Genomic DNA, 71,529 nt, shown 5'->3' with positions numbered 1-71,529 from the left:
GACCAAACAAACAATTGTTGTTTGAGGAAGTAGTCATGATTTCTAAGAATTTGTTGAGAAAAGAAAGTGTTCTTTCATCCCTGATCTCTACTTGTACAGAAATGTGACACCACTGACCAAACTCTCTTCCCTTCCTGGAAACACGCACATGGAATCGCCAGGCCCCGGTACCGCCCAAGGGGAAGCAGTGGGAAGGGAAACTGAGAGATGAAAGCCTTCATTCCCCTGTGAGAGGGAGTGAGAAGAAAAGTAATTTCCCAATAGAGGCACTGAGTAGATACATTCCGCAGTAAGAAGCAGGGAATTCAATGGACTGCAAAATTTGCAATGGACTGCAAAATTCAGTTTGGGAAGCTGGGGAGAGTCTGAGCTCTGGGTCAGCGCCACTGCCTGACCTTGAACATGTCACTGACCTGCCTGGGCCTCCGTGTGAAGTGACGGGGTGCACAGCCCATCTCTAAATCCTGTTGGGTTCTTGCTGTCGTTTCTCTTTGCCACTCACTCACACCTCTCACAGATCTGCCTCTTCAGCTTCCACGCCCTTGTTTTCCCTGTAGGCATTAATGAGACACCATGGATAGGTAGATTTTCCCTGAACTTGCTTAGCAATTCCCAAGAAGGCAGGTACCTCCTTATACCTGCCAGAGTGCACGTACCTACCTCCACAGACCCTCCAGGACCTTAGGGGACCCCACAGCCAGAACTAAGGCAGACTGTGCTCCAGCCTTGGAAATTTTATTTTTTTAATGTGTATTTATTTACTTTGAAAGAGAGGGATGGAGAGAGAGAGAATCCCAAGGAGGCTCCGTGCTGCCAGCACAGAGCTCAAGGCAGGGCTCGATCCCCAAACCATGAGATCATGACCTGAGCAGAAATCAAGAGTCAGATGCTCAACCAACTGAGCCACCCAGGTGCCCCCCAGCTTTGGAAATTTTAAATAAATTTGTTAACTGTAAAAACAAATATAAATAATGAAAAAACTACCAACACAGATATAAATACAAGAAATATGTTAAGCTATTAAAAATAATAAAACCACCTCGGGGCGCCTGGTGGTTGAGTGTCCGACTTCAGCTCAAGTCATGATCCCGAGCTTGTGGGTTCGAGCCCAACACCAGGCTCTGTGGAGACAGCTTGGAGCCTGGAGCCTGTTCTGAGTTCTGTGTCTCCCTCTCTCTCTGCCCCTTCCCTGCTCCCGCTCTGTCTCTCTCTCTCGAAAATAAATAAACATTAAAATAAAAACAAAACCACCTGATCAATTGTTCAGAAAGTAGATAAAAAATAACTTACCCACAATCCCACTATTTTTGCCTATGCAAATTTTCATACACTAATACCTCCATATAATTTTGCAGATACAACAATTAATGTGGAGGGTATACTAAATGTATTTGTGTTACCTTCTAATATTGGAGATTTTTATTATTTCCATTATTATAAATAATAGTATGGTAAGCACCTCTGTGCATAAAACTCTTGCTATGTGGGGCACCTCAGTGGCTTAGTCAGTTAAGCATCCAACTTTAGCTCGGGTCATGATCTCACAGTTTGTGGGTTCAAGCCTCGCATTGAGTTCTGTGCTGACATCTCAGAGCCTGAAGCCTGCTTCGGATTCTGTGTCTCCCTCTCTCTCTGCCCCTCCCCTGCACATGCTGTCTCTCAAAAATAAACATTAAAAAAAAATTTTTTTTTTAACTCTTGCTATGTTTTAGGGGGTTTTTTGAGCTAGAGCTCCAGAAATACATCTTAAGATATGAATGAATATCTTTGGCTTGTGATACAAGTTGCTAGGTTGTTTTCACAAGAGTTATGTACTGGGGCGCCTGGGTGGCGCAGTCGGTTAAGCGTCCGACTTCAGCCAGGTCACGATCTCGCTGTCCGTGAGTTCGAGCCCCGCGTCAGGCTCTGGGCTGATGGCTCAGAGCCTGGAGCCTGTTTCCGATTCTGTGTCTCCCTCTCTCTCTGCCCCTCCCCCGTTCATGCTCTGTCTCTCTCTGTCCCAAAAATAAATAAACGTTGGAAAAAAAAAAAAAATTAAAAAAAAAAAAAAAGAGTTATGTACTAATTCACTGATATGAGCCTTTTGTAAAAATGCCTAATTCACTGTGGCAACTTTTCCTTTGGGGAAGGGGCCTCGTTGTTGGTGTATTCTTTTAGCAGGCAGGAAGCTGGCATTCTAACTCCTCTGCTGGCTTGCTCTCTGGAAGAGAATACTATTCCCAGGCCTTAGCCAGCTATTTGGGCAATACAGCCTGCTGACCTTATCCTGTCTGGTGTTGACTGCTGACGTTCCTCAACTGTCATTGAGGCAGTGGTACAGAGTAGGCTGGACTGCTACCATTTTCTTTCTTCAGCAGTGTCTGAGTTTTACTTGCAGGTAAGGTGAATTAAAAAATAATAATAAGGTGAAGTGCTTTGGGACAGTGCAATATAAAGGAATCCATGAACCGACATCACACATTGGATTATGCTGAAGAGTTTGGTGGAAAACACAGGAGTCAATAATTCCTAAAGGGATTCAAGGTGACCACAGAGGTGTACTGACTGCTATTAGAGAAAGTCCCTAAGCCCTTCATGTTTTGGTCTTGACACTTGTCAAATGGATCAATGGAACCTATCTCCTCAGTATAATTAACTGACTCCATACACTCTACAGTAACACATCTCTTTATTCAACAAATGCTGACTGCTTTCAAAGTACATCGGGGACCTGGGTGTCACAGTCTAGCAGGGACTGAAGGTGTGTCGGTACATAACAACTCAAGGCTGAAATCAATGCCTAAAGATATCTACACCCTCCAGAATCAGATTCCAATCTTGTTTCAAACATACCTACCATCAGCCCCTACCAACATATCCTCAACCTCTGAAGCTTCGACCTAAATATGACACTCAATCAGGCATTTGCACATGCTGTTCCAGCTAAACTGCTGAACCCAACTGGTCAGAACCTGGTTCACCCCTGCTCATCATTCAAAAGTCAGCATAACTGCCACCAGCTCGGCGAAGGCTTACTGCGTGTCCCAGGGTAGAGGTAAGATTCTTCTGCTCTCGTGTCCCCTTAGCAAAGTGTCCCTGTCTCCATTTATGATGGTCCTCATCACTGCACTGTAATTTGTGTAACAGTCTCCCTTGCTAAACTGTGAATGAGCTTCTTGAAGGCTTTATCATTCCTCTCTGTGTCCTGACCGTGGAGCTCAGTCCCGGTACACAGAGGGCCCTTGATGAGCCTTACCAGGTGAAGAAATGAGTGAATTATGAATATCGTAACCCATGGGGTTATGGCACCTCATTCCCTCACCCCAGTCAAAATTCTTATTTTGGATTATGGTGCTGGAAAGCCAGAATTGGACAAGAGTTTGCACATCTCTCTATTTTCACCCATTTCACAGTTCAAATGATTCACCAGCTTCTTAGAGTTAATGGAGGAGGATTCAAATGAAACTCTCACTATAATTTGGGGCACCTGGGTGGTTCAGTAGGTTAAGCATCCAACTCTTGATTTCGGCTCAGGTCATGATCTCACGGTTCGGGAGTTTGAGCCCTAAGTCAGGCTCAAACTAAGCATGGAGCCTGCTTAAGATTCTCTCTCCCTCTCCCTCTCCCTCTGCCCCTCCCCTGCGCTCTCTCTCTCTATCTCTCTCTCTCTCAATAAATAAATAAATAACACCCCTACAATTCAAATTGCAGAAATATGCAATTTCTTTAGTTTTTCTACAATTCAACTGGTCTTCACAAATGCACATCTACTGTTTAGAGATAAACATTAACGTTGCATCTTATCTTGTGAGGGTGATTTAAATAGCCCTTTACGTAGTTTTCAGTCTCCCAGAGAGTGGCCCCTTGTCCGTGCTTTTCTCCCCAAAAAGGTGCCCCCATATAATGGGGACTAGTGGCACAGAAGTGTGCTCCTAGTTGTAGGAAGAGCTGAGGTCCTCAGGCACAGCGCTCCCGGCCCACTGGACTCTGGAAACGTCTCTGCTGAGGGGCTGCCCACCAGTAGGTATTTGCACTCAGTATTGCAGCAGCTGTTAAGTTGTGGTCTGGGCTCCAGGTTTGGTCCCAGCCTGTGGCAGTCCCTGGACAAAAGGGCTCCACTTTAGCTCTTGTGACTCCTAGACCTCTGCCAAATTCAGGAATCCACACCTACCCTCTGCTGACCAGTCTGTCACATTGCCCGTCGGTGGCCAGCCCCTAGTTCTTGAGTCAGCTTCCACATAACAAGAGAATGGAGAGAAACGGAAACCTTAGGACCTCACTTTTCTTTCCCCATGTTGTAGCCACGTTGCTATGGCTCACCCCAAGAGTATTGTGGAAGCAGCCTCAGAGTACTGTGGGTCACCAGAATCCAGGTTTAGAAGCAGAAAGCTCCTTCCCTGGAAGTTATCCTAACTTCCCCATGCCCCTCCCCCACACCGGGGGAAAGGTCCAGAAGTTGGGGAGCGCCTGGGTAGCTCAGTCCCTTGAGGGTCCAACTTCAGCTCAGGTCATTACCTTATGGTTCACGAATTCCAGCTCGGCATCAAGTTCGCTGCTGTCAGCGTCAAGCCCAGCCGGCTCAGCATCCTCTGCCCGGTTCTGCCCCGTGTCTGCCTCGCCCCCGCGTTTGTGAGCAAGCTCGGGGCACACGCATGCGCATACTTGCTCTCGCGCGCGCACCCGCACGCGCTCTCTCGCGCGCTCAAAAATAAAGATTTTTTTACAAAAAAGTTTGGGGCCCCTGAGTGCCTCAGTCGGACTGAAGTTTGGACTTCAGCTCAGGTCATCATCTCCGTGTTCGTGAGTTCGAGCCCCGCATCGGGCTCTGTGCTGACAGCTCAGAGCCTGGAGCCTGCTTCGGATTCTTTGTCTCCCTCTCCCTCTGCCCCTCCCTGGTTCATGCTGTCTCTCTCTGCCTCTCAAAAATAAATAAGTGTAAAAAAAAAAAGTCTGGAAGTTGAGACACAGACATGAGCCTTGTTTCCTCCACTTGACCCTGTTTTTTCTTCTTCGCATCATACTCAAGAAGTAGGAAGGAAGGAGCTTTTCTTTTACTTCCTCCCTTTACTTCGACCATCAAGCAGCACACCTCTTGGCTGCACTGTCATAGGCCAAAGCAGAATTTTCTTTTCACTACAGAACTCTGTGAACTCTAGGCTCCCACTTTGAAAAGACAGAGAATGAAGTATTTGGAAAACTCAAAATAATAGCCTGGCTTGTAATGTTACGTTATTGTTTAAACCTATTTTTCAGATCAGAGGCAGGATCTTCATCCTCCTCCCCTTTCATTCCCTTTTATAGCAAATCCCAGTATTTCCTTCAGCCAAATGGATGGACATCTCAGCCACACAAAGGCAAGGGCAAAATGTTCAGAAACGGATGCAAACAATATATTAAGTCATTTTCAAAATGCTCCAAATATACAGGTACATCCATAAGAACCAGAAAAAATAGGCAAACGTGGAAATAGTTGTGTTAAGGAGGTGGAATTTTAGATGATTTTTCCCCTCCAGATTTTCCTATTTTTATCTAATAAAAGAAAGTCACTTTTAATGTTGTAATAATGTTTTATTTAAAATAAAAATAACTCCCCTATCACCTCTGGTCCACGAGTCACCCACCATGTATATATGAGATAATCCATTAGGCACTGTGTGTTCTAGAAACTGAATGAGCTAAGTCAACCCTCCCAGGAGGGGGAACTCAGCTACTGTCCCAAGGCCATTGTGATCGCAAGCTCCCTGCACACAGGAGGAAGCCTGGAGGTACTCTGGGCTGGGGAAGGAAGCACAGGGTGTGCACTGCTCCAGGCTTAGCTGTTGTTTATGGGTTTCTGAAGTATCTCTGAACAAAAGGATTGGGGAGGAGTGTTACTCCCTTAGGACTGACAGCCTGGATCCCCCTTCTGAACTGCAGATAATCTGGACCCACTGCCCCTTCCCGACAAGACTCTGAGTTGCCCAGTGTCTAAAGAATCCATTGCTCTTTCCTATTCCCAAGTTCTGCAGAGTTTGGGGTGGGCAAGGGGTAGCCTGAAGTGCAGTTGCCAAGAACTGGTTTCCTCCTTTTGACATTTAGGGCTGCTGAAGCTGGGAGCTCGCTGGCCCCTGAGGAAGGAGGCCACAAAGGGCTTGCGGACTAAGTACAAGGGGGCACAGCCCCTCCCTGCGCACCAGGCCCTCCCCTCCTTCAGCCTCCCCACAGCCCCTGGATGCTCTGCTCCGAATCACAGGCCGCTGCCAATTACAAAAGGACTCTTAACTCTGTTTCGCAGCCCCTTGATTGATAGCACTGGTGAGTGAAATTATAAGCCTTAATGATCACATTAATTTCTGGGGAAAGGGAAGCGGTCAGAAGAGGTTCTCAATCACAAGCGCCACAATCAGCTGGGTGAGTTCAATGACAGGCCAGAGCAGAGAAAGAGGGGAAAGAATTAACTTTTTTAAAGGTCATCAGTGAGTAGTGGGAGAGTAACCAGACATGAGAGATGAGGGGCGCAGAGGATCCTGGAGCCAGAACGTGAACCCCCTTCCCAGGGCTCCTGACCAAAGGCTGGCATCAGTGCTTCTCATCCTTGGCCTTACACTGGAATCCTCGGGAAGCCTTCAAAGGCTGATGCCTGGGCCCTACCCCAGAGTTTCTGCTACAGTTGCACTTGGAATGCAGCTTGGGCACTGACAGCTGTGAGAGCTGCCCACGTGATTCTAGAAGCAGCCAAGGTTGAGAACGACTTGTCTAAATGAAAGGGTTTGGGGGCAAGTAGTCAGGATCCAGCACATTTGGAAATCCACTTAATCTGATCGGTTCTTGCCACCAAGGAGAATTTCTTCTGCTGCTCTCTTGGCCCCACGTGAAGACAAGAGTGAGAGTAAGAAGGGAAATTAGGCATCACTGCACCCAGTGCTCCTTTGTTCAGATGAAAACACTGAGGTACACTGAGGTTAGCTGACTCACCCAAGATCACATTGTCCATCCTGGAACCCCAGCCTCCTCATCCTAGCCAGTGCCCCTTCCACAAGGCTCATCGCTGGGCCAGTGCAAACAAGATGCCCTAGGAGGGCATCTGAGTGGCTCAGTTGGTAAAGTGGTGGACTCTTGGTTTCAGCTCAGGTCATGATCTCATGGTTTGTGGGATCCAGCCCCACGTCAGGCCCTGCACTGATAGCATGGAACCTGCTTGGGATTCACTCTCCCCTTCTCTCTCTGCCCCTCCCCTGCTCATGCGTGCACATACTCTTTCTCTCTCAAAATCAGTAAATAAACTTAAAAACAAGAAAAAGAAGATGCTCTGAATGACACTCGATGGGGCAGGAGCTGGGGGCTGTTCTCCAGCCTTCATGGTGGAGAAGCCGAGGCCTCTGCAGGCCCTTGCCCAGTGGCCGGGACATACTAATTGACGGATACTATAAATTACAGGGCCAAGACAGATAAGGACACTTGGCTCCCCCGAGGATGAAACCTAGGACCTTGGCTTCCTCAAAGCACTCACCCTACTCACAGTTTCCCAACAGAGCACTACAACATTGGGGTATGTCAGGAAGCTCCCTGGGCTATGTGGCAACATCCTGGTTACCCCATTGGAGAATCTGCCCTCTGCACATTGCTGAGGAACCCCACTCAGAGGCGGCCGAAAGCTCTGATGACCCTCCCTAATGGTCTCTATACAGGTCAGGGATAATCAGAGCAAAAAGCCACTTCACATTCCAAAAGAGGATTCACAAATTTAAAAAGATGATTTTAAAATACAGATGACATAAAATAAACCATTAGTCATTCATGGTAAAGGCACTGGAGTTAATCAAACTGAGTTATTGTTCTTCAATTTCCCCGAGTGATTATAAAAAATGTTCTTGTAAAATGAGTGGCTTGAGATTCTTAGAACAGCATCTCAGCAGCAGAAAGTGTTTGCCAAGCTGCTTCTACATAATCATATATCAAAAAACAAAAACAAAAACATTGTCATTTATCTACTTTCTCTCAACCTTCCTCGTGACATGGGTGTGCTCAGAAGTCCGCAGAAGGGGCCCGGACTGGAAAAACTGGGGGAGTCAAGCTCTACCATGGGTACAGGGTGAGATCTACTTCACGAGCCCAGTAAGCAGAGGCATATTCATAATAGAAACACAGGCATTCTCTGTATTTTTCTAACAGCTTCTGAAGTGTTCATCAAGCCTGTGTCTGATTAAGTACTTTTAAATTCTGAGCAATGAAATGGGCCCTCTCAGACCCTCTTGGCAGAAACGCAAATTGATACGACCCTTTTGGAGAGCCATTTGGTTGTATGTATCAAAATTAAAAATGCATATAATCTTTGACTCAGAAATGCCACTTCTAAGAATTTATCCTACAGAAATACCCCCACGTTCATGGAAGTGTACATAGAAAGATGGTTCTTTGCAATCTAATTTATTACAGTGAAAAACTGTGAGTAACTCAAAGTCCACCAGTAAGGAATTAGTTGAATAAACTGTAGTTAATCCATAAAATGGAAGACTAGGCAGATGTTTAAAAAAAAAAAAAATGAAGTAGAGCCATATGTACCACCGGAAGGGACAGCCATACACACAAAAATAATCTACAGAAAAAATAGAGGGTTTCCATTTTTATTTAATTTTTTTTAATGTTTATTTTTGAGAGACAGAGAGAGAGAGAGAGAGAGAGAGAGAAAGAGACAAGAGTGTGAGCAGTGGAGGGTAAGAGAGAGAGACACACACACACAGAATCTGAAGCAGGCTCCAGGCTCTGACTGTCAGCCCAGAGCCCAATGTGGGGCTTGAACTCATGAACCGTGAGATCATGACATGAGTCGAAGTCAGACACTCAACTGACTGAGCCACCCAGGTGCCCCTAGGGTTTCCATTTTTATAAGGATTAAGGACAGCAACCACAGTGCACACCTCTGGTCAAGGGGTTCAGTTCTTGGGCTCCTAAATTGGACTAAAAATCCCTAAACTATAAGTGAAATATTTTGGGGTCCTTAATTCAGTTGGTAAGTTAACCTCCTGTTCTTTCTCTTCCCCAGTATCAAAGGACAACTACAAATGATTCAAACACAAATGTAAGACCCCCTCACCTAATTGTCACAACATGTAAATAATACTTTTGAAAAGCAGCCCTCCCCGATTGAGAAAAACCATTTGTTAAAGGAGCACGGAAGATTGGTTTTGGGCTGCAGTAATCACTTGCCTAGGTCCATCTTCTCTTGTTTGTATATTCAAATTGCATATATTGGAATGGTAGGACTTAAATCTGTATATTCAGAGACTACCGTGTCACATCCCCCACAACTCTGCCGCCAACACCAGCCATGGAGGATATCTGCCTTAAAATCCATGCAAGCACTGAGGTTCTTAAAGTACCCAAACTGCATCCAGTAGAGATCCTAAAGTCCCCGAAGAGCGTGCTATGAGGTTTTTAATTCTGGGCTTTTTCAAATCTTGAAAGCCAGCTTTGATTCTTGCCTATAATGGTGGAGATGCCCAAAACAAAGGCGGTGGGAATCCTAGTGGGAATCTATTCTGTGGCTTGTCCCAGGAAACTTACTCCTTTTTAACTTCACTAAGAACGTTTTCAGTGGATTAAGATAGATTATATGATTGTGACAGATTTTATTGTAGGTCAGCGATACCCTTCCATCCCCCTCCTCCACAAGAGGAGTATACATCCCTGCCCACAGGAAGTTGGGTTTGGCCACATGTGTCTGGCTTGGGCCAGTGGAAAGCGAAAGAATGTGACATGAGCAGCAGCTTCAGACGCGTCTGCGTGGTTTGATTCCGCATCTTGCACTTCTGCATTCTGCCATGCGAAGAAGCTGCTTCGGGCAAGCAGCTAGTCCAGAATGAGGAAACACTGGAGCACACTTGAACCCAAACTCCAGCCTGGAACCAGGCCCGGCCGAGCCCCCAGGGACGGGCAGCCTCCCGTGAGCAAGAAATACAAGTCTGCTATCATAGGTTCTGAGGGCTATTTGCTATTTAGTATTATTGAAGCAAAACTTGACTAATACATGGTTGGATAGCCTCAGAGCCATTGCTCAGCTTTGCCAGATCTTGTTATTGATCTCATATTTGTTTCTGATTCACTTTTGTCTTATGAAACAAGCCACTTCAGAAACATTTTCGAATCTTTTTGGTGCCTTTCACTAATCTCATACATTCCCAAAGGTAACCACTATTGTGCAGTTCGTGTGTATCCTACTCGTGTTTGTTTTAAATATTTGTGATATATTTATATACGCATAAACATAATCTGGTATTGTTCTGTAGGTTGTAAAACTTTACATAAACACTCAGCTGTATGTATGTTTTGTGATTCACTTTCCACCCACCCCCACACTGCATTTCACAACACGTACCCATGTCGAATACATTGGCTCTAGTCTATTCACTTTAACGAGGGTAATACTGTATACACCCGTGGACATTTTCGTTGTCAAACATGAACAGTGTTGCAAGGAACATTCCTGCACACATCTTTGAGTACCTTGCTTTTCTTTAATGCAACTTCTCCTCTCTGTGAACTCAGCAGAGGAGTGCGTGCCTGACTGAACTTCCACACGTGCAATCCCTAAGGCCGACTTAGCCAAGATTTGCTAGTACGTCTCCTCCAGACTGTTGCTGGAGCTGCTGCCCAGAAGGCGCCCAAAGTGCCTATGGCCTTGGGCACCTGGGATTTCCACCCCTGGCCTCTGGTGGTGCGGACAGTGCCCTGAGATTTGCTGGGAACATCTGAACACACTTTCTACTGCTCCTTCCACATCTTACTCACCAATGTAGATCGTCACACTTTATCTTTTTGATCACTAAATGATTTCAAGCTCCTGGTCAGGACTGAAATGTTGGCAAGAGAGAGGAGCGAGTGAATGAAGACTCTGCTAATCGGCCTCTTTCTTCTTCACACAGCAATTTTCCTAACAGATGCAATTACATTTGAGAGCTTCAGAGAACAGAATCTTATGTTTTATTTCTTTATTCATCATTTTACAAATGGGATTCACTGTAAAAAGGAAATTGCCTTTGTGGTTCGGTCCTTCAGGCTGGAGTGCTCTGAGCTTCAGTTTTTACACCAGCTGCTGCTGCCACCTTTTCTCTGGTGGGTGAGAACCAGCCAGGGAGGGAGGCTAAGAAATCAGGTAGAGTGCCTTTAAATCCAATATATTTTTATTCTTTGTAAATACAATGAGTACAACCTTTTAACTTCACAAATCAGTTAATTCACTTTGTACAAGAAAAGTTTTACTCATCCTATGATAGTCCAAGTGCTGAATATTTTTCCTCAGTGCTAGTACCTAATAAATCAAAATGTGAAAAGTACAGCAGCTATTTTAAAATGTTTGTTTCTACATTTCCATAAGTATAGATTCATACCAAAGGAGCAGCTTATAGTGTAGGACGGTGTGTGTGTGTGTGTGTGTGTGTGTGTGTGTGCGTGCATGCGCGCATTCAAGGCTTTACTAGAAACCGGTTTTCTGAAAGGCATTGAAGAGTCTCAGGCTGTTAGCAACGGATCGATCAAGAAAGCTTTTAGCCTCCATCTCCTTGGGGTTCCTTCTGGCATCATGTCTCTGTTCATTTACTCTCTGGTGCGACTGACTGAAACACGAGTTCGGACCCCCATTGCCTTTGGTCGCAGCACTTTGTTAACGGGACAGCAATCTGCCTCATCATCCATCTCCACTTTATTTGGTTTGGCTGTTTTAATTCATCCTCCCTCAATTTGCATTCTTTTAGTAAAGCTCTTCTATTTTTGAGATGTTATCCAACCTGAAGTCTTGGTGAGAGTCTCCTTTTCGTCCACCAATTCCTTTGACAAGGTTGCCTGGCCTACGGTATCAAAGAGAAGGGGGCGGGGGGAGAGGGGAAGAAAGGGAAGGAGGGGAAGCAGAAGGAGAAAAACAAAAGAAAGAGAAAGGAAAGAAAAAAGATAGAGAAAAGCAAGTCTCATGGCATAAGCTACCTTTCATTCACTAACTCGGTTCTGAAGGCCACTTCATGATGTATTACGATAGAAGAAAAACTTTTGATAAAACTTTTGATTTAAGACCTAACCATTATTTTTAAAATAATTTCTCCAACATAAAATAGTTCTGAAGGCTGCTGTCTGATGTTATATACAGAACTATATTTGGTTACCCAACATTATCTGCTAAAAAGGAAAAGAAAGTTCTACCGATGTTTCAGCTTTTGAGAGTTCAGCCTGATCTTCCAGGTAAGAAGCAGAATGGCATGGCCTGTGGCAACCTCCCTACTATAGCCCCCCTTCCCAGGGCATGGCTCTGCCCAGGTGGTCCTGTGACAACCCCTTTCCTTCCCAGGCTGCCCTACCCTGGCCGAGGCAGCAGGTCAAAGCGACTGGAACTGTTTTGTGTCAATTGGCATTTTTTTTTTTCCTGAAGGCTACACATTCCCAGGTTTATGCTTCCTGAAGGGTTTGTTAGTTGAGGCTTATTCTCCGTGGGTAGAAGTTCATCAGATACTGTCCCATCCTGAAAAGTGGGGACTCAGAGCTTAGATGTCACTGGATTTGTACATATCTGAAAGCAGTCTTGTAATTGGCACGTTGCCGATGGTTTTTTTGAAAAACACTTCTTCTATCGTTGACGGACTAATAGAACGTAAAGCTGGCAAAAGCAACAGGAGTTTTCCAAAGCGACAGGGTTGAGTGGGATATCTGGAATAGGAGAAGCCATGACAGCAAGGTAAGAGCGACGACTCATGGGAATTCGCATCTCATACGTGAACGCACACCATCTTCAGCATAATTTCCTGATTGGGCCTCTTTAATACCACACTCGCCCTGCGACAGAGACCTAGGCAGGTGCTACTGGCCCTGTTGTGTGGGTTGAATACTCGAGTCATGAAGAACATAAATGATGCTGCCAAAATCACTGTCTTTACATTAGCAAAGGGGTTGCATTTCATTTGGAGAACAGGTAAGTTTAAGAAATACAGTTACTGGGGTGCCCAGGTGGCTCAGTCGGTTAAGCCTCCGACTTTGGCTCAGGTCATGATCTCACTGTTGGTGAGTTCGAGCCCCACGTCGGGCTCTGTGCTGACAGCTAGGAGCTCGGAGCCTGGAGCCTGCTTCAGATTCTGTGTCTCCCTCTCCCCCTGCCTCTCCCCCACTCGGCTCTGTCTGTCTTTCTCTCAAAAATAAACATTTAAAAAAAAATTTTAAAGAAATATAGTGCTAAGTGTAGGTCAAATAATACACTAAAGGTTGCCAGTGTCGAAAATAACCATGGTGTTGATGATAAAAGTAGCGATAACATTCACATTTTCTGATTCTCAAGGCTCCCTCATCAGGCTAGTTCCCTCAAATAAAATGGTTTCTTTCTCGAAGCAATTCTCCAAATTATTATTCAGGCATTATACTTAGTCACTCTCAGGAATAATTCCATCCTTATTACACTGCAAATTAAAGACTAAGTTCTGTTGGGTGGCAGTGCCACCCAACTTTCATGTCAATGAAATTGGCATATAATTAAAGATGTGAGAAATTGCTTAACAATTTCCTCTCTTGATGTCCAACATGCGTCTGTGCTCAGATGTGCAAGTTCGATTTTCTGCTGCCTTTAGATGCCTGTAAGCCACTTCCTCACTGTAGCCCTGATATTTCTTCAGTCAATTGTTTGGAATCAGGCATCCACATACTTTACAGGGAGGTCTCCCTCCACTACAACAAATCACCTGGAGGACTGAGCTCCAGGGACACCTGTCTGTACCCAAGCTGGGTCTAACCCCTGGCCACAAGGTGCTAGAAACTGACAGATATCAAAATTCCTTTATAGGAGCTAGGTAGCTGAACACTGCATTTAACTGACCAATCACTCCAGCCTGCAAATAGAATCCAGGGGAGAAATTGTCATGGCTGTCTGTTAGCTTTGGGTACCCAGGAGTCCCTCTCTTCCACCTGATGCAAGGCTGATCATTCTTTTTGAGCCTCTGAGGACCCCAATTGGCTCCTTCACTGCCCACCTTCATAATCACCCAGGGACAAGGACCACCAGACCACATTTAATAATGTGGTATGGAAATGGTGGAGCTTAGCTACATTTTTTAAAAAACCCTAATCCCATCACTTATTCTCCTTGCTCAAAATATCTTCTATGTTTCCTGGAAAGTAATCCCCAAGACCCCCATCTCCTCTCCCCCTTCGTCATTTACTCTCTTCAACAGCTCCCAGGGTCAGGCCGAGCAGCAAGAACCCTGCATTGCGTACGCAGGGGCTGCCTAGACAAGCCTCTGCCATGTCTGCAGCACTCACCCAACATGCTGGAAGTTTCCTACGGTGAGGAACCACTGTGGGAAATAGTAACTTTCAGAAAGAATAGATTTGGGGGAATCCATAGACCATTAACTCTTGATTTTCTGCAAGTAGAAAATCTACTCACCTACTTACCCACTCCTTTCATTTCCTACTTAGGAAAGGACTGGATAGTCAACAAGAATTAATTGTCTGTTAGATGTCGAGTACTGTACTACCTAGAAACGATAACAATGTGTGTGTTTGTGTGTGTGTGTGTGTGTGAGAGAGACAGAGAGAGAGAGAGAGAGACAGACAGACAGGCAGAGACATTGAGAGAGTCTGACTAATCAACATTAATTTTTAGAATATAGGGGCACCTGCGTGGCTCAGTCAGTTAAGTGTTTGACTCTTGATTTCGGCTCAGGTCATGATCTCATGGTTTGTGAGATCGAGCCCCACGTTGGGCTCTGTGCTGACAGCACAGAGCCTGCTTGGGATTCTCTGTCTCTCTCTCTCTGTCTCTCTCTCTCTCTCTCTGTCCCTCCCCACTCTCAAAATAAATAAACATTTAATGAACAAAATTCCATGTCAAAGCAGTTGTGTTCTTTCAATTAATAATTTCCTTGTTTTGAGGCTGGGATAGAAGTAATATACTTGTCATTTTCCTAAAATAGACTTCTGTTAATTTGTGGTTTAGCTCTCTCAGGTCACCCTAGGAGAAGCTTCTGGTGCACCAGGCCCTCTCAGGCTCCCCTTCTTCTTTGCTGGCACCTCCCATGGCACCTCTACCAGTCCCTCTACTGGCTGTCCCTGCAGCCCTTCTCCCCTGCTGAAGTCCTGCCATTCAAGGACCAGCTCACATGTCATCTCCTCCATCACCCAGCCTTTCCTCAGCAACTAGAATTCATCTCTCCCACTCCACACTTTGCTTTTTCTCTCTTCTGTGTCCTCAATTGAATGATCACTTCTGCCTACTTCACGCAATGATAAGGGAAAGTGTCTTTTTCTTTCTAGTGTCCCACAATACTCACCAGGAGCCCCTCACGTAGCAGAGTACTCAGCAAATGCTTGACTGAATCAGTAAGTGGATATCACATTCTTTTCAGTGTAATGTTCTTTATGCCTCAATGACTATAGATGTCAGAGGTCAGATATGACATACAAGTTCGTTTATAGTAGGGCGGGGGGGGGGTAGTGCCCAAATTATGTACTGTTCCATTTTATAATTTTGAACAAATATTAAGTGCTTACTATACATTCTGAAATTTAACATGGATTTAAATGTTTAAAACCATGGCACTTTAATTTGAAAGACATATACACATGTACTATCACTCAGCACAGGTTCACTGATATTCCATGGACAAGGAACGGTTTTATTCATTAGTTTTCAAAAGAGGATTTATAATAGAAATAAGCAGATCATAGCAGAAGTGGTATCACCCCCAGTGAATACAGGTGACTTGGTATTTCGCCGACCCCTTAGGTGAGAGAGACATTAACTGCCTCTACCCTCTCAATGTAATTACTCCTAGCAGAGAGTCTATGGGTGATGTTGAGATGATCAAGACAGGTTTGCATGGGCTTCCTTTCAAGGTCAATCGAAGAATAAACAACAGTAGCAACTCTTTTCTAACCTTAGATCTACCACAGTCCTAACTTAGGAAGCTAGCAGGATTCCACCAACTCTTTAAAAGCCTTTTTTTTTTTTTTTTCATCTTAAAATGGAATCAGAAGGTCTATAACTCTTGGTGGACTTGTCCATTGGTGCCAGGAGGAGCACTGCTGGAGCTCCAGTGGCTGAGAGTCCCTACAACTAGCCAAGAATATTCTCTGCCAGTGGGCCCTGCTTGGCCAGAAGTTGCTATGACTCAGCAGAACTCAGTGGATACCAGTCATCAAAGCCAAACAGCAATCATGATGGGGCTAAAGATGGCCTCTCAAGGATGATGTGACCACTCTCTAATATATCAACTAATATACCACTTTGGCCTTCATTTTTTACCTTTCCCATATCAGGGTCCATTCACACAAATGTGTTCAAATGTTTTGATGGATCAACTTGTTCAGCCAGGTCAGCCATAAGGGGTCTGGCAATGCTTTCATTTGGATAATCTAATCTTATCTGCTCCTCTCACCCATCCTGTGCAATAGGTGAGGACACAGATTCTAGCTAAATTAACTGGCTGGCAACAGGATGATTAGTCACAGGGTCTGAACTGGCTTATTACTGCCTGCTCACACATCCACAATGGAAGCAATTTTCTTAAGTGCACGTTCAAGGCAAACAAGAGTCACCTGGTATGGATGTAGCTGTTGAGGGTTAGCTGAGCCTCATCTTGAAGGGCTGCGATGGCAGCAGCATTCCGGAAACTTCTCAGTTCAGAACCACTGTGTGTAGGAACTAGAAATGAAGACCAGGAAACTGTGATAAGCGACACAGGAAATGCAGACGGGAAAGCAGCTCTCTGGACATGGATGGCTAGCAGGAGAATAGTAGGGTCCCCACTGTCGAGAATGGGGCCAGCCTAAGAGTATCAGCTCCCTTAAAAACCATCACCTCTTTTTGCAATGATCAGTCTGGACTTTGAGGTGGCAGAATTAGGGAGGTGGCAAAACTGTGGAAGGAGAAGAGACAGGGGTTGGCGTCTGCCTACCAGCTTTGAAAGTGACGATGCATTTTAGACAGGCAAATTCGGTAGCATCTAACCGGAGTTGTCTAAACCGAGCCACCACCTCTTGTAAAGCTTGTATTTCAGATATGATCTTGTTCAGCTTCTGGGAATCTGTGTTGTCACCATTCATGCCTAGAATAGAAATATGGAATAAATGCTCTAATATGAAGGCATTTTCATGATTTAATATTGATTTTTGACAGAATTCTGCATATCAATATCTATTCAATTGTCACTCTAAGATATCTGATTCCGTGTAAACTGGCTATATTGTATGAAAGTTAATATAAAATCTTCTCTTGGATGATAACAAACACAGTAATTTGCATTTAAATAACAATGCAAGCAGTCATGAATACAACAAAACAACATTATTTGCATTTAAATATAGATTTATAAATGACAGGTATACTCTATTGTTCAGCAGAAATTTGTTATTCTTTACATGTTGTTCTTTTTTCAGTAATGTATTTTTATGGTAATTTCTACAACAAAGTCATTAAATTGTGCAATTCTTACCAGATACAGCCAGTAGAGTGTTAGCATCAACCGGAATGGCCCATTGTGCTATTCCTAGAACAAACAGTTCTCTCCAAGCATCTTCCAAAAGCATCAGCTGTCATACAATAGATGTATAATATAATATAGTGTGTAATTTATAAATTTATAAACAATTTCAATATGTAAATTTCCATTATTTTAAAAAGTGTTTTAAATGCCTGTCTTGGTAATTTTTCCCCTGAATATTCTAGCTTTCTTTTCTTTTCCATATTTTCTTTTTTGAAAAGGTGCCTATAGATAAGCACATGCATCTGAGAGTCAGCCATTCCAATTCCCCAAACTTTGCTTCCTCTGGAAAGGGGTTTACCCTTCATTTCCTTGCATTCATTCATTCCTGACCACCTAGAAACTTCTCCAGAGACCCAGGCTCTATGAAATGCCACCAGCAGCTCAGCAGGTGATCCCTTTCATATAAAATACTGATATTATCAGGGTCGAGGATTACAGACTAAGCATGCAGATCTGGGCCCCTATCTTCCTACAAGGTTGGGGGGCTGGGCAGGGAGCAAGGAGAAATCACTAATTCCCAAGAGGCATGCAGGGAAATCAGGGTGTAATTATGTTAATCGGGTTTTGCTGAGTTTACCTCATCTCACTGCCTGATTTTTCTGAGACTCATAAGTGGACAGCATCAAGGTGCTTGTCATTTTCATTCTAAGAAAATGTGCTACTGAATATTTAAAATGAAAATCTGGCTCCTTTTCCAAATTAATATACTGGATTCCACTCCATTGCAGTTTGCTTGTTGTTGAAGGGTTTCCACTGAAGGGCTAAGTGGCAGACAGTAAGTAAATTTTGTTTGTATTAAAGAGTATACAGATACCTGTTTTGAGAAAAAATAGCCAGTGTGCACACATGCACGTGCACACACACGTGCACACACACACACACACACACACACACACACAGCAAATGGTTAGAGTCAGCCAGTAAACCTGATCAAAGATAGAACCTAACCATTTTGAAAAAATCTGTTTTTGAAAAATCTCTCAAAAACCAGCCAATTCTGGATGATTTATGTGAAGGGATTTCCTTTTGAGAGCTAAGAGCTGAATTGTGAAGGCTTGTAACCAAAATCACAATAAGACCAAAGGTTTAATTTTGAAAATGCTTTATTTTTAGTTTTATTGCATTAAGTACAGAAAATAATACTTTAAAAATGCAAGGTAAACAATATCTAATTCTGACCATGTCTGAAAGTCCAGGCTATGGAAAAAAAGAACATCCCATGCTAGAAGATTAAATGTTTTGAGCACATTGCTAGGTCTGTCTGTAGGAAGGATGCTTCATATTAAAGGGCACTATCATGCTTTAATTAGGTATAAAATGAATTAAATAAATAAACCATTTGCTTTTAAAACTACTTATTAGCTTTTGGGAAGTTTGTCATTAATTTCCATGAATGTCTGGGTAACAGCCAATGGTTATTATGAACACTTCATTTTCTTTTTTCCCCTCAAGATTAGAAAAATTCCAGCAGAAGCTATTTCTGATATTCCTAACAACAAAATTTCTGGCTTTTGTTACAATGTAATTTTTAGCAGCACATACTCTTTCTCCCTCTGAATGTCATTTACAACTGCAGAATTATGCACAATGCCCACGTGTTTACAAAACCTCTAAAAGTACTTAAAGAATCAAGGGAGATCCTAGCCTAGAGTATGCAGTGTACCCTTTAACTGCACATGCTGATATATTAGTGGTCAAGGCTGTATCACAATGGAAAATATAAAGCTCTGGGACATAAAATACTAAGACTAGCCCTGAAAATATTACAGGGGAATACTCTCGTCATCTATTTCTCTCAGGTCCAATATTCTTAAGAAACATCGTTTTATTAGCAATTTTAAATATCATTAAGATTTCAAAAATTTGTGATTCAATTAAACAGAGAGAGAGGGAGAGAGATGTTCTTCTATATTTGTTTTTCATAGCCCAGATCTAACGTTCCTGAAATAACACAATTGCATCTCTTAGTAAGGGTTCCATAGCTAGATATTTTGAACCCACAGTAGGAAGCTAGTAAAAATCGTTTTCCCATTGCTGCTAGGAAAGGATGGCTGGCCTTCGTGATTTATCCAGATAACCTCCAGTTTCATAAGGCTGATGACTGTTGTTTTTTACGCACCCCCCTTCCCCGAGAGCTCAGTACCCTCTTGGTCATACCTGGTCCTGCAAAGATAGCGTGGAGAAAGCTGGTACACTCTTAGCCCACTTGATGCTCATAAACAGAAGCCTGGCAGCTGATTCACACACTGACTCTGTGGCCACTTCATACAGATACATTGGGGTCCCATTCACTTCATGGGGGTACTAAGCAGGGAAGAAAGAGAAACACCAGGGAGTGAGGAAACCACAGCCTTGCAAGAAGAGCCAATCTTTTAATTTTCTAATTAGAACAGGGAAGGAGACAGGAATTTGGGTGTTCTGCTGAAACATGCAGTTGCCATTGGTAGATAAAAAACAAACATCTGTATCTATCTATAGACTTTGAGAGATAACCGCTGGGAAAGGCCCATTTCCAGTCTTTGGGGGCCCATTCCTTCCAGAGGGGCATCTGGTTTTTCTGTCCCCTGTGGCAAGTTTTCCTCAGGCTGAGCAAAGTGCCGGGCCTGTCTCCCAATTTAGACAAGAGCTGCTTGCATTTGTGTAAATAAAAATAGATGTGAAAAAAGTATAAATTAATAGGCATCCCAAACACAAATATGCATATGAGTATTTTTAGAAAGGATTAGTATATTATGGAAATATTTCAATTAGACATCTTAATCATTCACAGAGCATTCCCATTCATAACTGACAACATATTCATAACACTACTTTCCCAAGCTTATTATACACATCAAGGGTAAGAAAGCAATATTAAATATTGTGCTTGTGTGTGTGCCCAGGTGTTTGGCTTCCTTGCAGAGTGGGGCTGCAGCTGGCCCTCCCCTTCTCGGCCTGGAGTGGGTGCTTTGGGTAGGTACCAGCTGGAAGCCTGGAAGGCAGTCCCTAGGTGGCAGCCTTTTGAAATGGTTCAGGCTGTGGCCCTGCTAAGTAGAGACTCAGTTGTGATATAAATACATGCATCTCAGAAAAGAGGGAAGGGAGAGTGGAAACTGAAGCCAGATTCCTCAAACTGTCCTAACAGGGTGAGTTCCACACATTGTTGTTGCATTAGGGACCCACAGCTTTGCCCAAGGAAACAGATCCCTGAGATCTGCAACTCAGGGACTCTTTTCTACCAGCTGTAGCCAACTCCTTTTTGCTAGAAACAGAAGTGCTCTTCTGGTCTCCAGAAATGCCTAGGTTGTTCAGCCAGGGCTCCACACCAAGGGCTTTTTTTTTTTTTTTTAACAGGTGCAGGTTCCTGGGCCCCACCTCAAATTTGCAGAAACAGACTCTATGGGGAATGGGCCAGGGAGTCCACATTTGCAGCCATCTCAGAGAGTGACTTTACTGCCCACTAAAATTTGAGCACTCCTGGCTGAACAGGGAAAAGTAGGGAGGGGGCCTACAACTCCCTGCAGAGCCTGACTGGGCACCCGCACAGTGGCCAGGTCTGTCTTTTGCTTGACCCCTCCCCGCTCAGAAGAGATGGGCAGGCCCTTTTCCTCCCTCAGCTAGGCACCAGACTCCCTGAGTCCAGCAGGGACACGAACCTTGGGCGTGGGCTGAGCCAGACTCACGAGAGTCTGCCGCTCCGGGGTGGCGGACACGGCGGCCAGCTCCAAGCCATGCGGCTCCAGCTGCGTGACTGCGGTGAAGAAGGCTGGCGCGGGCAGCGCTGCGGAGGGGAAGTGCGCAGCCGCCCCGTTCTCTTCCTTATGTCCACGGAAGTAGAGAGCCACCTGCTTGCGAATGGTGGACGTCCGAGGCCCCCGCTCGTGCTGCACCGCTGCAGAGACAGACAGATGGACGAATGCCCAGGGATCAAAGACTGGACAACACTTAGCCGCTGCCGCTCTCCCGGGCCAAATGCCCCATCTGGGCCGGCAAGGTCACTAGAGAGGTGAAGAGAGGGAGGGAGAGGGAATGTGTGCACGGAGGACGCTCTGACAATGTCTTACACTGGAGGCATTAGAGAGCTGAGGCTGAGAAGAGGAGCCGGCCCCAAGTGTCTGATAATGGCCACGCCTCAAGCAAGACTAGGTGTGCTCTCTGTGGGTTCAGGACTCTTTCCCACCCAGGGTGGTCGCAGGGAAACCAGAAACCTTCTGGGCAGGAGTAGTTAGATACCCTTGTATGCGACAAAAGGGAGAGGGAGCATTGCACCCAGCCAGGCACAGCGTCCCTGCACACTTTTCCTGCTTCCCCACCTCCACCCCTGCCGAAATGGCTTTTGGCCTCCTAGGGCGTCAGGAGAAAAAGACCGGAGCGCGGGGCACACTGTGGGATGGAAAGAGGGAGCGCCCGTCTTGGAGTGTGCTGGAGGAAGGCAAGGGAGATGTGACAATTACCGCCAACAGTTTAAACAAACAAATTAATTCAGGGCAATCTTCCGTTCGCAGAGCTTGACAACTTGTCAATACACAAGTTCAACAGGTTGGACGCTCCCTCCTGCTTCCTGTGCCGCGGAGGAAGGATCACTCCCCAGTGGGCGCTGTGCCTCCTGGTGCTGCCACCCAGCCCGGCCCGTCGCCAAGGCAAAGTCCTCTCAGCATCCTATCCTGAGACCCCATTCCTCCCTTTCGGCCAGGACCCCCCACCCCCCCCCCCCCCCGCAACCCAGGCCAGGCCTGGGGCGCCCTCACCAGGACACCACCCGGCACGCACTTGGACTAAGCTCTTTGCGCAAGAAGCATCTTACTGCCTAGTTCTTGCTGCGCGCGTTTAAGAGCCTTCTGGGAGTTGGGTGTCAGAGGCACCCCCAGGCATCACCCTGCCTCTCCAGCCTCTCTTTGTAAAACCGAGAGAAGGCCCAGAAAAAGCCCAGATCGCCACAATGGCCATCCTGAATTTGGAATCTTGAATTAGCAAACAAGGGCTTGAAATTCCGAGTGCTTGCGTCTCTGCCCTCCCTCCTCCGACACAGTGCCCCAGTCCCCACGATCTCCACCCTCGAAGGCTATCCAGACTGCGAGATTCTGCGGGAGACTAACAGGCTTAGAAGTGGCCACAAAAGAGCTGCAAAGAGAGGCTAGAAGAGGTATTAGGATGTGAAGCAGGAAATACCGCGCGTGTGTGCCCAGCAGACTGGGGCTCCCGGCATCGCGGTCTCCGTGGGGGTGGTTATGGGGCACAAGTTTCCAATGTGGCCATGGGCCATACTTGGAGAGTTCCATAGGATAGGCACTGGGGGGAGAGTTCCATAGGGGGTGGGGGGCTCATGCAGAGAGACGGAAGGATATGACTGAAAGTCCGAGGCCAATTCCCAGCATCTGGAAAGATGTGCTGGGGAGATGATTTATATTCATTGGAGTGCCATGTATTTTCTGTACATATAATTTGCTTACTAGTCAACCAACATTAGAACGATAAAAAGCGGTACTGATTACCATCTTTGTTCATGTTGACTTCCAAACACTTCTTCAGCCGACACGCCCTGCACTGGTTTCTGTGCGTCTTGTCCACCGGGCAGCCTCCCTGGAACAGAGCGCAGGAGGTCAGCGGCCCCAGGGCCTTTAGACTGGAGACGCGAAGCCGGCGCCAGGTGGAGGGAAACGTGGAGGCGGGAACGGACACCGCCACGGACCTAGGAGCTGCAAGCCCGGGTCCGCCAGACTCAAAGGTCTTGGGCATGAGCAGGGCCAGGCAGAGAGAGGGCTGGGATTCCAGGGGCTGCTTCAAAAGGAACAGCCCCTGACCCTACGAAAGTGGACAAGGAGGAAAAGTCCTTCTCCAAGCAGGTGAAGGGTCCCAGCGCCTGGTTGCCCGACTGCTGTGCTGGAAGGAGCTCTAGAGGGGAACTTCTTCCAGGCGCGGAGGTGGTGCAGCAGGAGCGACACTTTTCAGTACCGAAGACAGCGACCTGGCCCAGAGGCGGAGGCGTCAGAGCTGGGCTGGGAGCAGGCATGCTGGTCGGGATCGCCGCTATGTCCAGAGTCTACCTCTTTCTGTTACTTTCTGTCAGATAACTCTCTCCCACTTATTCTTCACTATGCTGTTTCCTTACTCTTGCCTTTGTACCTGAAGCCATTCTTATAACCAGCATGTGAAACTTGTCTTAAAGACTTGCCTCAGCACAGATTCATGGAAACAAAGCCATTCCTGGAAAGTGAGGCAGAAGCCAGAGTGATTAGGAGGGCAAGACCTACAGAGGTGAGGATGGGAAAGGAAGAGTCCAAGGCCTAGGCAAAATCTACTGATGCCCACTATGTAAATATGACCGGAAAGATAATGTGATGGACTGTCTGCAAAACGATAATATGGACTGAGAAAATTGGCATTATAACTGGGGGAAAAAAAGAGCTAATTACTGACTTACAAATATTTATTTGAGATGCACGAGAAAATAAATGTTTTAACTAATGACACTTTCTGGGAAACTATTGGCTATTAGAAGAGGAAATTTACAGGGGCACCTGGGTGGCTCAGTCAGTTAAGTGACCAACTTCAGCTCAGGTCATGATCTCACGGTTTGTGAGTTCGAATGCCATCGGGCTCTGTGCTGACAGCTTGGAGCCTGAAGCCTGCTTCGGATTCTGTGTCTCCCTCTTTCTGTTCCTCCCCCGCTTGCACTCTCTCTCTCTCTCTCTCTCTCTCAAAAATAAAGATTAAAAAAAATTTTAAAGAAGAGGAAATTTACAGAGAAAGTTTCTAATGGAACTTCAGTGTTCATTCAGTGTTAGGTGTTATTACTGAGGGAACTTATACATAGATACATATAGTCACAGCTACATATGCATTTTATACACCAAAAATACAGAATAAGTTTGGTGCTCTCCTGTGTTTATATGACTTGCTACTGTTACATGTACACTGGGAAGAAAGAGAATATAATAAATGCATTTTATTTTGCTTCATAACCTAAAAAAATCATATACTCTGAATTTGGAGTATGCACACTTTCTGAAATAGCCCTTAGGAAAAAATAACACACTTGAGTATACTTTTTTATGAGATCCCACCCTTCTGATTTAAAATATGTTGAGGTAATATTTACAATAAAGGTGGGGCAGAGGTTCATAATAATTTCCATATGTTTTAATTACTGTTAACAATAAATTAGAATATTATTTAGCTAATCTTAGAATAAAAGAGATAAAGGAAATAATCTTTGCTTTCTAAGTGAATTCTTTAGGGCATCTTTGAGGGCCAGTGTAATAGCTCAATGTAAAGAGGTTTGGAGAACTTGTTATTAAATGCAGTCATATATCTATCCTCAAATGTCATCTTCCTAGTATTCTGATAAACAAGCTAATGCAAAATCGAAGCCTTCATTTGTTCTTAAGAGTGTCTTGAAATCAGATTATATGTATATAAATATCTGAAGCTTGAGAGAAAGATGAGTGCTTGAGCTCAGCCCATTTATTCTCTCTGTAAGGAGAGGACACCAAGCCTGATGAGTCTATTATCAGTCCTTTACAAGGACTTGGACTGACATCAATATGTTTGAATTGATAGCCAACCCCTTTGAAAATATCAAGCATAACATCTGAGATTTTGATTCCCCAATTCTGTGCATTGCATAAAATTAAAAGGTAATTTAAGTAGAAGCCTGCTCAAATCTGAGGACCCACAGTAATCTCATATTCCTGCGGGGCTACAGGGATACAGCCCTGCATGTGTATAATGTGATGTGTCCATATGGTGAGCTAGAAACTGATACAGAGCTGTGTACCCAATTAAACAGGTAACAGGGCTGGAGTTCAAAATAACTTATCCAAATGTAAATATCATCATGTTTTTGTTGATAATCCAAATCTATTGGAAATTAATATGAGCAGACATAGCTTTAGAAATAGAATAATTCACTAGCAGCAGACAATATTTGTGTATGTATACACATATATAAATATTAATTAGTGAAGATGTTTTACCATTTTGGTTACCAAAGGATGACTTCTGACTAATACTTTCTCCAGGATCTTCTTGGGAGTCAAAGTGGTGGCTCTGTGCTGAGGGTCTGTGTGCCTGGCTGAGGAGAAGGCAAAGTGTGGGGCCAAAAGGCTGATCTCCTTGAAATGAGCCTATTGCTGAGCTGGGAACTGAGTCGGGGGTCCTACTTGCTCTTTCTGGAAGCTTTGGCTCACTCTCAGCCCATGCTCTAACCCCCTTGTCTCTCTGAGACAGTTCTGCTTGCTCAAGACCAAAACACAACCAACCAGGCACATCTTCTAAGCAGAGAAAGAGAAGACATGGGAGTCTTGGAGAGGATCCAATTTACCTCTTCCTTGAGAGTCTTCTTTTCCTGTGCACTCTGCCTTTCCTGTGACTCTGCCTAGCTAAAGTCACATGAGTGCTGAAGCCCCACTGACCACTACCAGAGCAGTCCTGCTACTCTGAAGTTGAAAGGACACAGCCCTTCACAGGGCAAGCCCTCCGTGTTCCAAATGATCATGCTCACTTTGGGTGGCAACCTTGACTGTGATGCCTTGTGCCTTTTCCTTCTACCATGGCAGGCAGTGGTCAGGTCACTGAGCTTGGGTGCTGCTAGGAATGTGGGTGGGGTGCAGGCAACAGAACATAGCCTTTCTCCAGATTGCCCTTGTGGTTTAGATTCTGAAGTTCCTTAGGTCCCCTTCTCTGGCTTCAAAGCCACTGGGTGTGGGCCATACCCTGTGTCAAAGTGTGTCAAAGGATTGCAAAAAGTGGGACGTGTGTGTGTGTGTGTGTGTGTGTGTGTGTAGGGAGGAGCCGGGATTTCAGATTTTCCCCTGCAAACTCTGTATCTTCCCTTAGCTCTTCCCGCCTTTCCCACGCGGAAGGGCCTCTGAGCGTTGAGGCGGGAAGAAGAGAGAGGAAGGGAGAGGTCAGAGCTTGGTCTCTCCCCAGCAGCCTGGAAACTCGGAGGAGGCCTTGGCACAAACAAAGAAAGGGGAGGCAGCAGACGGAAGCCGGGCGGTGCAGCCCTGGCCGAGGTACCTGGTTTCCAGACTTGCAGACATACGTCCTATTCCTTCGGATACTCCGTTTGAAAAACCCCGAGCAGCCGTCGCAGGCGTAGACCCCGTAGTGTTTCCCCGAGCTGCGGTCGCCGCACACTTTACAGGGGATATCTAAAATACGGCCTGAAATCGCAGGAAAGACAGGGAAGGGGGGAAGGGGCGAGAGGGAGAGGAGGGCGGAGAAGAGGGAGGAAAGGGGAGCGGGAGAGAGAGATGCTAAGCAATCTGACCTCTGAAGGGATTAGCACCGAAGCTGCGGTAAAAGCAAATAATGAAGTGATTTTATAGCCAAACTTTTTTTCCTTGAGCAAGTGTCAGTTTCCTACAATGAGCATTATTCATGCACCGCTACATGTATTTGGGTCTCTTCTAATCGCTGAGACCCATTTTGGAATAAAAGATTACAGCAGGCCGGGGCGGCAGCACGGCCGCCGCTGCCTTTCTGCTCCGCGGAAAGTTTGGCCGCGTCCCTCCCCCGCTCTCGCATTAAACAGAGAAAGTTGTTAGCGCGCGAGGAGACAAACTTGAAATGTAAAAGGGGAAAGAAGAAAAACAAACACGGCTGGAACCGGGGATGGCAGCTGGAAGGCAATCGAGTTTTCTCTGAGCTGCCGGGCGGTTGTTATTATTAGGATTATTATTGTAATGCTAATACTAGGATTATTAATGATAATAAGGGTAGTGGTAATTGCCCAACTTTCGCTTTACCTATTTTAAAAAATGCTTAGTGGATCGCTTTTGAGAAATTATTTCTTTTAGGAAAAGAACATTTTCCCCCCAAAGTAACTAGGACCGGGCTGGGCAAACGAGAGTGACGCGTGTGCGATCCCTTAGCAGGTTAGCGCGGGACAGCCACCCCCTTCTCCCTCCACTCCCCAAGTTCTTCTTCCTCAAAGACCTGTCTCCTCACACTAGATCTCGGTTGGGTCCCTTCCTGCCTGTTTTCCACCACTGTGGGAGGCTGATATTTTAAAGGATGTAGCTGGTTTCTCTAGACTGTCCTCCACCTTTATTGGCCTCGACAGTCGCCTGGTTTAAGAGAACTTTCCCTGGAATCTCCTCAAGCCTGGGGTGGCCATGGACCTTGGAGGAATGTTAGGGAGAGGGTTGAATCCCAAAATTCAGAAGAGAAGGAACTATTTTCTCTAAGGTTCAAGAGTCCAACAAGCCTGAAGAGATTTATAGGGACTTAGAAATCTTTCCTCCCACAAAGTATTAAAGTGTTAACATTTTGGTAGTAACAACAATGATAGTAATAATTAACTTCTTTACATTAAATTTTCAAGTCGCTACTCGACCAAAGGCCTCCAGTCTGGGCCCGAGATGCCTCCGCCTCGATGAAACTCGACAGTTGCTCCCTGGGGCGCTCAGGTTCGGGAACGCTATCAGGCTGGGGTGCAGAGAAGCGAGTCAGAACAACCCGGCCAGGGGAATAGAGAAGGCGTGGGGCCCACGTCGGGAAGGGCCGCTGAGGTCTCAGAAGTGGAAACTTGCTCGTGGATTTTGAGGCGTCCTGGTAGGCGCGAACCCCTGACCAAGGCCTAGGAGTTGCTGCTGGAGGCCGGGAAGGAGGGACTTAGGGAAAGCGCCGGCGGCCAGGGTGGGGGTGGGGGTTCGGGAACGACCAAGCTCGGCCTGGGTAATTACAACCCCGCCATAGCACCTGCCTATACAGCCACCAGTGACCCGTCAAAAAGAGTAGCATGGGAATTCAGACGGCGACAAAGGCCGGTGGGGGAGGCGCGCGGCGAGGCGACCACCGCCTCGACGCCCCCTTTCCAGTACGGTGGGAGGAGAGGTTGTGCTGGGGGGAGGAAGGGGCTGGAGAGCGCCAGGAGAGGCCACAGCGGGTCTTGTCCCTCACCCCCTTGGGCCTGTCAGTGCGCCCAAAGGAACTCACAGCCGCCCAGCAACCGGGGACGCGAGCTCTGCTGCGTCGCACTCACGCTAGAAACAGTAAACTTGGTTTCCATATTTTGCAACCATCGTTCCCAGCATGACACACGCCCTCTGGCTGAGCGGGGGTCCATGTTTGGGGTTCAGCAATCTTGTCGCCCCAGCTGTCTTCTTCCCGGTAGCAGTTTTGATGATGCCAAGATAAGCACGCAGGAGGAGCAGTGGTGGGCTTTCTTTTCCCCTCCGCTTCCCATCCAGACAGAGGACAGGGACGCACATCTCTGGAGAAACCCATGGGACGCAGGGAGGACCAGTGCAAGGGTGGGTGACTCTCCTCCAGCTGTGGCGGGGTGCGGGGCTCCTCGACAGTCGCCCCTCGGGGCCTCCACTGCTGCGGGTCGGCCCTGCCACGGAGCAGACCTCCGAGTCACGGCTCCTGGGGCAGATTAGAGGCAGGCATACTCGCCGGGGCGGGGCACAGGAGGGAGGGACGCGAAAATTCCGGGGCATAGCGGGTCTGCGCCTCAGACTCCGCCACCCAGCCACGTAAAGGTGACTTGGGGTCACGAGACAAGCTGGTTGACCCCGTTGCAAAGCTCCTCTCATTTAGCAAACCGAGTGAGCTCCGACGTGAGGCAGGCGGGAGTTTCCTGAGGCTGGAAAACCGTTCTTAACTTCCCTCGCCAGGGGGTCCCCTCGGGGCTTTTTGTGTGTCATAATTGCCTAAAGATATATGGCAGCTTCGATTACTGTAATTACCATCAGAGGCTGTTGAAAGAAGTTAGTCTGGGCTGCAGGGGTGACTGGCCGGGGTCTTGTTACCACCCAGGCGGGGCTCCCGGGTGACATCGCTCTGCCCTCCAGCTGTGCGAAACCGAGCGAGGCGGGGGCCGCAGACCTCGCGGCCCGGCTCGGTCCTGACCTCGCCCGCTGCGCGCCGACCTCCTTGCCGCCCGGGGCCCGAGGGCCGCAGGTCTCGGCCCGGCTGCCGCCACCTGTCTGGAGAAGGCCGGGATGCAGCGGCGCCGCGGGCGGGGGCCGCCTTCCTGCGGGCCTGAGAAACTATAACAGCTGCGGCCGAACCCGCGCCGGGTCTCAGGCTTCCGAGGCCGAACTCGGGCCCTTGGGAAGTTGGAAAGCTCCCAAGTTTCCCCAGCGTGTCACTCAACCGTTCTTTCTGAGTCCGGGCGGTTCACCTAGGTGCCAGTCCACCGCGCGCGGGTGCGGGCCCCCAGCGAACCGAGCTTGGCGCCTGCCCCTTCCCCCGGTTCCGAGGCCTCGCTTTTCAGGCGCCCCCCGCCACCCCAACACGCATCAACCCCGCCGACTCCTCACCCCAAGTGGGCGAACGAGTCCGAGGCTCCTTACTTCTAGGGAAGAAGGCGAGGGCCTGTCTCAGGGCGAAGTAGCCAGGAGGCCTGCCGAAGCCCGCTGGCTTCTGTTTTTGCATTAGAGGCTCGGAATGCTGCAGAAAAGGTTTCCTTCTGCCCCTCCAGGGGAGGACCTCACACTCTAGAACCTGGGCCACAAAAAGCCAGAGGCCGCCTCGCTACCCAGAAATTGGAGCAGCAAGGGCCAGCGTAGGCCGGAGGCTAACTGGAAACGCCAGGCCTCCGCAAGGGTCGGCTCTGATTTGTGCGGCGGCAAAGTTTCCTGCTCTCTTCCCTCTGCCCTGGTTCTAAACATCTCTCCGTTTCTCTTTATTGTTCACGTTCACTTCACTTGAATTTTTAAAACGGTAACACCCAAACCAAAGCGAACGGATAAAGTGAATTGCTTGCCACTTAAGTGGGACTTCATCATCAGTTCTCAGAAGTATCTTGGATTCTCCCAACTTTCAAAGACTCAAGACAATGAGGGCGTGAGGGGAGGGGGTGTTTGAGGAAAGCAAGGAGCCGCAAAAATGCTATAGGCAAAGACAACAAGGGCGGCGGGAGATCTCCGGGACGTAGGGACTGCGGCGGGGGGCTACCTCCAGTCTTGGGCCCCGGAAAAGGCAGCCCTGGGCCACCGGAAGGCGGGAACTGAAATGCCCCCGGGAGATCCGAGCCTTGCGACAACGCCCGCCCAGCGCCGGCTCGGGCCTCCACATTCTCGGGTTCCGCAGGCACCGGGAGAGCAGATGCCCTCACACACACAGACACGGAGCCCCCCACTCTGGCGTCTGGGGTTGGTTAGAGATCAGCCACGGCTCGACATTCTGACGGGGAGCTACCAGCTAGGCAAGTTTGAGGGAGGAGAGAAGCGCGCGAAGGGAACAGGCCGCACACTCCTGCCTCTGCCGAGCTCCCGCTCGAAAAATCCTTGGGATTAGGGATTTGGTCCCCTCTTTGCTAGAGCGGTTCGCCATACTTTAAATTCCCCAGTTATGACCTACGCGGATTTAGGATTAAGGAAAATGTGACTTTTAAATTGTTTCTGCTTCCCAGTTTGCAGGATTATTTGAAATAACTAGAAACGGGGTGCAAAGCATTCCTTTCAAATCCGCTTTGCGCAGAGTTGCTTTTGCGCGCTGGAGCTCGGAGTTTTGAGCGAGCGTGTTATTGTGCTGCAGCCTGGAGCTGCGGCCTAGTTCCCGCCCCCCGTCGACACTCCCCCCCTCCCCTTTCCCCGCACCTGGTCTCTAAGCGGATGCAACTCGCGGGACTGGCGGGCTGCATGGGTCTCAACCTTCCCACCAAACCGGGTGGGGGGGGGGGGTGAGATATCAAGCAATCCAGAGGTAACGAAATTCTTCCCTCACCACGAAACATCCCGACTCACGGGCTACAAGGAGCTGGGCCAAAGCGCACACGCCGCCGGAGTCCCTTTCCCGGGCTCGGAGCCGCAGCGTTCCGGGCAGGATCTCCCCGGACTCCTCTCCCGCCCACCCCAGGCTGCGCGCCTGAGCCCCGCGGCGGCCCGAAAGGTACCCACTTGTTGATCCGGCCGGCTTGCTCATGCTGGCTGTCCCGGGGCGGAGCGGTTGGTGGGCGCTGCCCGAGTCCCGGCCGGCAGCGCCCGCCTCGCCGCCGGGCGCCGCAGCTCTCCAGCCGCCCTCCAGCCTGCAGGCTCCCGGGCCGGACAGGTGGGTGTCGGTTGCGCGCTGCGCTGCTCCCTGGGCGCTCAGAATTCGTTCCACAGTGGGAATTTAAGCATCCTCAAGTTTCTTCCCGGCTCTTGCAAAACCGCAGCTGCTGGGAATGTTGCTTGGTATGGACACACGCATGGACAGACAAACGGAGAGACGGACGGGCAGATCGAGGAAGAAGGGAGGAGGACAGCGAGAGAGGAATAGTGAAGGACAGAGACGGAGACACGAAAATGGTCTTCCTACGGAGCAAAAAGGACAAGATCCCACTCTTTCCCCATCCCTGTCTCTCAGTCTTCAATTTCTCCTTCTACATTAGGCATGCAGAGTGTGGCCAGATCTCTACAGACCGCTGCTCTTTTAAGGAAAGAAGGAAAACACAACCGCAGTCTCAGGCAGATGGGCTCGGCGCTGCCCAAACCAGAGAGCGGAGTGGGAAACTAGATTGCTGGGAAGTCTTCCGAGGGAACAGGCAGCCGGGTTCCAGTTTCCGGGGAGAGCCGCGCACTGAGCGGCAAAGGGTCCCCGAAGTTCATTACCCCGTGACTTTGTGCTTGTCGCTGCGGGCTGGGTCCCCTGTAATATCTCCAGAAGCGCTCTGACAGGCAGCCGCGGGGAGGGGAATAGGGCGTCCCTGGCCCACTTAGCTTTTCCCCCAACTCCTGGCGGGGTCTGACGTCAGCCATGTGCGGGGAGGGGATGGGAAGAGGGAGGGGGTTAAATGCTAATGATATTAATGAACCTCCAAGCGGCTCCCAAAGAAAATGCAGGCGCTGTCGGAGCTGCAGAGTTAGAGTGTGAATATGGGAGTGTGGCTCTGTGCGTGCGTGATGGTGAGGACGGTGCTGCTCTTGTAATAAAAATGAATTATTATATTTCATGGCAAGGGGAAGGGGAGGGGAAATGGAGCATTCTCAAAACGCTTTCCCCCTTCTCTCCAGAGCGCCAGACAGATTCGTGGAAGAAACTGGGTGGCTGTGTGTTTGTGTGATTGTGCGCACCGGATATGGCCATGTGAGTTGGTTCATTCTTGGTCCCGTGCCCTTTCTGTTGGGTAAAACTTGGATCTGGTCCGAGGTGAGTAATTATTCATTTTGCAACTATCTACAGAAAGTTGTAGCTGAGGACGCTGTGTGCGGACTTGGGGCCTGGGATGGAGTCTGCTGAAGGCTCGGCGTTCCTGCGGCCTTCGCGGGGTCCGCTTGGGCACCAGCCTTGGGGAGGGTGCGCCCGCTTCCCAAAGCAAAGCCCATCCGGAGCACAGCGAGGCTCCTGTCGCCTCCATTATCTGCACTGGAGCGGCTGCAGGACAGAATTTACCCTAGTAGGCTTCGCTGCCCCCCCCCCCCTTCCCGAGTAGCTTCCAGGGATTCTGGGGAGCTTCTTCCGCCTTACACCCCCAGTCCTCCCGCCTGCCTTCCCCCTCCTCCCCCGACTCCAGTGCTCTCTCACGCCCTGGTCCCTGCGCCGCTCTGGGAGAGCGCACGCCTAGGGAGCGGTGATCCCCAATCTCCAAGAGATTAATTCTTATTTAAGCTCTCCCAGCAGCTTGAACTTGTCGAACAAGAGCTTGCCCGCCGGTCCTCCGGGCGTGGGCCGGCTAGGGGTCAGGGGTCACACCTCCTGCTCTCCCGCCCTCCGCGGCGCTTTTGGTGGTGGGGGGTGGGGTGGGGGAGGAGAACTGAGACCCGCTCTCCGAAATTCTGCCTGCCTTCCCCCAACTGCACTTTCTTCAGACTCAGGGTCAACCCGGGCTTTCGATCAGAGTTTGTGTGTGTGAATGCTTGCATCCCCCGAGCCCTCGGAGGGCGCAGCAGCTCCTCCGCCCGGCGTCTCCCGGGCACAGGCTGTGCGCTCCTGCAGGCAGCCGCAGCACGTGACCGCAACTTTCCGCGGCAGCCTTTGCGGGGCCTGGACCCCCGGCCTGCGCACCCCACACGCACGAGAGCCCGCGTCCTTGCCAGGGTCGTACAGCCTCCGGGGCTCGGGAGCTGGGGACACCCGGAAAAAGCAAGACAGGGGACGACTATTTCCCAAATTAACCCTCCTTGGGTTTTTTTGTATTGGGACGAGATTAGGGAATCGTGGGACTAAACCATAAACCTGAGGGTATTTTTGAGGAGAATGGAAAAGAAATTAAAATTTTTGACAGCCAAATTGGGCAGCGTACTGGCCGCGCACGCGAAATGGTACAAACTTTAACTCCGCGCCCAGAAAGGGAAGTGATTTCCAGGCGTCGTTTGAGAAACACAGTTATTGTCCGATGCTCGGTTTTGGAGCCTGGGGTTTTGGCTCCCGCCAGAGACCCACTTGTCCCGCCGCCGCTGCCTCTGCAGCCGCCGCCACCACCGTCACTATCATGTGGACGCAGAGTGGGGCGCTTCGTTAAGGACAAAGAACAAGATCCAAGTACAGTACTGTATCTCAGGCGAAGATGAAGTCCAATGTCAAAGACTAGACCTGGGCCTGTCCCTGGGGCAAAGCCTTAGGATTCTGTGGCAAGAAGGCGACCTAGAAACTGCTTTTTGGGAGGGGTCGCTTGGAGGTAGGAGGACTATGGCTCTCGAAGGGTCCAAACTACCTCTTCCTCTATTCCCCGACATTCTTGCCCTGCTGGCTCATTTGTAGGCATAAAAACTTCTGGAAAATACTCCCGAGGCTCATCAAATTGTCTCAAAATCAAAATGGGAATGCCTCCCTCTTTTTCCTGTCACCAGTCCCTAATCAAGCAGGGTATCCAGCAGTCCAGTGAATAGAAACGTGGGCGCGCGCGCGCGCACACACACACACACAGACACACCACCACCACCACCACCACCACCACCACCACCACCACCACCATCCAGTCCTGGCAAAAGGCACAACACGCGCGCACACACCCGCAGCATGTTCGTCCTGTGTTCTGTGCGCCCGGCTGTAATTATCGGCGCGCTTTGCATAAATCACAATGCAGTTCTGAAATCATCATGATGACTTTCTGGCATGATTGGTTCAGTGGCAACAGCAGCTACAAGATCCAGAGTAGGCGGGAGGGGCTGGGGCGCTTGCCGCCCACCAGGTCCAAGGGGAGCCTAAAGCCGAAGTGCGTGCAGGCTTCTGCTCATTCAAAGGTGTTGCAGGCCACAGGGCCCTCGGATCTAAGGTGTAGAAACTTGGGACTCTCCTGGGTGCAGCTCATAGAAGAAAGTCTCCGCAAGATAGACTGTTACTTTCCATCTTCCTATCAATGCGCTGCAGCCTGAATCACAGTAGGTGCTACATAAATGTTAGGTGAATAAAGGAGGAAAGTCTGCAGATTTCCCAAGAAGCCGCAGGAGGCACAAGAAGGCTAACTTCTGGTAGCCAGGATGTGGGGGTTCAGGCTCTGTCGCAACTAGCTGTGTAACCTTGGGCAAGAGACTAGACCTCTCTGGGCTCCAATTGCCTGTAAATGATTATACCCTGTTCAACATTAACTTTCAGAGATTTTTCCTGTGACTCCAGGAGGGGAAATGATTGCTAAGGGGCAAATGCCACCTATCTCAGAAATGCATTTTAACAGAGACAAGTTCAAGGATGAGTTTACAGCAGTTGTCTTGGGGAGGGAGTGGAGCCACACCCCCAGAGATCCTGAAGCCCTTCTGACCAGGTCTAAAGATAGCCCCTAACTTCCTCTTTAGCCTCTTGTGAGTGTGGGGCTCTCCACCAAAATCAAAGTCAAAAACACAACGAAGGCATCTTTTATCACAGAACATTTATACTTTGGCCCAGGAGATAAGAAATAAGATCACGAGAAGGACCATGGAATCTAGGGTCTCTCTGTCCATCCATCAATCATCACTCCATTCATCACATACTGAGCACCCACTATGTGTCGGAGATTAAGGACCTGATCTCTTTCTCAAGGAGGCTACAGGGAGAGCAGACACATAAAAGGTGCTAAATGCATTGGCTTGGACTAAAACACAGAACATTCTGGAAAAATATACAAGGGACCCTAAACCAGCATGGAGTGAAATAGCCTGTGAGGGGATGCCTGGAAAGCTGGTCTTGTGTTACGGGAATCTACTGCCTCTGAAAACTGTCTTATAGCTCACTCTCCCTACTAATGCCCCTTCCCATCCACTTAAAAAGGAAAGTAGAGTCAGGTCAACTAAATGGTATGAGAGAGAGAGTCAGGGGTGCAAGGCACCCTTCCAGCATCAGATTATGTGGGTCTGACTCCCAGCTCTCCATTCACTAGCGTTCCTAAAAATGGTGCCATTTTCTCCAGTTCCCTTATCCATTCTTCTAAATTAAAACAGCAAAGGAGAAAGAAAAAACTTTTCTATCAGCAAACAGAGCTGAAGTTGGTGTGGAACAGAGACACCTCTTCCCCAACCAATGATCAATGCCCTCTCAGAGGTCATTCTACCTGTGGAGATTCATTGCTTTAAAATGCCCTTCACTTCACTGACTAGCAGAGTTGACAAATACACAGAGCCAGGAAATGTCCGGGAAAATCTACCTGTTAAGCTTGGTTGAGGTTTGACGTTCTTTCTCCAAAAGATGGTCCAACACACGTTTTATTTATGTGTTTGTTTGTTTACATGAGGAGAAAGTTGATTTTCAAATCATAATTCAACCTATGGTTGGTTGTTGCTTCCCCAGTGGATGGGGCATGAGAGAGAAAATGGGTCATGGAGCAGATTGTCCAGCGCAAAATAGGTGCTCAGTGAGGGCTTGCTAAGTGAGAGAATGAAAGAAACCATCTCATCAAGCTTGCTCCTGATTCTGCTGTGGGCCTCTCTACAAGTTGCTTGCATCTTGTCTAATTCTACTCAGAAAAGACACTGAGAACAATCCAGAATAGAGACAGGTGCTCTAGAACCCAACTGGTGCTGAGTTGTGGAGTTTTTTGTTCACACTTTCCAGGACTGTGTTCACTATGAGTTGTCTCTTTGCTCCCTACCAGTTAGGAAGATGAACACTGTTAACAGTAACAGGATTAAGAAAATGCGCTGTGTGACAGGCTTCTCTTTTTTTCCCCCTTAGCAAATAACATTGTCTCTACATTCATTCACACCCTCCCTCCCCTGGAACCACAGCAGCCAAAGAAATTCAGGCTGAGGATTAGAGTAAGAAGTAAGATATTCTTCTTGCCCCAGGAATAATCAAATAGAAACATCTTTCTTTCCCTTATCCCTTACTTTATTTCCTACATAAAATTATTTATTCACTTATATCCTGTCTTGGTGCCAGAAGAATTTATCATAGCTCTCATGTCAAATTGCTTTATTTGGGACCTGGGCTCCCTCCCTCAAAGAAAACTCATTAGAGATGTATTTAAAACAAAAACAACCAAAGATGTTACCAGAAACATAGGAGCAGGAAAATAATGTGGTCTCCTTCTCTCCCCCCAGGAAGATGGGTCAACAGAAACAAAGCTGCCAGTTTCTTATTTCCTAATAGCAAGAATAAAAAGTTTTATGGGAGACATGAGAGATGTCCAGCTCTCCAAAGGCCAGGGAGCTTCTTGAGACAGAGACTATCTGATTCATCTTCGGATTGTCAGTCCTAGCGCCTTGGCACACAGTGGTTCTTATAAATGTGGAATGCGTGAGTGATCCTGCCTCATGAAAGATGAGGTGTGAAGCGAGAGGCTTGCCTTTGCTCTGCCCCAGCAATTGCGAGAGTAGGGAGTAGGTAGAGACAGACAGGTCCTCTAGACCTCCAAACCTTGGGAAGGAATAAAGGTAATCTTTCAGCTGACTAACACAAAAAGAATGACTAGCTAGAGAGACGAGAAAGCAGACTACATCCAGGGAGAGATTAACCACCAAGCCTTCTTCAACCTCTTAATTTCCTGTAAATTACATAGTCTGACTCGGTTTCCATTTAACCCAGAATGACAGAGCACATAAGTCAGAAGGGACCCTCGAGATTAGTATTCATCTAATTCCATCATTTCATAGATAAGAAAACTGAGATCCTTAGAGACAAAGCTTGTCCTAGGTCACTCACCTAGAGGCAGAGGCCATCACCAGAACCCAGAACTCTTGAAGGTGAGTCTAGCAACAGTTAATGGAGAAAACGGCACCATTTTTAGGGAAGCTAGTGAATGGAGAGCTAAGAGTCAGACCCAGATAATCTGAGGCTCTTTGAAATATTAATTCCACTGCATTAAGCTACCTCCTATTTCCCAGAAGGGTTTCTAGAATCCCCAATTAAGGCAATTTCGCTTCACTTACAAGTGAAGTAATCAGAATTAAGAGAAGAGTTTTGTGCATCTTGAAGCAATAGTTCAGTGTTTCTAGAACTTCAAACTCTTCCACTTCATAAGTTTTTCTTCAAATTCTTTCCCTGCCAGTACTTAAAATTTGCTGTGTCCCAAGGGAGAGAAAATTTGTCAGGTCTTTTTCTGTTTTGTAGAGAATGATGTGGGCTACAAGAGGAACTACTTAGAGATACTAATTGTAGCTGCTGAGAAAAAGTCAATGATTAGAATGAACGATTAATTACTAAATTTGATCAGAGTAGATTGCTAATCTGGGCCTTTCAGATTTTAAAAACATCCCTCTATTCCCTCCACAGCAGGGACCTGCTTTATCCAGATTACTGTTTCAACACTAGTAGAAACAATTGTTATGTAAAACGGGGTAGCCCGTTTAAATGTGGTTAACATATTTGAGAATACGCTACGATTTTTTATTCCATGAATACGTATATCAGGATCACATATTTGATCTCTGCCAATGCAGTGAGAAGCATACATTCTAGTATGCTTTGTTTCCAAATGATCTAGTTCACACAGTACCCTGTTGTCCTCCTATTCTTGTAAGTAATTTCAGAATTCACATCACTTACAAAGATGCCGAGTGGCTATTTAGGGAAGTCTGATTCAAAAAAAAAAAAAAAAAAAAAAAAAAAACCCTCCAAAACAAAACAAACCTCCCCCTCTCTTCTCCCTCCCCCAAACCCCACGTGCTTTGTGCAAGACAGAGTCAACCAGTGGGATTCACAGGAGGTCCCCAAGTCAAATGCTGCAGCTGCGTTTTTAAAAAGGGTTGGATAAACTACAGCCGTTAATAACATCTGTATCTATGCAAGCTAAGATGATGATAGGGGTAATCAGATCTCATGCTTCAGGGCATAAGATGATTGCCTGCTGGGAGGGGGAGGATTTGGCCTTTCAGGTAAAGCAGTTCACAACTCAGGAGGTAGGTTGCAGACATTTCTCCCAGTTTCTAAAATTTCAGGTATAATTGACATGATTTTGGAGTGGATGAAACAGTGATTTGAAATCTAGTGTTTCTATCAGACTGAATAATGAGATATTTCAAATACATACGTCACATACAACATATACGTATCTCGCTATAGACAAGACACAAATATTTGGATGCCCTTTTTTTTTTGAAGGCTGAGGTTCCTAGATATGTTTTGACCATCTTTTAGTGCAAAGTGGATGTTTCATAAATATTAACAGCAATGGAAACAGTGGAAGTAAATTCAACTTTAGTCCATGCATTAATGATTAGCTAAGATAATATGTAATTACCCAAGTGTTCATAACCGCACATACTTGGATCCCTAAATATATCAATTTCCAGTTGCATTAGCTAAATCATGCTTGAGTTGCATGTTTGGAGTATACAAGGAATGCATTCATTTTAAAGTCCTGGTCACTAAAGTATTTTTAAAAACTTAATATTTGTCTGGAAGTGAGAAAGGAATTATGCAAGCTAAATCTTACCTTCTCTTTTGATTTCTTTCACATTCTCAAACCCCAGGAGGGGGACACGTTAGTACAGTTGCACAATTTAATCAATTTTGAAAACACTTCTGCAAGTGTGAGCAGGGTAAAAGAACTCCCTTTATTTAGACACGTCAACCCATACCGCAGGGCATACAACATCAGACAGCTGTCCACATTTCAGAGAGGTGTAGAAGCTTTTGAACGAGTAGGTTTCTAGCAGAATGGTTAGAGTCCTTTTGGCATGAAAGACATTCTTGCTACTGGCTTCATCATTCTTACTAAGCCATTCACTTCTATTCCACACAGAGGGACTGTTCTGAAGGATATGGCTGTTAAATGCAATTTTTAAAATGATGCACATAAACAGTTTTAAAGGGGGAAAACCCTGCAGCTGTTTTGGCTGCAGACAGGCATGGGAAATTAGTCAGAAGCCCAAAGCATCATAGTTAATAACCATTATTCTGTTGTCTGGGATGTTTGTTTAAATACTATTGACACTGTGTATGTATTGTCATCTTCTCTAAATTGTAGCTCTTAGCCACTGAAATCTTGTTAAAGACCACCTAGGGTTTCCTCTGTATGATGCTGAATTGTGTATTCACCTGATGGATAAACAAAAACCAGATTTTTTTTTTTGTTTCAATTTTTCTCTCATGTGCAACTAGCAGGAAATTTTCTGGACTAAAGAAAGAGATTGGCTGAGTACAGAAGAAATAGCCGCCGTGGGGTCCCAACCTTCGTTATTTCTCCTCTAGTGATAGAAAATGAACAAACCCATCAACTGATTAATACAATTCAGTCTGCTTAAAATTCACAGATCTGTTTGCTATGAGGCTGTATTTTAAAAGACTCATACTTGCCATTAAGTGTGAAGAAATCAGTAACTATTCTTTTCATCAACAGCATGTTGGGTTCCCCCCTTCCCCCATTTCGATTTTGCTTAATAAGTGAGGTCATTTGGGAGAAGAGCGGCTCTGGTGGGTGGGGAAAAAAAAAATCTAACAGCCCGACTCCCAAGTTGAGAGCTCCAGATCACGGGCCATTCAGTACAAAGCGTTTTATATCTTGACTTATGAGGGGACAATAGCCGGTTTTACAAAGGCACCACCTGTGATTTAGCACGGATGACATCTTTGTTAAGGAGGAGCCGGAGGGCAGAAGAGAAAACAGCACGTGCACCATCCGGAACGTGTTACCCTGACCCACCTTCAAGGCCCTTTCGCAATGTCGCCGAGGCCTCGTCAGGTATTTTGCTTTAGAGTTTTACAAAAGGAAGTGAAGAGAGAGAAAGTAAATGAATGTTGTCCACGCGAATTGACCCAGAGCTCTGGACTTACGGCTTGCCAGCGCCAAGCTGTCCCATTTTACAGATGGGTAAACGGAGGTCGGGTCCGCGGAGTGTCTGGCTCAGCAGGTGCAGGGGGCTGGGGTCCCCCGCGAGGCTTCGGGGCCGCCCGGGCCGGGGGCGCGGAGGGCGGCGAGTCCCCGTCTCCGGCCCAACCTTCAGGCCGGTGGCTTTTTGCTTCCTTCCCGAAGGTCGTTTCTGACAAATCTATCTATTTGGGGCAAATTGTCAGTGAGAAACTTCCGCTCGAACTGCCCTGGACAAAACCGGCTGTTTGAAAAGGGTAAATCCCGCGGCCCGGCGAGGCGAACAATGGGCCGCTGGTGCTGCTGCGGCGGGGGCGGCCGGGCGGGCCGCACAAAGGGCGGATTAATTGGGGCCGCGGCTGAGCGGTTCGCGCTAGCTCCACTCAGCCAGCGCTGCGGGGCGCCCCATTGACTGGGCCCCGAGCCCCACTTTTCACAAACTCCAAACAAAAGTCAATTTCTTTTTTATAAGGCGGGGGAGGGGGCCGCAGCCAAAGATTCTCCACTCGCTCCTGCGCCACATTCTTGCAGCATAAGGGTGAGGGGGGTGCTGGAGGGAGAGGGATATGGGGGAGCGGAGGGGATCCGAAAGGGACCGGGTGCTGCTACCGCGTCCCTGTCCCCGCCTCCGCTGCACCCCCACCCGTCCGGACACCCGTCGCGCCCTCCTGACGCACCTACCTTCCACCAGGTGGGAGCTTAGATCCCTGCGGGAGGCCTGGAAGCGGCCGAGGAACGCGGTTGGGGTGACGGGGACCCGGACCCAGGTGAGGGTTGGCACCACCCAGTGGGGAAAAGTGTAGGAGAAGAGGAAAGAGAAGCCCGCTAAGGATTCTAGACCTCTGGAGGTGGGCCCATTCCTCAGATATTTATTGAGCAACTACTTTGTTCCTAGCAAGGCGGAGACAAAAGAGAGTTTGCTCTCAATTTGCACACAATTGGGAAGGCTGACTCCTGAATCAATTAGCAGGTCGGGGAGGGGCATGCCAAGATAGGGGCCCCAAAGAAAGGCGTCGCCACCTTCTGTAAGGTTATGCGATGGACTTGCCTGTGTAACATATGGAAAAAGATATCTAATTACTTTGTAGACACACCCTATCAGAAGTTGCGGTAATTAAAAGTTGTAGGATTAATATGGTCACGGTCTAAAGACCAAGTATGGAGAGACCAGCAGTTCATCTCCTCTTGTTTCTCTCCTTTCAAGATGGGAGAATGAGTGCAGAGGACTCTTTAAGTGACACTGAGAGGGGCAGGAAATTCCATTAACAATAAAATGCGATACATTCTCCAGCCCACAAGCCTCTGTTGTAAGCTGGGTAGGCAATGGTTGCATACAAGGCACCCCAGTCCTTGTGGTGAGTGCAAAGGCCACATTCTTCTTGGAGGACCGGCTTGCCAAGTGAATCAACGGGGAGGAGGGACCAAGTGCAGGTGGAAGGGGAGCCATTTGTTCCATGGAGGGCTTGGAGCATGTGCTCACAGATTATATTACAAGGTTTTTATTTTATGAGAAATACTTCTGCTCTTGGATCACAGGCACTTGTGTTCTCTAAGGCTGGCAAATTGAAGTCTTCAACAGCTAGGCTTTACTATAGAGACCCTCCAAAGGCATCAGGCCATGGTATTGGCACTCCTCTAGTCGGGCACAGTAGAAGGGAGCTCTGATGGCAGGTACTCAATTTGTGGCAGGCTAATGACAGGGGTGAAGAAAGCCTTCAAGGATGGGCTGGCACATGGCTGGAGGCAGAGAGACCTAGACACTGGCATCAGGAAGCAACAGCAGCAGAGGGACCAGCTAGTAGAATCCAACCTGGGCTCCTTTCTAACCACGGTGTGAAGCTGCAGTGTTAAAATGATCCATTCTGGGCCGGACTGTGAACCCTTCCAGATTTCTGTTGAATCAGAGGCTGTGCAAATATTTATCTAAAGATGTCACAACTTTGAATTTCAATAATAATTTGTCTGCTAATCTCTGGTGGAAATCTAGAACAGCTGTTACTCCATTGTGTATTTTGAATTTCCAAAAGATAAATTGGGGGATCAACATTTTTCTTCCACCAATTCTCAGTATGCTTTCTTTTAGTTTTTTGATGCCTTGGCAAGTTCACATCAAGTAAATGATAGGACCTTTTGCTTATTATGAAAGTTATTAAAGCCTACCCAAATATATATGGCATTTAACTTTTATTGGCAAGTGTGACAATGAAGCATGTGTCCATGCCAGCAAAGGTTGAGCGAGGGTGGAAAGATTGAGATGTTGCATTCTTAGGAAGAAAAAAGAAAATATGAGTATGAATCGGAGTGATAAAACTTCCAACATCAATGTGTAGGTTTAGACAGAACTGATGACAGGCTCTACTATCTATTAATGGAAAGCTTACGACCACAGCTTCTAAGAACACCCAGCATGATTGTTTATAATTTCTACTTTACAGAAGAAGTTCTTTAGAGAGGGAGACACAAGGTGATTTTAATAAGGTCCACCCACGAAAGGGGTGATGTACTGGCATTAGGCCTTTTCCATTACTCACTCTGGTTAGCTTTGAAGGCCTTGAATTACTCTCTTTCAGAAAGAATTATTTTAGTATCATTTGATGTGAACATCATTAGAGGAAAAGAGCTCCTGGAGATCTGATTATAATTAAACTTCATTTTTTTCTCTTATACTTGCTGGCTGAGGAAACACTGCTGGAAGGGAAGGATGCTGATCTTGGTACCCTCAGTCTTAGGATGCCAGAAAAATACAGAAATCTGCCTTCTGATAATGGCAGAGCAGGGGCCAGTACAGCACTGGACCTAGAATACGGTAGTCATGAGCCAAAATGAAGGAGCCCTCTATTTAGGAGTAGACTAGCTTTAAATAAACAAAAGAATAGCATTTTCTAATGGCTTTTTCTTGAAGAGGGAAAACCAGGGTCCAACAAGGTTAAGCTTTGCTATGTTAGCCAAGATTCTAGAAATAAAATGGCCGTCATTTGATTGTGAAGTGTATCATACATATAAAATAGTATGTGAATGTATCTGTACAATTTAAAGAATGGAATGAAATAAATGCTCATATCCTAGCAGCTGTATTTAGAAATAGAATCTCAGTAGTATCTGTAAGTAGATTCCTTTATGCCCTCTTTGTGATTGCATGTCTTCCCCCACCAACACATACCAGAAGTCATTGCCACCTTGAATTGTGTTTTGCTCAATTGTTTACTTTCTTTATAAGTTTACTACTCATGTATGTATCCCTAAATAATATAGTGTGAAGTTTTGCTTTTGAAAAACTGTATATAAACAGGGGCACCTGAATGGCTCAGTTGGTTAAGCATCTGACTTCGGCTCAGGCCATGATCTCACGGATAGGTTTGTGAGTTTGAGCCCCTCATGGGGGGGGGGGGTGGTCTGCTATCAGCACAGACCCTGCATCAGATCCTCTGTCCTGTTCACTCTTTGCCCCTCCTCCACTCGCGTGCGCTCTCTCTCAAAAATAAATAACCATTAAAAAAATTAAAACAAACTTTATATAAACAGAAGCATACATTATACAGTCTGCGGTGATGTGTTTTTTTCTCCTAATGCTGTTTGTTTAATTAGTTAGTTAATTAATTAATTGTGGTACATTCATACAATGTGGTTTCTTCACCCTCTTTGTTGTATAGTACTCCACTGTGTGAGCATGCCACAAGCCATTGGTCCTCACTGCTATGAACAGACAACAGACATTCAGGTCCTTCATTTACTTACCCTCTCTATCTTTCTCTCTCTCTTTCTTTTTTAATTATAGTAAATGCTGCTATATGTATCTCTTGTGCATGCTTCCTGGTACGCATATGCCAGAGTTTATCTAGTATCTAAAACCAGGTATAGAATTGCTTTCTTATTCAATTTTACTAGATACTATCAAACTGTTTCCCTTAACAGCTGTATTAATAATTTACACTCCTACCAGGAGGTGATAAGAATTATCATTTGTCAATATTTATTATTGACTTATTTTAAAATTTTTGTTATGCCTATGGAAGAAATATCTGTAGTTTTAATTTGCATTTCTCTGATTACTAATAGGGTTGAGTATTTTTCAGGTGTCTGTGGGCCATTTATATTTTCTCTTTTATGAAATATGTTTGTGACTTTTGCTATTTTCCCATTGGGTTGTTTCTCTCTTCATTCATAGGAGCTTTAAAAAATCTTTTGGATAATAATCCTTTGTCTTGATTAAATGTATGACAAATATTTTCTCACCTTAGTTACTGTCTTTTCACTCTCCTAATGTCTTTGATGAACCAAAATTTTAATTTTATGTGGTAGAATTTATCAGTATTTTCCTTTATAAGTAGATAATTTTGTGTCTTGTTTTAGAAAGCTTTCCCTGAGGTTATAATGGCACTCTCCTAAGTTGTTTTCTAAAAGTTTTATAATTTTTCCTTCCACATCTATGTCTTTAATCCAACTGGAATTGATTTTTGCATATGGTGTGAGATAGGGTTCCAATTTTGTTTTTTCAAAGTTGTTTAATATGTTTTGCTAGTAGCATTGACTGAATCTTCTATTTATCTCTAGTGCCCACATATTATAAAAGCAAATCTCTATATGTGCATTGATTTGTTTCCATGTTCTCTATCATATTCCTTTGGAGCCTTTGTCTGGCACTCTCCTGGTATCCCACTTTCTTGCTATAGCTTACATACTAAGTCTTGATATCTGGGAAGGCAATTCTCCTGACCTTAAACTTTTTTTCTTAGGGAGTCTTGACAATTTTGGATCCTTTCCTCTTTCATTTCAATTTTAGAATTAGCTTGTCAGGTTCCATAAACAATATTGTCGGGGTTTTTCATTGGAATTGGATTTAGTCAACATGGGAGAACTGACATCTTCATGCTACTGAAGCTTCCTACTAACAACTTGGTGTTTCTCCATTTATATAAGTCTTCTTTAATGTTTTTTCGAAAGGTATAATTTTCTCTCTCAATGAGGTACACAGCTTTAGTTAGATTTGTACCTAGATTTATTATATATTTTTGCTCTTATAATGGCATTCTTTTAAAATCATATTGATTGTTTTTGCTCTACAGAAATGTATCGTGATTGAAAACACTCTTATGAATTCTAATAATTTACCTACAGTTTCTTTTTTTTAATTTTTAATTTTTTTTAATTTGAGAGAGACAGTGGCAGGGGAAAGTGGCAGAGGGAGAGAGAGAATCTTAAGCAGGCTCCACACTCAGTCCAAAGCCTGACGTGGAGCTCCTTGCAGGGTTTGACATGGGGCTCCATCCCACGATCCTGGGATCATGACCTGAGCTGAAATCACAGGTCAGAGGGTCAACTGACCGAACTACCCAGATGTCCCTAATTTACCTATAGTTTCTTTCGAGTTTTCTATGTGGCCAATAATATCATGTGCAAATATTATATCTTCCTTTTTTATCTTTCTTTTTAGATCCTTAAATCTATGATTTATTTTCTGTTTTTGTCATACTTATGGTTTAGGATTTCAAATACAATATTGAATAAGAGTGGTGATAGCAATAACTTCGCATTTTTCCTGATATTAAAGAAAAGTATATGATTGTTGGTGCATGTGAGATATGAGTGTAGAATTGGCATATCTTGTGGTGAATTCAGCAGCAGCTAATTTTATTTCTAGTAATGCTTTGGCTGTGGTTTATTTCCTCTGATATTAATTTAGGCATACTAGCTTGCTTCTGTTAATATTTCATTTTCCATCCTTTGACTTTCAAACTTTCTTGTATTTATGTTTTAAAAATCTCTTGTTAAACAGTATATAACTGGTTTTTTTCAAAATTCATTCTGACAATCTTTGCCATTTAACTGGAGTCTTTAGTACATTTATATTATTGTACATACTAATATACTTGGATTTATTACTACCATATTTTTGGTGCTTTATATTTCTATTTCTGCTCCTTTCATTTTTACTTCTTTTGTATCAATTGAGGATGTTCCTCCTTAGTACAGTTTCCCCCTTGTTCCTGTTTGGAAGTTATATTTTTTGAATATCTATTTTTTTAGTGGTTTTAATATTTTCACTTAACACAGTTAATCAATACCTTTCCTCCTTGTGAACAATATGAGAACCTTAGAACTTAGAAATCTTTTCATGTTACCCCTTTCTAGTTCTGGAGTCCAGTTCTAGCTTAACCCTCCCCCCCCCCCAACCCTGACTAGATATTATTGTTAATACAATCAAATTTATTTAGATTTACCCACAGATTTACCTATATATTTGCCGTCTATTTCCTTCCTTCTGAAGCACATCCTTTATCATTTTCTTTAGTGCAGGTCTGTTGGTGTTAAAATCTCTGGATTTTTGGTTGACTGAAAATATTTACTTCTTACACTCATTCTTAGGTATTTCACTGGGGATAAAATTCTTTTTTTTTTTTTTTTTCAACGTTTATTTATTTTTGGGACAGAGAGAGACAGAGCATGAACAGGGGAGGTGCAGAGAGAGAGGGAGACACAGAATCGGAAACAGGCTCCAGGCTCCGAGCCATCAGCCCAGAGCCTGACGCGGGGCTCGAACTCACGGACCAAGAGATCGTGACCTGGCTGAAGTCGGACGCTTAACCGACTGTGCCACCCAGGCGCCCCGGGGATAAAATTCTTAATTTGAAGTTATTTTCTCTCAGCACATTGATGATATGATTCCACTATCTTTGGTTTTTGTTTGTTTTTGCTGCTGTTAAAAAACACATTTGCACATGACTGTGTTTCTTCTCTATTTTTAAAGTTTCCCCTTGCCTTTGGAGCTCTGCATTTTTACAGTCATAGCTCTACATGTTGATTTATTTATCCTGCTTGGGATACATTTGGCTTCTGTATCTGAACTCCGGCATCTTTAACAAAATTCCCAGCTATTATCTCTTTGGAAGTTGTCCTCTCTTTGCTCTATTATTTCCTTCATGAACTCTCATAAGGAATTATAGAACTCTTAACATATCTTTCATAACTTTTGTCTCTTTCTGGTTTGTATTTTGGAAAATGTGTTAAAATTTTTTTTAATGTTTATTTATTTTCGAGAGAGATAAACAGAGTGTGAGTGGGAGAGGGACAGAGAGAGAGAGGGAGGCACAGAATCTAAAGCAGGCTACAGGGTCTGAGCTGTCAGCTGAGAGCCAGATGTGGGGCTTGAACTCCTGAACCAGGGGATAATGACCTTAGCTAAAGTCCAGCACTCAACCAACTGAGCCAGAAAGCACCCCTGGAATATGTATTTTTTCCAGGGGCACTTGAGTGGCTCAGTCAGTTAAGCATCTGACTGTTGATCTTGGCTCAGGTCATGACCTCACAGTTTGTGAGTTTGTGTCCCAAGTCAGGCTCTGCGCTGACATCCTACTTGGGATTCATTCTCTCTCCCTCTCTCTCTGCTCCACCCCATCTCAGGGCACACTCATATGCATGTGCTCTCTCTCTCTCAAAATTAAATAAATAAACTTAAAAAAATACATTTTCCAGTCCAGCAATTATCTTTTCTACTGGGGCTAAGCGGCTATTTAAGCCCCTCATTTTAAAAAGTAATCATTTTATTTTTCATTTCTTGAAGTACTGTTTCGTTCCATTTCAGATCTGCTTGGATGTTCCTTACCATCTCTTGTTCCTTGCTAATATTTACAAGCTCCTTTTTTATTTCATTAACTATATACAATTTATATTTGGTCACTAATAATGTCAATATTTGATGTCTGTGAGAGACTGCTTCTGGTGTCCCCTGCTTGCTTCTTTTGGTTTTTCCTTCATGTTTCTTCCTAGGCTTTGGGATGTTTCTGTCCTTTGAGCTTCTCATTGTCGTGGTGCTTTCTCTCTGGGGGCTCTTAGAGGCCAAACTTGAAGGTAAATTTGTGCAGGGAAGATTTGCATTTGCTCTTTCTAGTCAAGTCACCTGGTTGTACTACCAACTTGGGATCCTTTTATTTTGAAATATTCCATTATTAGACTAGCTGTGCTTCCTAATTCTTAGAAAAGTTTTCTTTCTTTCTTTTCTTTCTTTCTTTCTTTCTTTCTTTCTTTCTCTTCTTTCTTTCTTTCTTTCTTTCTTTCTTTCTTTCTTTCTTTCTTTCATCTGTCTTCTCAGCATCAACCATAAGATAGCAAATGTCCTTGCTGTGGCACCCCTCTTTGAGTAAATTTCTAAATTTATCTTTATGCTGAGGATATAGCCCCTTATGTTTTCAGTCTAATGCAAGGATTCTTCTAACAGGTTCCCTAGCTTGGTCATTCCCTGAGCATTATCTCAGAGTTGAGATTCAGGTCTCCAGAATCTGACAGAAACTCTCAGGATGAAACCTGGCTTTGGAACTTGCTTACCTACCAGGATTCCTGTTTTCATTTACTTTTTGGGATCTGAAAATCCCTCCCATTTGTGCTGGTTTGTTGATGCATTTTAAAAGATGGGTTTTTTTTTTTTTATTGTTGTTTTTGTTATTAAAAAAATTTTTTTTAAGTAATCTTTATGCTCTGCGTGGGGCTTAAACTCACAACTCTGAGATCAAGAGTTGCAGGTTCCACGGACTGAGCGAGCCAGGCACCCCTAAAAGTATGTTTTAATAATATTTTAGAGGTGCCTTGGTGGATCAGTTGGTTAAGTGTCCTACTCAATCTCAGCTCAGGTCATGATCTCACAGTTCATGGGTTTGAGCTCCGCATCCGGCTCTGTGCTAACAGTGTGGAGCCTGTTTGGGATTCTCTCTCCCTCTCTCTCTGCCCCTTCCCTGTTAGCTCTCTCTCTCAAAAATAAACAGAGAACATTAAAAATAAAAAAAAAATATTTTAATCAAGGGGCGTCTGGCTGGCACAGTCTGTAGAGCATGTGACTCTTGATCTCTGAGTCATGGGTTCAAACCCCACAATGGGCATAGAGATTGCCTAAGGAAATAAAAGAAAGGAAGAAACTTCAAAAGAATTTTTGTTGGGATTGTCATTCAGGGTATCTGTATTAGTCAGGGTTCTTCATCTAAAGAGATTGTGTAAAAGAGATACAGTAAGAGAGAAAGATTTTAAGATTGTGGGGGCTGCAAGTCCAAAATCCACGGGGCAGGCCGGCAGCCTGGAAATTCCAGCAAGAGTCAATGTTGCAGTATGGAGTCCAAAGGCAGGTCTGAAGGCAAAATTCCTTCCTCTTCAGGGACTTTTCTCTTTTCTCTTAAGGCCTTCAGCCAAGTGGATGAGGCCCACCCATATTACGGAGGGTAATCTGCTTTACTCAAAATCTGCTTTAACCACTTATAAGAAATTCCTTCATAGCAATATCTAGACTAGTGTTTGACCAAATGCTGGGCACCATAGCCTAGCCAAGCTGCCACATAAAATTAACCATTACAGCATCTAATCCACCAAAATGCTGGAAACAGAAGCCAGAGGGATAATTTCTCATGATGAAATGATAGCACAATCAAGGGACACAATAATGTCATGCTCCAATGCAAATAGGTCTAAGATGACACTAGGCATTTTCTTAGGAAGCTGACAGACTTCCATTTTCTCAGTCTAGTGCTTACTATAGGCTTATAATGCTTACTATAGGTGCTACAGGTTGTGGCAAAAGTGCTCTTCCATGTAAAATTACAGGAAAAGGAGGTCACACTTAATTGCCTCAAGTTGTAGGCCATAATGATGCAAACTATCTTGGAAAAGTATATTATTTACTCAAATTTGCCAAAATTCAGTAAGTATCTTATAAAAATATAAAGAAACCCAAACTGAGAAGAGAAAAACATTGCAGGGGGATCAGAATAATGATCGTCCCTGTGTTAGAATCTAGAGGGTATTTTCAGGTGATTAAAAAGATTCTTTTTCTCCTCCTCCTGGTTCTTCTGGACATTCATGGTTTCTTAGAAGTCTAGAAACAGATGACAATCAAAAATTTTAAATCCACGAATTACCTAGCTATCCACATATAGAATGTTGATACTTTCTTCACAGTGAATAGCAGTAAGCTAGTTAGTTTATAATGCTTTTCAGGTTTGGAAAAGCTTTTTTTGTCCTACCTGATTTTGGGGAATGCCTCCGGGGAGGAAGGAGTAGGGGAATGGTGTCAGCCATCAGGAGGAAAGGAGGCAAGAGAATCTTGCAGCCTCTCTGTTCTTCTTTCTTGGTTTCTCTCTCTTGTTTTCCCTTTCTATCATGAAAAATTGGACTCTGCCCCAGCATGAAGCATTATTGCAGAAAACGAAACAATGAAAGTTTAAAAAAAGGATTTCAAGAGGGACGCCTAGGTGGCTCAGTCAGTTGAGCATCTGACTTTGGCTCAGGTCCTGATCTCACGGTTCAGTTCATGAGTTTGAGCCCCGCGTCTGGGCTCTGTGCTGACAGCTCAGAGCCTGGAGCCTACTTCAGATTCTGTGTCTCCCTGTCTCTCTGCCCCTCCCCTACTCATGCTCTCTCTCTCTCTCTCTCTCTCTCTCTCTCAAAAAGTAAATATTAAAAAAAAATTTTTTTAAAGGAATTTCAAGATAGATGTGCAGTCAAGAGACTGGAAGAAAATATGAATAGTGGTTATCTGGAGGGTGAAATTATCAATTATTGTCTTCTTTATATTCTTCTGTCTTCTTTCAAAGTTTCTACAACAAACACAACTTTATACTAGGAGCAAAATTATCCTTAAAATTATTTTACAGAACAAGAACCTAAAATACCTTGAGGATTGTGTGTGTGTGTGTGTGTGTGGGTGTGTGTGTGTGCGCGCGCGCGCGCGCAAAAGGTGATTTTATTAAAGCACAGGGACAGGACCTGTGGGTAGGAAGAGCTGCCGAGGATTTTTTTTAAAACACAATTGGGTTTTCCCGACGCAAGGGTTTAAGACTAAGATTTTAAACACTATAACACCATTTCCAAATAAGATATTTCGGTGTCAAAAAACTTATTTTTATGCTAGCAAAACTGAAATTTGCCAACTGGTAACACATTAAGATAATTTGATAAATTTGTGTGGAAATTTTTAATATTTGAGCTCAATCCTCCAGAACTTATGAACTTTTCATTGTATTACCACATTTTAAAACTGTTTTGCTACAACTAACATTTTTTTCCAGCTTTTTAATTTAAGCTGGTATTTTGTTTTTGAGATATATAGTGGCCTCTAACATTTGTTACCTCTTTCAAATCCCTACAGTCTACATGTAGGCTACCTGTAGTAAGAACTCTTACAATCCCAAATCAAGAGGCAAGTGCATTTGTAAAAGCTATGACTCTTTGAACTGCATAAATATGGAAAGCCCAGAAAGATCAGTTTAGAAGCAGAGGGGCTCAAGGTAGTTCCTTCTGGGGAGTAATCACATAAAACAGGAAATCTGTGAACACAGATACATTCTTAAGTTTCTCTGCAGAGGGTAACTACTGGCTGAGCTAGAGAGGAATTAGTATTATTGGTAAGACCTCCTAGGACTTGACTGGCTTTTCTTGAAAGGGGAAAAAGAATACTAAAAGGTTAGGCAATAAAAAAAAAAAAAAGTTCTGCACTGGCATTCCATTGTTCTTCCCTGGAAAGTTATAAGGATGGTGCTCAGTGACCTCTCTGAAATATCACAAAGAGCAGTGGCATCTGGATTAGTAGAGAAATTAACATGCAGAAGAGACTTCAAAGGCCCCTGCACAGATCCAGAAAATTCTTTAATGTATCCGTATACATAAATTGCATGTATACTAAATTAAGCTGTGTAAAATATCTCTAGATAGACCTACAGCCTCCTTGTTTGTCGGGTGGCTATAAGAAGGGATGCTGGACCACCTGTAGTTCTTAACAGTAAACAGATCGACCTTTCACTCGGCAAAGCAAAATTCAGAATGAAGACTTTAGAATTTCAGAATCAAGACTTTGTCACTTTGCCGAAAAACATTAAATATACTACTACAGACTGATGTGCTAAAAGAGAAGGGGAGGAGAGTTGAGAGAAATAAAATGGAGGTGCAAAACAGGAAGACAGAAGGGAAGAGAAGAATAAGACAGGGTGAAGGGGGACAGGAAAAGAAAACGTGGATTGAATGAGGGGATTAAATTGGGGGGAATGGGGAATAATGCATCTCTGCAGGGCCCCTCTTCCCAGGAACTTTTAAAATAGAGAACCCAACCCATAAACAAGATGTAACCTTTCAGCAGAGAAAACATCCAACTTTCTTAGTTGTTAGGAAGTCTCTTCACACTGGGAGGAAATCTTCCCCCTTGTGGGTGGGTCTCACTCATGTTGAGAACAAAGAAAAAGGAATTGATACTAGGGGTGGTGTACAACGGTGAGGTTGCCATCCATTATTTCTGGCCCAGTTTGGTGATATCTAATCCTATTAATGCTTGGTATTAGAAGACTCTTTTATTTCCATCCTTCCCTCTGTTCTTTCTGTTTTTGTGGGGTGAGGTGAGGGATGGTTAGAGAGTTGGTGTGAATACATAGAACTGATCCTAACAAGATTTTCTAATCTCTCTAGCAAATCACAGACTTGCTCATCTCTTCTCGACTTTTCCCTGGCCCTTGTATTTTTCTCACAAGAGCAAACAGGAAGACTAATGAAGCGTATTGATCTAATGGAAACTTGTGACCAGATAAATGATCGAAACCTGGATTGAAACCTGGAAGAATGCACTTGAAAACTGTGCCCTACTCATTTTCTCCATGCTTGTCCTTTCTCATAACGTTTGATATCTTGGCCAGTGGGAGATATTTTGCTGTTTGTCCATCGTTTGTCATGTGTTATGTGATGGAGGGGTCTCGTAGCAGCAGAAAAAAAGAGCAGCTTGTCCTGGGCTTTCCTTTCAAAGTCCCATTAACAGGTTGTGTGATGCTGTGTAAATCACTTAACTAAGTTTTCCCCAGAAAGATGGGAGATGGGAGGACAGAAGTTTGGCCCTAGCAAACCCCTACCTATCCCCAAACAATCGTTAGCTCAGTTTGTAGCCTATCAGTGTCAGTATATGTTAAACTGTAGGCAAAGTGAAAAATACTGCACTCAAATAAGGTGTGTGTTATAAATTGATAAGTGTAAAGAGGAGGTGAAGGAGACAATTAAAACACTTGTAACATAGGCTGAAAGTTGACCAGTTAACTAAAAGGCCTTTGGTTCCATAAACTTAATGGAGCAGCTGAAAAAGTAGATGTTTCAGTCATTTTTAGGACTGCAAATCTATTATATTTTAGATTTTTTTCATGTACTTCTAGACCTGTAAAATCTTATGATTGCTGAATCTGAATTTCTAATTATTTTTTATTTCTGATTCTGAAACTCACTAATGTCTTATTTAATTTTGTAACAAGAACAAATACATATTTGAAAAATAATAACGCGGGTCACCTGGTTGGCTCGGTCGGTGGAGTGTGCAACTCTTGATCTTGGGGTTGTGGGTTTAAGCCCCATGTTGGGTGTACAGATTACTTGAAAATAAAATCTTAAAAAAAGAAAAGAAAAGAAAAATGATTACTCAAGATTTGCTCATGCCAACTGGTAAGAAATTTCTATCTCTTGTGATGAGTGGATGTAGCGTCCCAAGATACAATAATAGTAATAACAAAACAGCAAAAACTACCTCTTATTTTCTTAATCTTTTTTTAAATGTTTATTTATATTTGAGAGAGAGAGACAGAGGGCAAGTGGGGCAGGAGCAGAGAGAGAGGGAGACACAGAATCTGAAGCAGGTTCCAGGCTCTGAGCTGTCAGCACAGAGCCCAATGTGGAACTCGAAATCAGGAGCTGTGAGAGCATGACCTGAGCTGAAGTTGGATGCTCAACCAACTGAGCCACCCAGGTACCCCAATAAGTACCTCTTATTGACTCTTATTATGTCCCAGGACTTTGCAAAATTTTAGTTCTCTTATCTCATTTAATCCTCACATACATCCATAAGATAGTTACTGCTTTAGCCTCATTTTGTAGGTAAGTAAACAGAGGCCTATATTAGGGACTGAACCCAGAATTGCTCATGAGAAAATGCAACAAGATCCATTCACTCACTTTTTCTATAACATGTGTAGTCCATCTGGACATGTTGACACTGAGACACAGATGAGGATCCTGCCCTCATGAAGTTCATAGTCTCCTGGAGGATAGAATCTCCACTCATTTTTGCTTAATAACTGCAAAAATGCAGATTTAGATTTAAAATCATCTTTCTTTTCAAGAATTGGCCATATGTACTTTTGAAAGTTGGCTCTCAGTTGTATGGTAATTCTAGAATTTTTTAAAACAATTATAATTATGAGACGCATTTAGTTTTTTAATTTTTCATAATATTGAGATATAATGGACATACCATTAAGTTCACCTTTTAAAGGTGTATAATTGGTATAGTCACAGAGTTGTGCACCAACCTTCTCAAGTTCCAGAACACTTTTATCACCCCCCAAAAGAAAGTATATTTCCATTAGCAATCATTTCCCATTTTCCCTTCCCACTAGCCCCCAGAAACCACTAGTTTACTTTCTGTCTCTGTTGTGGACATTTCATGTGAGTGAAATCATACACTATGTAGCCTTTTGTGTCTGGCTTCTTTCACTTAGCATAATGTTTTCAAGGTTCATCCTGCTGTAGCATGAATCAGTACTTCATTTACTCTTATTGCCAAATAATATTCCATTGTATGGATATGCCATATTTTATTTATCCATTTATCAGTTGATAGACATCTGTGTTGCTTCTCCTTTTTGGCTATTACGAATAATACTGCTATGAACATTCTTGTGTGTTTTGTGTGGATGAACATTTTCAATTTCCTTGTATACATGTCTAGAAGTAGAATTGCCAGGTTATATGGTAACTCTATGATGAACTTTTTGAGGAACTGCCAGTTTTCCAAAGTGGCCACAAAATTTTACATTTTCATCAGCAATGCATGAGGGTTCCAGTTTTTTCACATCATCTCCAACACTTGTCATTGTCCATCTGATTGACTATAGCCATTCTAGTGTGCGTGAAGTGGTAGGTATCTCATTGTGATTTTCATTTGCATTTCTCTAATGACTAAAGACATTGAGGAGACATTTATTTTTATGATTTAGAATAATCCTGGGGCACCTGAGTGGCTCAGTTGGTTAAGCATCTGACCTCGGCTCAGGTCATGATCTCATGGTTCATGAGTTTGAGCCCCATGCTGAGCTTTCAGCTTAGAGCCTGCAGCCTGCTTCAGATTCTGTGTATCCCCCACTCTCTCTCTACACCGCCCCCCGCCACACTTGTGCTCTCTCAAAAATAAATAAAATTTAAAAATAAATAAAGAAAATAAAATAATCTTGACTAGAGGAGCACAACAGAACTACTTGAGGAGCTTTTACAAGACAAGACACTACATGGGCTTCACATCACTTAAAGTGGTAAAAATATTTGCCAGGATGGCCTATTGATGTTTAGAATGTAATAGAAAACCAACTCAAAATGGCTTAAGCAATGAGGAGAATTATCATTTCATGTAACAAGAAGGACAAGGTCAAAGCTGTTTAACACAACCACTCAGTACTATCATGGAGATCCAACTTCTCTCCGTTTTTCTACTCTGGGCCCATCTGCATGCTTGCTGCCTTGGTGGTAGCAAAATGGTGCTGGAATTCTGGGCAGTCTATCTGGACCTGAAAATGAAAATGTCCAGTGGGAGAGAAATCTAGCTGTCTTTTCTTATATCTTATTGGCCTAGAACTGTATCACAGGCCTAAATCTAAACCAATCACAGGTAAGAGAAATGGGAATTCCATGTGTATGATTTAGTTGAGGTGAGATTTACTACCTTCCTGAATGGGAACTATATAGTTCTGCTAACAGGGAAGAAAGGAGAAATGGATGTCAGATGAGCAACTTACAATGTCTCTGTTATGTAGCCGTCGGCTGCAACATCATGATGAAAAATATTAGGTTAAATCTTGAAATTGCTGCTATTGGATCATTGACAACACTAATTTCATATGGTTCAACTTAATCATTTCCCATGCCATTTTGACAAATTGGGCTGAGGAGTGGGGAGAGGGTAATATTGGCTCCAGGTTTTAGTTCAATCACTTAGAATAGCTCATAAAGCATGAATCACTTAAATTGATTGATACAAGTAAATCAGACTCTTGTGGGCAAAAGATTTTGGGTAATACAAGATCTTATTTGATTTCTTTATCTCTTTCTTGGCACATCTCAAATGTTAGGAAATATTTCCACAATCCTGAGCCCCAAAGCATTTGTCCTGATGCACGTGCTGATGAAGCTTGTGAATGTTTTATTTATACAGACTTCATAGTTTGTTGAATTTTAATTTTGAACAATTAAATCACAGAATGCAGTATTCTGTTTTCATTAAAAAAGCATTTAAATATTTCAAAGAGAAAGTGACTGTGTACCTTCCATTTTAGGGGTCTTTTAAACTAGGCAGACTTTGAGAAGCCTAAAATAAGCTATTTAGTTGGTGGAAGTGAACAGGAAGCTTTTAAGACTGGGCTACCCCTGGGGTGCGTGGTTGTCTCAGTTGGTGGAATATGAATGTCTTGATTTCAGGGCTGTGAGTTCAAGCCCCACGTTGTGTGCAGAGATTATTTAAAAATAAAATCTTAAAAAAAAAAAAATCCCTGGAAGTATAATGGCAGAGATGAAAGGGAAGGCATTAAAAAAAAAAAAAAAAAAAAAGACTGGGCTACCCTTGAATTGCACAAAGATGTGCACAGAGCAGATTGGAAAATGGCAATCTTACCCTTTTTAAATTTTAAAACTTATGTATTTTTTTTGAACAGGCAATATATTCACACAGTATAAGTTCAAAAGTTATGGTGATGTCTCTTTCCCACAATTGCTCCTCACCCACTCAGTTCTCTTTTCCCAAGACAACTACTACTAGAAGAAAATCTTTAGGAGTATTCCAACCATGCCTTTCCCTAAAAATAGCAGCATACTGTATAACTATTCTGCTCCTTTTTGTCATTGTTTGTTTTTTACCCATCAGGCTACTTTGGAGACCATTCCAATTTGTGCAATGAGCGTCCTCATCTTTTTTATGGCTGTGTAATATTCCACTGAATGGATGTACCATATTTCTTTAACCAGTCCCCAACTGATGGACATTTAGATTGCTTTCAACCTATTATAAGCAGTGCTGCAAAGAATAACTGTATACATATGTCATTTTGCACACGTGCAAGTGTACCTTAGGGAAAAGTCCTACAGAGGAATTGCTGTATACAAGGACATATGTCTTTGTAATTTTGATAATGATGTCAAACTGCCCTCTCTTCCAGAGGGATTGCAGCAACTTACACTTCCACAGCAATGCATCAGAGCACTGGTTGTCCCACGAGTGGCGAGTCTCTTCCAGAAGAAAGGGCATAAAGGTGCTCCCTGCACCTTCAGTCTAGGTGTGTGGGCAGGATTCCAAAAGGATCTTGTTCCCATTTTTAATAACACAGAAAAATGCTCATTATATGGTACTAAAGGAACAAAACAGAATACAAATCTCAACCATGTAAAAATTTGAGTGTGTGTAGAAAAAGAATGGAAAGATAGGATTAAAATATTGACAGTATTTATGGGTGCCTGGGTGGCTCAGTCGGTTAAGCGTCGGACTTCAGCTCAGGTCATGATCTCATAGTTCATGAGTTCGAGCCCCCCCCACCCCTTGGGCTCTGTGGTGACAGCTCAGAGCCTGGAGCCTGCTGTAGCTTCTATGTCTCTCTCTATCTCTCTGCGTCTCCCTCACTCATGCTCTATCTCTCAAAAATAAAATAAACATTAAAACATTTAAAATATTGACAGTATTTAAAGTCTTTGTACTTTTCTATAATTAGCTCTGGTTCTGTTTATAATCAGAAACAATGCTAAAGTCACTGCTGCTATTGTCCTTGGGTTAGGAATCTCATTCCCTTGTAAGATATCTCAGCAGAGTCCCTTTTCAGTAAAGCTCTCCTTTCTTTTTTTTTTTTCTTTTTTTTTAATTAAAAAAAATTTTAATTTACATCCAAATTAGTTAGCATATAGTGCAACAGTGATTTCAGGAGTAGATTCCTTAGTGCCCCTTACCCATTTAGCCCATCCCTCCCACAACCTCTCCAGTAACCCTCTGTTTGTTCTCCATATTTAAAAGTCTCTTCTGTTTTGTCCCCCTCCCTGTTTTTATATTATTTTTGTTTCCTTTCCCTTATGTTCATCTGTTTTGTCTCTTAAAGTCCTCTATGATATTTGTCTTTCTCTGACTGACTAATTTGGCTTAGCATAAAACCCTCCAGTTCCATCCACATAGTTGCAAATGGCAAGATTTCATTCTTTTTGATTGCCAAGTAATACTCCATTGTATATGTATACCACAACTTCTTTATTCATTCATCCATTGATGGACATTGGGTTCTTTCCATACTTTGGCTATTGTTGATAGTGCTGCTATAAACATTGGGGTGCATGTGTCCCTTTGAAACAGGACACCTGTATCCCTTGGATAAATGCCTAGTAGTGCAATTGCTGGGTCGTTCCTAGGGTAGTTCTATTTTTAGTTTTTTGAGGAACCTCCATCCTGTTTTCCAGAGTGGCTGCACCAACTTGCATTCCCAAATAAAGTTCTCCTTTAAAGGAGCTTCCAACTTAGTTCCATTTAGGCTGAACACCTACCTCCTCTTCCCTCAGTGTCTCCTCTGCTTGGCCAGAGATGCCAGGGAACCAGAGCAGCAGATACAACTCATCTGCATAGTGTGGCAAATCCACCAATGCTAAAATTCCAACAGGTATATGTCTTACTTAAAAAAAAAAATTGTTCTGATTTGTCAATTTCGCTGATCACAGTGGGGTTTCATCTTGCTTTTCGGCTTTTCCACCACCTTGGTTTCCGTTTTTCACGAAGATCATTAACATATCTCTGAACACCCACAGATCCTTCCTATCCAGAAAAAGATCTGGCCTTTTGCCCACAGGCTTTGGGTCTCCCTCTCCGGCTCCCCCTCCCCCCAGCCTGGGCAGGAGCATTTCCTGAGGGAGGTGACTCAGAGGTATCAGAGAGCCCCTGGCCCTGTCCTGCACTTGCCCTGCATAAAGGCTGGTAGCTGTTGCAATTTTCTCTCTAAACCCCACTCCTTTTGTTGACTTGCAGAGGCTTGCATTCCAAAAAAGGTAATTTGAAAGTGCTGCTGAATTTAGATGCATTTTGCTAATTTGTTTTTATTATGCATAGAAATATTGGTATAAAAGGTGTTTCAATTATTTTCTGAGGGAGGGACCTATGCATTCTCTGCAGCCACAAAGCTTTTAAATGGAGTTATTTTTCTCGGCTTATAATCGTTCTCCCTTTTAAGTACCCCAGCAGAAAAAGTAAGTTTACTGCTCCTCGCACAATGGGCCTCTTCACTTTTTAGGTTTGGGAGACCTGGGTGACCTACGAAAGTTAATTAGAAGGGTAACAAAGACGAAGACGGAGTCGAATCCATCGCCTCTCCTTCAGCCAAAGATGTCATCCATTAATTAGGGAAATCGTTAAGGTGGCCTTTATAGAATCCATAGAAAATCTGCCGTTGGCGGTCGACAGTTTTGATCAGATTTTCCTCTCCCCAATAATACTATGCTTAATAGTACGAAAAGCAGAGGGCTGGGGTGGGGAGAGGGGAGAGAGGAGGGGGTGGGAAGGATGTGTTTCAGCAACATTACAGTTAACCAGCCTCTGATTGTGACGGCTTTGATTCTCAGGCTGCCCCGCATACTTGCTCCATGATGTAATCCTTATTGAACCTGGAAGCCGGGCGAGCGGGAGGGAGGCGGGCGAAGCAGCCGCAGGAGGTCCTGGGAGTTCGTAGCGCGGCCCCGGGTGGCCCGCGCGGGCCGGACGCTCTCTCTGCAGCGCGGGCTCTGCGGCGACCCCGCAGGCCGAGGGCGAGGGCAGGCAGGGGAGCTGGGTGGCAGCTCCCGGAGGGGGCGGCTGTCCGACCCTGGTGGGCGGCCCGGCCTCTTCTCGTTGGCTGCAGGAGGAAGATTTCTCCCTGTCTTCCTCCCTTCCCGGGCGTTGCTTCTCTGCCACCAGAACCCCAGCTCAACTAAGCAAAACCTTCACTAGGTCTTTGCCATCTTGAGAACCACGGGGCTTTTCGGAAGCGTGGGTACTGGTTGGAGGTTGGCGGTTGCCTAGACCTGATCTCTCTGCCATCCCGTTTCGTGCCTCTTGTAATGTATGTGAACCCGGAACTTCTGATTAAGACAGTAAAACCTTCAGGGGTTTTGTTTTGGTATTACATATTTAAAGATGGTGTGAGTTCTCAATGTGGGATGCCTTTGTTTTTTCATGTGGAACTTTTTTTTTTTTTTTTTACACCATTTAAACCATGTTGAAGTGTAGAGTTCCGTGGCATTCAGTACATTCACATTGTTGTACGACTATCACTACCGTCCATCTTCCCAAACTGAGACTCTGTTTGCATCGAGGGGGTCTTGGCAAGGTTGGTTCCACGGTTTTTCAAGTTATCAGTAATTCTCTTGAAGAGATTAGCATCTTTTAAGGAGTGGAGAGTTTTTGCATAGTTCTCCTTCATGACAAAAGCCGGAGCAAGATAACGTAGCCCTTGTTTCCCGTTCAAAACATTTCTGTGTACTTTTACTCTTTCTGGATTGACATTGAGCAAATACTGTATGAAATCTCACCCAGACAGTGAATTGCCATTTTGGTTTGCCTTACTTACCCCATGGCAGAGTGAGGAAGAATTTCTGTCCCTTAGAGAAGAGCAAAGTGTCACTCCTCGCTCTTAGCATTAGGAGGAAAGGACCAGAACTACTATCTAAATATACAGAATCCTATCTGGTGACTCCACCCGCACCTAGGCCTTAGTCTCTTCTTCAGCTAGGGTGGAGAGGAGTGTTTCTCCCCCATCATTCTCCCAGCCTCTTCCTCCTCCCCACGCCACAGGAAGCCAATCTCCAGGACCCAGACCTGGCGGGGCACAGGGACAGCAGTGGTCGCCCGAGGCCCTCCCAGCAGGTCCTTTGGTCAAGTCACCCCTCCTTTTCTGGCTGTGGGCACAGCCCTGGGGAAAATGAAGGGTGGCGTGCCCCCCAACCCAGACGAAAAAGTAGTAATTATGAAAAATCAGCTAAATGATAAAAAGTACACGGAATCAAAAGCACATAAATTACAAACCATAAGCCATATCAGTTTTACCATGTGTGTACTTAGCACCTATATTGTCAGATTGCTTTGCTATTACAGCTAGCAGTGAAAAAAGGGCCCTCAACTAACTGGATGAAGAGACTCTTAGTTGATAGTTGGTAGTAGCTGTGGGGTGAGTCACAGAAAGCACTCCCGAGTGGCTTCTCTGCCCCACTAAGTTTGCTTGCAGAAGTCCCTCATCTGGCCACCTTGACTGCATGTTAGAGTGCCCCAGGAGCTTTTAAAACTCCCAAGAGCTGCACCTCAGACCAGCTACATAAGAATTTTGGGGGTGGGACCAGAGTATGGGATGTTTTTAAAGTTCCCCAGGGCATTTCAATGTGTACTTACAAATCTAGGGTGATTTATGAGGTTGAGAACTGTGATGCTTTATTATATGTGTCAACTTGACTGGGTCACAGCATGCCCAGACATTTGGTCAAACATTATTCTGGATGTGTCTGTGAGGTGAACATTTGAACTGGTAGACTGAGTAAAGCAGATTGCCCTCCCTAATGTGGAGCTCATAATTCAGTTGAAGGCCTGAATAAAATTTAAAAAGCTGAGGAAGAGGGAACTCCTCTCGCCTGATTGCCTCTGAGCTGAGGACATCAGTTTTTTCCTGCCTTTGGACTTAATCTGAAACATTGGGCTTAATCTGAAGCATCGATTCTTCTTGGATCTTGAGTGCACCAGTAGTTGAACCAGAACTACAACACTGACTCTTCTGTATCCAGCGTGCTGACTGAACCTCTTGGGACTTGTCAGCCTCCATGATCGTTTGAACCAATTTCTTATAATAAATCTCTGTATAGGTACATGTCTTATGGGTTCTGATTGCTTGGAGGACCCTGACAGATACAGATTTTGGTACCATGAAGTGGGGTGCTGCTGTAATAAATACTTAAAAATGGGGAAGCAGCTGTGGAACTAGGGAATGAGTGGAGGCTGGAGGAGTTTGAGGTGCATGCTATAAAGACGGATGTTAAAGGCAGTGAAGGCTCAGAAAGAAAGAGAACTGGAGAGAAAACTTCCATCTTCTTAGGGAACACAACAATGATCATGAACAGAATGTTGGTAGAGATATGGATGTCAAAGGCCATTCTGGTGAAGTCTCAAGTAGAAATGAGGAATGGATTGTAGGAAACTGGAGGAAGATGATCCTTTACATCTTTACAAAGTGGCAAAGAACTTGGCTCAACTGTGTTAAATAGTGTTAAATACTGTTCTGTGGAAGGTTGAACTTGTGAGTGATGAAATCAGATATTTAGCAGAGGGGATTTCTGAGCAAAGTACTAAAAGGTGAAAGGAGAGAAATTTGTTGAAGAAGGAATCCTGAAACAAAAATAAAACCAGAACTTAAAGATTTGGAAAATTCTCAGCCTACCCACACTGCAAAAATGAAGGTGTTCTGAAAAGAACCCAAAGGGAATGGCTAAGCAACCCTTTGATAAGGAGATTAATGTGGTGTGAACCATGGATCTAATCAGCCATCTCAGCAGAAGCCAGAAACAGAGATGGGATTATGCCATCAGAAACACTGACAGCTTCTAGAAACTGAGAATGAAGGAAGGCTGCTAATATGGGTTATCCTTCAAGAAAAGGGAAGAATAATCCTGAAGGTGATTTATAGATCACTAGGGCTACTACTCCCACCCTAGACCCAGGAGCAAGGCTATTTCCTCTTTGGTTTCAGAGGGCAGAATCCTTGAAAAGAGCCATGATGGGGGCCCTCAGCAGAGAGCTGATGGGGTGGGGCTGCCTGCAGAGTCTTGAGGGTGACACTGTCACCCCAGTGACCCTGGAGGGCAGTGCATCAAGCCAAAGAGGATTATTCTTAAACCTTAAGAGCTAATGGAATTTGTCTTGCTAGGTTTTAGACTTACTTGGGATTCATCACCCTTTCCTTCTTTCCTGGTTCTTTCTTTTGGAATGAGAATGTCTGTTCTATGCCTGTCCCACCGGCCATTGTATTTTGGGATCACATAACTTGTCTGGTTTCACAGGTTTACATGTGGAGAGGAATTCTGCCTCAGGATGAATCAAACCTCCTCAAGTGTCACTCATATCTGATTTAGATGCTATTTGGATGACACTTTGGACTTTAGACTTTAGAGTTGATGCTGGAATGAGTTAAGACTTGGGGGGGGGGTGCTGTTGGAATGGAGTGCATGTATTTGCATGTGAGAAGGACATGAATTTTGGGGGGCCAAGGGTGGAATGTTATGGACTAAATGTTTGTGTTCTCCCCCTTCTAATTCATATGTTGATGCCCTAACCCCTAATGTGACTATATTTGGAGATAGAGCCTGTGAAGGGGTAATAAAATTTAAATGAGTTCATGAAGGTAGATCCCTAATCCAGTGGGGGTGGTGCCCTTATAAAAAGAGGAGGACAGACCAGAGCTTTCTCTTTCTCATGTGAGGACACAGAGAGAAGGCAGTCATTTGTAAGCCAAGAAGAGAGCTCTCACCAGAAACTAAACTGACCAGCACTTTTAACTTGGGCTTCCCAACTTCCACAACTATGAGAAAACTAATTTCTATTATTTAAGCTACACAGTCTATGGCATTTTGTTATGGCAGCTGGAGATTAACACAAGAACCATATAAAAGAGATAGCAATTATTGCAACAGCTTATATCCCCTTCTAAAATTGTCTGCTGTGGGATGCCTGGCTGGTTCAGCAGGTAGAGTATGCAACTCTTGATCTTGGAGTCATGAGTTGAGTCCCACATTGGATGTAGAGATTACTTTAAAAATAAAATAAAATAAAACTGTCCACCTTGGCCTGCCCTGTGGGCCCCATGCTCCTGTGTCCTCTGCTTACTGACCAGGGGTGAGCACATGACCCAGGACACTCCATTCTTGGGCTCCTGAAACATTTCTGGCATAAAACTCACAAACCAGGGCACCTGGGTGCCTCAGTCAGTTAAACATCTGACTTCAGTTCAGATCATGATCTCATGGTTCATGAGTTTGAGTCCTGCCTTGGGCTCTGTGTCGACAGCTCAGAGCCAGGAGCCTGCTTCAGATTCTGTGTCTCCCTCTCTCTCTGCCCTTGCCCTGCTCATGCTCTGTCTCTCTCTCTGTCTCTCAAAAAATAATTATTAAAAAATATTTTAAAAACCCACAAACCAGAGCTTTTTTTTTGGTTCATAAGATCTTTTGAATTCTCTGGGTATAACTTTTTTTTTAATGTTTATTCATTTTTGAGAGAGAGAGACAAACAGAGCATGCATGGGGGAGGGGTAGAGAGAGAGGGAGACACAGAATCTGAAGCAGGCTCCAGGCCCTGAGCTGTCAGCACAGAGCCCCACGTGGGGGCTTGAACCCACGAACCGTGAGGTCATGAACTGAGCTGAAGTCCGAGCTTAACTGACTGAGACATCTCTGGGTATAACTTTTAATTCTCTGGGGATTACTCAAGTTAGGATGAGTTAGCTTGGTCAGATAATCTTAATACCTACCCAAGAAACTTGTAACAGTAATTTTGAAGCTTGGAGAATGTTCCAAAAAGGAACCTAAGAAGAATATGGCAGTTAGGACCTTTCAGAAGCAAAGGTCACTGTGGGAGTGTAGGCCACCCGTGAGGGCGAGTGGCTAAGAAGTAGGTGAGCCTGGGGAGATTGAAGGATGCTAGACAAACTTGGCTGGTGTGGCAGTTTCCCCCAGGACTTGTGACCAGACAGATTCTCCATCCTTTCCCATCCAATTCATTTTGAGGGCAGCCTTTCTCACAACTGTCCTAAGCTAAGTAAATTTGATTTTAAGGACAAAAGACCCATTCAAACTTATGTGTAGGGGAGGGCTGGTGGTTATTGGATGGATACAGGAAAAGCATAGCTGGACTTCTTGGGGAAACTGCTGCTACTCCTTACTCATTCTGTCTCTGTCTCTGTTTCTCTCTGGGGCCCTGTGGCTTCTTGTGCTAGGACCAAGGAAGGTTGGCCTACCACCAAGGAAGCCAAGGGGCCTTCCAACCCCAGGAAGGTTGGCCTACTACCCTCTCTGTCACCACAAGGTGGGATGTGCCTGGCAGGCAGTGTAAATCATCAGCTGCGGAAATGCATGCTGAACGTTTCTATTCAGATTGTTAGAAATATCCAAAAGTGCCTTATTTTTTTCTGTTTTAAATCTTAGATAATTACATTTAAATTTGGACTAATGGGTAGATTGGGGAATGAAGTATTCTTGACTCATTTTCTGATAAAACCTTTGTGTTAACCAGAAAATGCTTGTATTAAAAAAAAAACATTTCACTGGAAGGGGTTTCTTTTTCCTTTTTTAAAAATTTTTTTATTTGACAGAGAGAGAGAGAGAGAGAGAGAGCGCGAAAGAGAGTGAGCAGGGGGTAGGGGCAGAGGGAGAGAGAGAAGAGAATCCTGAGCAGGTTCCATGTGCTTAGCTGGATGTGGGGCTCCATCCCACAACCCTGGGATCATGACCTGAGCTGAAATCAATGGTCAGACTCTCAACTGACTGAGGCACCCAGGTACCGCCTCCCCCCATCTTAACCATTTTTAAGTGTACAGTTCAATACACTTTGATGTGCAACCAATCTCCAGAACTTTTTCTTCGTGTAACCCCGAAACTCTATACCCATTAAATGACAACCTTAAAAAAAAAGCTGCTCTTGGGGTACCTGGATGGATCGGTTAAATGTCCAACTCCTGATTTCAGCTCAGGTCATAATCTCACCATTAGTGAGAATCACACTGTTAGCATGGAGCCTGCCTGGGACTCTCTCTCTGTTCCTCCCTGGCTTGTGCATGCTCTCTCTCTCTCAAAATAAGTAAATAAACTTAAAAAAAATGTTTACTTTCCTTGTAAGATAGTGACAATATTTGTTCTCTTGGTGACATGTGAGTCATGAGTTTAAATAGCAGTTCCCAAAGAAGAGATCCTAGGGAGAAGTGGACACAGTACTGTGTTTAAAGGGTCAGAACACCCCGCTGCATCCCAGCTATATCATCAAGGAACCTCAGGAACATCACCAAGTTTCTCTGAGCCCTACTTTCCACGTATGAGAAAGAGAAAATGAAGGTGGTAATACTTGTCTTTTCTTTTTATCTCAGGGGGAATTACTTTGAGTTTATACGTGAAATTAATTAGTAAATTAAAGGCATAAGTTATTATTTCAGTCTTTGGTATATAGGATTTGCTCTATAAATGTTGGTTGAATGACTTCTATGATGTGAACAGTCCCCATGTGTGAGGTATAGAAACTGGGCTGAATCTGGGCAAATCCTGATGACATTCTGAAAAAATATGACTAGTTTTTTTTTAATATACTAACTTCCTCATAGGAGCTAGTTCTATTAGCTTCCTCTTGCACAAAGTGAAATGTAGGGCACTTCACATCTATTAGAATGGCCAGAATCACAAAGAAATAATGAGTGTTGGTGAGGATGTGGAGAAAAATGAACCCTGGTGTACTGCTACATTCCACCATTGATGTAATGTAAATTGGTATGGCCACTGTGGAAAACAGTATGGAAGTTCCTCAAAAGATTGAAAACAGAAATGCCGTATGATCCAGTAATTCCACTACTGGATTTTTACCTAAAGAAAAAGAAAATACTCATTTGAAAAGATATATGCAGCTTTATGTTTATTGCAGCATTATTTACAATAGCCAGGATATGGAAGCAACCCAAGTGTCCCTCGATAGATGAATGGATAGAGAAGATACACACACATACACATACATACCATGGAACACACATACATACATACATACATACATACATACATACATACATACATACAGTGGAGTATGTATACACACACACACACACACACACACACACATATACATATGGTGGAATATTACGCAGCCACAAAAGAGGATGAGATCTTGCCATTTGTGACCATATGGATGGACCTCAGGGGTATTATGCTAAGTGAAATAACTCAGAGAAAGACAAGTACCATGTGATTTCACTTATGTATAGAATGTAAAAAACAAAAGAAATGAATAAACAAACAAAAAGCAGAATCAGACCAATAAATACAGAGAACAAACTGATGGTTGCCAGAGGGGAGAGGGTAGAGATGGGCAAAATGGGTAAAGGGGAGTGGGAGATACAGACTTCCCATTATGCAATGAGAAAGTCACAGGAATAAAAGGCACAGCATTGGAATATAGTCAGTGATATTGTAATAGAGTTGTATGGTGACAGATGGTAGCTACACTTGTGGTGAGCACAGCATAATGTGCAGAGATGTTGAACCACTGTGTTGTACACCTGAAACTAACGTGACATTGTGTGTCAACTGTATTCAAATTAAAAAAAGGTGAGATGTAAAAAAAAAAATGAGGTAAATTGAGAGTTCCATTCACTGAGTTCAGGTTTACTGTATAAGAAAGGCATTAATAATATATTTTTAAGACTTACTCAACAAATATTAACTAAAGACCCTGGGAATATAATGTTGAGCAGAAACAGACATAGAGCTGCCCCTATGGAGCTGATGATCTGGTACTCAGAACACCATCACACGTACAAAATGCACTGGGACAATCTCCACCTCCCCTGACCAGTTTTCTCAGTTTCTGCAAATGTTACTTTTGACCAGGACCTAGGAGGAGGTGGAGGAAGCAGATCAAACACCAAGGTCCCTCGGTCCAGAAGAGGACTAGGGTCTGAACATCAACCCCACCTAAAGATTTTTAGATCACTGCCCTTAGCTGGGGGATTGGGGAGGGGGAAGATTTTTCTCACCCTCAGTTACTATGGAGATAATAGTATCCAAATGACATGTCTTGGCTTAATTTCAATTTGACAATAGCTAACACTTCTGGAGAGCCTCTTAAAGGTCAGGCACTGTGCTGGACCCTTTCCAGGTTTTGTCTTTAATCCTCATACCAATCTTGCAAGGTAGATACTATTATCATCCTCAATTTGCTTATGAGGAAACTACAGCTGTAGAGGACACAGCCAAGGTTAAAACAGGTGGTTACTGGACCTGTTCTATCTACCTGAGTGCCTTTCCTCTTCCTGCCAAACCATGCAAGAACTTTACTTTTTTTCTAAACAGAATAATGGGAAACTTGTGTTTCTATCCTTTGCCACAATAGAGGAAAAGTACACGTTTTTCAACATATAAAGGATAACTGTAACATATTATTTGAGCAATTACAATGTGCCAGACACGATTCTAAGGTTTTTACATGTATTAATTCATTTAATCCTCACGAACCCATGATGTGGTTACTCTTGTTATGTAGTATTGTTTATCTATTATTTATAGATGAGGAATTGAGACACAGAGAGGTTAAGGAATCCATCCAAGGAGACTAAGCTTGTGTATGGCAGAGGCAGAGGCAGAGTTTAGGCCCAAGTTGCCTGGGTCCAGATCTTATATTTTGTCATTTTATCCAAAAGCAACACACTATTTTCAACATCTTTTGCAGTTATCTTAAGTTGGTGAAATAAAGATCACAAGCAAGAGAGGGAATCCTCTGTTTTTACCCCCATCCCCAAGAGCAGAAGACCCAATTCCATCCATGATCTGTTGAATGTTTCCCTCTATCACTCTGTCCCTCTATCATTGTACAGTGTGTAGCCTGTGTAACTGTCTGCACCAGCCCTGAATTCCATCGACCATGAAATGTCACATGACACCAAAAAAAAAAAAATGCACCATGTATTCTAAATTTGAGCTTTCTGTCTAGTTTATGTTCCCAAATGTGTAACATTTCCCATAGATATGAGAGTTCTCTCAAAGGGTTAGCAACAATCCTTGAGAAGAGAAACTGAAGAATCCTAGGAGCATTCTCTTTACCAGATCAGGCAAGTGACTGAAAAGTCAAAAATAAATTTTACAAAAAATGTTGGGTTTTGGATCCCAGTCCCACTGACTGCCCATCTGAGTAAATTGGGCAGTGGTATCACTGATTGGGCACCAACCTCACTGGCTCAGCTCAGGTCAAGGCAGAGGCAGAAGGCAGCAGGAAATGTTGGGGCATCCTGGCTAATTCTAACCTCATTCTACTAAGAACAGTCTCCCTCTTTCTGCATCACAGAGACACACATGAGAGATCTCTGAAGCAAGCTGCTATCCTCAGATATAAACCTAGTTTGTGGCTAGGAACCATTAAGGATGCACGATAACTGCTAATTAAACGAATTAGGTACATAATATATAATTACCAGTGTTCTACATTCCCCCGTCTTTGCTACACCACAGGAAAAAGTTTCCCTGGCACTTGGTTTGTAGAAGCAAAAACCAAAATTAAATTAAGAGGTCACACACCAGTAGCAAAGACAGAATCAGGAAAACATTTTTCTAATCAGAAACTGCAAAGAAATTGGGGCTTCTATGTAATAGCAAAATTAGGGTTTGGATGGTGGTATTCTTATTCTTTCAACCAACTTTTCACAAATATTTTCTGGAACAGGCCCAAGGACCGAATCCTAATTTAGCCCATTCTTTTTCAGATGTAATTGAATTCTCTTGTTTAGGTTTCTGCCTCCCCCACCTTCCATCCCATGGCAAGGAGAGCACTGCTCAGCTCGCATGCAGCACCGGTACCCTCCGTAGACCGCCTCTGGATGGATGTGTCTTCTCCAGGGATCGGAGGCTCCTCCTCCCTTCGCCACAGCTACTATCTTCCCCCACCCCAGGGAAATTCTTCTCTACCCTTCGCTCCTTTGGTGCTGCTTACCAATTTCCCCATCCACCGCTCCGCACCTCCCAGCTGCCAAAGTGACTCTCCTCTGAGAACACACAACTCTATCTGGGCAGAAGCTCATCTGAAAAATATCCTCTGGGAGGAGTCCAGTGCAAAAAAATATTCAGGCCTAGAATCCTTGACTGAAATCACTTATGGTTGCAAGAGCTGACAATGAGCCCAAGCAACATGCATTCCTTGTAGCTGAGGGATTCATGCATCAGAAGAGGAAAGATAGCTTTTGTTGTTATCTGGGGCCCGGGGAGAGAGGATTTAGCAGTACACTTATCGGGTTGGCGTGAAAAGTCTCTAAGGACAAATTCGTTCCCACGTTAGCTCCGATGACGGCAGGCCCCTCATTTGGCATATACTTAGCCTGCAGATACGAAAGCCATCTCCACGGGGAGGATGTGAGTTGCCAAACGATTCCCACCACCCGCCTGGACTACCCCTCGTGTTCCTGGAGTTCTCCCTGGCAGGTTGGCTGGCTGGCTTGCTTCAGAGCTTTACAGATATTAGCTTCTATGCCTGCTCCTTGAGGTTAAAAAATGTTCAGATGAAAGCACAACAGGGAAAGATAAGACGCCCAAGTTTCTGTCCTTTCTGTTCTTAAATGGACTTAAGAGGCAGTTTGGTCCTTTATTTTACTTGGATGTAGAAACTTAAAAAGACTTCCCCTTTTTCTTAGGAGATTCTTTCCCCACTATGTTTGGCAGAGGCTAACTACGATGGTTTGGAACACAAACACAGACATACACTCACACGCAAGCAGACACCCCCCAGCATGCTGGCAGTCTCTGCTCTAGTACTCACATTTCATCTCCAACGCCATGCGGGCCTCCAGGACCAGAACTCCATGGCAACCGGGCAGCAGAGTTTGGTGAGTACCCATGGGGCTGGTGGGCCCTGTCTGCTCTTGCCACGAGTGGGTCTTTGCCTGGGTTAGCAGGAATCAAAGTCTGCATGACTTCTGCCACCGCACCCCGGGGTCCAGCTGCTTCATCTCCAAGTGCAGCCTTCTACAGGCAACAAGGGAATTGGGGCTTCTGCGAAACAGGCTTCTTAGAGCAGGAGCATATAGGGAGCCAAGCATGAAGGGTGTCAGCAGCGGAGACACGCCCTGGGGGAAGATGTGGAACCAGCTGGGCTCTGAGCCAACCGCTGTGAGATGAGGAGTTCTTCCAAGACCCCGCTTGCTCCAGGACCTTCTTTTGTCATTTTAAAACGGTGTCTAC

General features: G+C 44.7%; 1 protein-coding gene and 1 long non-coding RNA gene across 3 annotated transcripts; one reads left to right on the top strand and one right to left on the bottom strand.

The window, feature by feature from the left end:
- Positions 1–10,919: 10,919 nt before the first annotated feature.
- NR2E1 (nuclear receptor subfamily 2 group E member 1) lies at positions 10,920–32,103 on the bottom strand. Of its 2 annotated transcripts, none has more exons than XM_045499204.1 (9): positions 31,307–32,103; positions 26,472–26,617; positions 22,943–23,030; positions 21,107–21,342; positions 19,629–19,775; positions 17,421–17,517; positions 16,884–17,033; positions 16,525–16,630; positions 10,920–11,098 (listed from the first exon to the last, which is right to left on the bottom strand). In XM_045499204.1, the coding sequence occupies exons 1-9, from the start codon at positions 31,329–31,331 to the stop codon at positions 11,032–11,034; spliced, it is 1,062 nt and encodes a 353-aa protein (XP_045355160.1). In that variant the 5' UTR covers positions 31,332–32,103; the 3' UTR covers positions 10,920–11,031. The 2 variants fall into 2 exon arrangements, with proteins under 2 accessions (XP_045355160.1, XP_045355159.1); XM_045499203.1 differs by lacking the exon at positions 10,920–11,098 and adding an exon at positions 11,121–12,648 and having other exon boundaries at positions 31,307–32,092.
- Positions 32,104–32,188: 85 nt separating this feature from the next.
- On the top strand, positions 32,189–54,039 carry LOC123608821. The gene is made up of 3 exons (XR_006717464.1): positions 32,189–32,293; positions 32,402–32,537; positions 52,978–54,039. It is a non-coding gene; the product is annotated as an uncharacterized LOC123608821 (long non-coding RNA).
- Positions 54,040–71,529: the final 17,490 nt, after the last annotated feature.

This window comes from Leopardus geoffroyi, chromosome B2 (genome assembly GCF_018350155.1).
Source record: "Leopardus geoffroyi isolate Oge1 chromosome B2, O.geoffroyi_Oge1_pat1.0, whole genome shotgun sequence".
In the NCBI taxonomy this organism is placed as follows: domain Eukaryota; kingdom Metazoa; phylum Chordata; class Mammalia; order Carnivora; family Felidae; genus Leopardus; species Leopardus geoffroyi.
The sequence above is the reverse complement of the archived record's forward strand: the minus strand, read 5'-3'. Positions and strand labels throughout refer to the sequence as shown.

What these genes read in the sequence shown, in the direction of transcription:
- NR2E1 (XM_045499203.1), bottom strand. Translation starts at nt 31,331, where the DNA reads ATGAGCAAGCCGGCCGGATCAACAA. An exon ending in CGCTATCTTTGCAGGACCAG is followed by an intron (nt 17,518 to 19,628) that starts GTATGACCAAGA and finishes ATTGTATGACAG; the next exon opens with CTGATGCTTTTGGAAGATGC. An exon ending in AACAGCTACATCCATACCAG is followed by an intron (nt 12,649 to 16,524) that starts GTGACTCTTGTT and finishes CTCCTATTCCAG; the next exon opens with ATATCCCACTCAACCCTGTC.